The sequence below is a fragment of the Phoenix dactylifera genome, chromosome 17 (assembly GCF_051530095.1).
Source record: "Phoenix dactylifera cultivar Ajwa chromosome 17, Ajwa_hap1_PhDact_Kaust_v1.1, whole genome shotgun sequence".
Taxonomy (NCBI): Eukaryota; Viridiplantae; Streptophyta; class Magnoliopsida; order Arecales; family Arecaceae; genus Phoenix; species Phoenix dactylifera.
In genome coordinates, this window is record NC_143206.1 from 13,274,306 (window position 1) to 13,346,394 (window position 72,089).

General features: G+C 41.3%; 3 protein-coding genes and 1 long non-coding RNA gene across 8 annotated transcripts; 3 read left to right on the plus strand and 1 right to left on the minus strand.

Annotated features, from left to right (window-relative positions):
* The first annotated feature begins 9,039 nt into the window (after positions 1-9,039).
* On the plus strand, positions 9,040-38,604 carry LOC103707931 (protein TPR1). Of its 4 annotated transcripts, none has more exons than XM_089928186.1 (26): positions 9,040-9,475; positions 9,583-9,762; positions 9,875-9,988; positions 11,469-11,627; positions 11,838-12,012; positions 12,103-12,232; positions 14,030-14,151; positions 14,318-14,453; positions 14,552-14,661; positions 18,595-18,664; positions 18,741-18,814; positions 18,887-18,982; positions 19,068-19,160; positions 21,190-21,317; positions 21,438-21,672; positions 21,808-21,975; positions 22,046-22,141; positions 33,519-33,671; positions 33,767-33,877; positions 33,971-34,150; positions 34,242-34,370; positions 34,452-34,547; positions 37,333-37,515; positions 37,589-37,764; positions 38,115-38,318; positions 38,369-38,604. In XM_089928186.1, the coding sequence occupies exons 1-26, from the start codon at positions 9,396-9,398 to the stop codon at positions 38,415-38,417; spliced, it is 3,447 nt and encodes a 1,148-aa protein (XP_089784312.1). In that variant the 5' UTR covers positions 9,040-9,395; the 3' UTR covers positions 38,418-38,604. The 4 variants fall into 4 exon arrangements, with proteins under 4 accessions (XP_089784312.1, XP_008790866.4, XP_089784313.1 ...); XM_089928187.1 differs by having other exon boundaries at positions 9,074-9,475; positions 14,033-14,151; XM_008792644.6 differs by having other exon boundaries at positions 38,115-38,544.
* A 15,490-nt stretch (positions 38,605-54,094) lies between these two features.
* On the minus strand, positions 54,095-56,108 carry LOC103707928 (xyloglucan 6-xylosyltransferase 2-like). Its single transcript, XM_008792642.6, has one exon. It carries the CDS (start codon positions 55,649-55,651, stop codon positions 54,302-54,304), a length of 1,350 nt encoding a protein of 449 aa, XP_008790864.2. The 5' UTR covers positions 55,652-56,108; the 3' UTR covers positions 54,095-54,301.
* A 5,477-nt stretch (positions 56,109-61,585) lies between these two features.
* Positions 61,586-65,381, plus strand: LOC149751052 (uncharacterized). 2 transcript variants are annotated; one of them, XR_016398809.1, is made up of 3 exons: positions 61,586-61,978; positions 62,134-64,750; positions 64,831-65,381. It is a non-coding gene; the product is annotated as an uncharacterized LOC149751052 (long non-coding RNA). The 2 variants fall into 2 exon arrangements; XR_016398808.1 differs by having other exon boundaries at positions 62,134-62,496; positions 64,118-65,381.
* A 2,429-nt stretch (positions 65,382-67,810) lies between these two features.
* On the plus strand, positions 67,811-68,699 carry LOC103707930 (pathogenesis-related protein 1-like). Its single transcript, XM_008792643.5, has 2 exons — positions 67,811-68,095; positions 68,197-68,699. Exons 1-2 carry the CDS (start codon positions 67,912-67,914, stop codon positions 68,490-68,492), a joined length of 480 nt encoding a protein of 159 aa, XP_008790865.1. The 5' UTR covers positions 67,811-67,911; the 3' UTR covers positions 68,493-68,699.
* Positions 68,700-72,089: the final 3,390 nt, after the last annotated feature.

Below are 72,089 nucleotides of genomic sequence, written 5' to 3' on the forward strand. Positions count from 1 at the left end.
AGGTACAAAAGCTCTTTGTACACCTTAAGAAAGAAGGGTGGACACAAAAAGCGCTACGAGATGCAAATGGGCCAAACTAAGGTGCAGCAGATCCAAAACTTTAGAGGAGCCCTTTTGGCCCACCTTGGAAAGCATAAAAACATCTAGGCCTGCCAAGAAAACCGAGCTACTTCAGCTTGGCTCGATCAGCTCAATCGAGCTCGACTGGATAAGACTTGAATAATTTGTTGTATATTATATAGAAACTATGCTATTGAATTGTCGTGCTGGTTTGAATCCAGCTTGAATCTAGTTATAACTGAAGCTTGAACCGAGTTTGAATTGATTTCAGGTCAATCTAGGATTATCATGTTGGTCAATTAGGGTTGGATTCATCTAATTTGGAAATCAAGCTTGAATTAGGTCTAAAAAAATGACGAAAAAAATGAGCTCAATCTTATAGTCCGAGATTGAAATAAGTTTCAAAACAAGTTTGACGAGATCTAAGTTAAAACAAGCTCGGTTAGATTACACCCACGGTCCCATCGATGGTAGGGATGCAAATGGGCTGGACCGACATGGATAATAGTTAAAGTTTCTAAAGTTTTTAGCTTGACTTATGTGAAAGCCAGCCTTTATATAATCATGAAATGGTTGCATAAATCATCATTCCTTCATTGAATGACTGCATGAAAGCATGACGTCCTTGAAGAATTCTCCATTTGCAGTTATTTAAAAACTAAGAAACTTCCACATAAGCTTCAAATATCAAGCAAATCGAGAAATTATACCTTATACTATATATACCACATCATTGGTGCACCACAGAAATAATCCAAAACAAGGTGAGGAGGGCAGCAATCTAAGACGAGCACATAATGAATAGATTCTATAGAAACAAGACGAGATAATTGGCGTGGTGCACATCATATAATGTATAATTTCTTCATACCAGCCTTTGATTTTGTCAACCAAGATTCAAGAAAAAAAGAGGACATGTAAAGATACCGTGCATTGGTATTGCAATGAATTTCCCTGCACGTAACAAATTTGTGGTCATTAATTATTCCAAGGAGGTCGCATGTATTACAAAAGCCATTAGAATCACAATAGAAGAAAGAATGATATCAAACTGGATTTTCTAAGTAAAATTTGACCAAGTTTGAGGAACAAAGTTTTGGCAATTTAGAAATGGAGCAATTATCACATCTAAACAAGTCGTATTGGAACCTATCTATTTGCTAATGATTCATGATTCATCTACATGCGAAATAAGCCGTAGCTAACGTGTACTACACCATTTTACTATATCTAAAGAAAAGTCGCAGCTACCCGGTACTTATTTTAGGATCAAGATGAGGACACTCCAGGATTCAAAAAGACCCATTTATTGCTTGATAACCAATAATTAGATGAGGCCCATGCAAGAGAGGCCATTAATACATACATTAAAAGAAAGTATTGTTAAAAAAACACTTTCACTTTTCACTAAAATATTGAAATATCAAAGTTTAGTTTAACGCTCTTTTGATCATACAGTAGAATGAAGAATAAAAATCGCATTTCCATTTTTCTTTTGACTAAATAAAAATATCTCATTAGTCAAGGGAGGATGATATAAAGATCTCTACTGAAAAAATAAAGAAGGAAATAATATGTTTGAAGGAGAGAAAATAATTCAATAAGGTCAATCCCTCCAAGTCAAGATATATTCAGCACAAAACTTTCATACTGAGCGAGATTCAAATTTTAAATTTGTATCATTTTCAGTAACATTAAAAACAAAAGTTAAAGAAATTGATTTTTTTTTCCCCCGGAAACCAACGGGAAGGTAAGGAGCAATTTGAGCTTTCATTTTCTAATAAGAGTTACATATGTAGAAGTTGGTTTCCTTATTCGGTAAAACGGTTTAGATCAAAGAATTCTTTACGCAGATGGGAGAAGCCTGGGAAAAGGCAATGAAAAATGATGGATTTCTAAGTATATATGGATGAAAAATCAAATTTTAATTCATATTTTTTATTTAATAACAAGTCTATGCATTAACAAGAAGAAAAGTTAGAACTTTGTCAAACATTCTATAGAATGGCTTCTAAAATACTTTTATTAAAATTATTATACTTTCACATTAGACTTATATAAAATTTATCTAGACTCCCTGCTCTAACATGTTCAGCTAGAATATTGTTTGAGTTATATATTTTTATTGGAGAATTGTGAAGGAGTCTATGAATTTAGTTTTCATAAACTATGTGCTTCAATACCAATTAAGTATTTCGAACTCATGATTATATCAGGAACTAAATGTATCACCTCCATCTTCCATATATTTTCAGTAAAAAGATTGAAAAGTAACACAATGGGGTATCTTGAAAATCACTTAAAAGATAAACCCTATACACGATCACCATGAAAAAATAAATGGTATCTATTCATATATTGTAAGGCTCAATGGAGAAAAAAAGATAATCAACATACTTAAATTAGCAATACCATCAGCTATTTTAACATCAGCTTTACCAAAAAGACCTTCTAAATCACTATCCCCTAAGGCTAACTAAGTCTTCAATGTCTTAATAACAACATCTATTAAATCAAATGCCTCTTCGTCAAATAAAGTTGGAAGTCAAATTATTTTCTCTTCTCACTTTCTAAGCACCAATAGGCTTAAATGCTTAACACTCCTCTCACCTTAGGTTAACGGGTATTCCGGATTCGGATTTGGGTCGAGTCGGGAAATAGGTCAAAAGATCAAAAATAGACTAAGATAGCGATTAGGTCTAGTCGGGTTGGGTCAAAACTCAATAAACCCAAACCCAATTTGAAATATGGTGCGTGTTCAAATTTGGAACCTGATCCAACCCTGCAAATCTGTAAATCATGCTTAGGTCAAGTCATATGTCAACCTTTCCTATTTGCAAAGCACCTAAGTGGCTATGGTCAGCCTTCTTTCAACAAATTGGTGCTCTTAAAAAGCAAGAAATTAGTTGAGTCTTGATGGGGAAAAGGAAAAAAGATATGATCTAACAAACAAAAACAATTATCTTCAATAGTATGGTAAATAACATAATTCAAGGAGGTCAATTGTTTGCTCTAGCATGTCGTTGTCCACTATTAAAACGTTGGATTGTCATGGTTGATGATTCTCCAACTATCATTGTTTTTGCATTTATAGCCCAATCCTAACTTACAGGAAAAAGGAGAAGCAAGAAAGCAAGAGGAGAAAAATCAAACCATACAAAAAAGGTTCTCTAGCCTTTACAAAGAATGTGCGGTCCAACGAAGCTTTATCCCTTCTATCTCAATCGACCACCCCATCTATCTACGAATAAAATTCCATGGGTCATGACGTATCATGGTTGCATTATGGTAAAGTTACCAACTTTGCACGTTTATATCCACACATTATTTTTCAGCTGTAGGCGACCCCACCGTGGATGAGACACGAAACAGGAGGGAGACCAAGCTCTATCATGGGCCCGTGTTTGGCGTTATCTTGACGACGTCGGCATGGCGTTTTTGACGATATTTTCGCGAGAGAGACGCGATTAAATGGAGTCGATGGACCGAGCCGTGGAAACCTTGAATTGGACTTATAGTGTTGGAGATTTATGGATTTATGCAAACGTGGGTAGAGGTGTAATGGGATGAAGCCAAGAAAGGGACCCCACTTTAGGCTTGCAAGGAGTATGGAGGCTTCGACATAAAACCGTAGGGGTTCCAATTAATAGTCAACAATTAATCAATTAGATTCACTTAGATTGACATAAATAGTACTTTTATAATTTATATAATCCATCGTTCTATATTATGTTGGATTTTATAAGTTGGTTGGTTAAATAGTTTGTATTTATCAAGAGATATGTCATAAATAATTTAGAAGCACTTCACTAAAAAAAAAAGGAGAATGGATGAATCAAAAATTATTTTGACAAATTTTTAAATAAGATATTTGCTTTGTTTCTTTTCTTGATCTCATTGAACCATTTTTGAACCAAATGCTCAAATTTCAAAACTTATCTGTTAAACCTTGTTTCGAGATTTTATAGCCTACTAAAATTTTCCAAATATAAATAGTAAGAGAAGAGGAAAGGCAGCAATGTGTTGGGTTAGGATGGATCAAACTAGATTATGGTGGAAAAAAAAATCTCAATCCAAACCCAACTATTTATATTCGGGTTGGAAATATAAATTTATAACCAATCTATTTATTTTATATAAACTCGTACTTATCAACCAATCCATTTAAATTTTGACTCGTCAATATATATATATATATATATAAAAGATAAAGTAAAACAGAGTATTTAAAGATCACAAATAGCAAAATCAAATTTAATTTCAAATATATCATAATGATCGTAAGAAATTTATGATATATAATAGTCATAAATTGATTAAGGACAAGCTAACATTCAATCGCTAAAATTCAATCATATAAAATCATATATCTTAAAATTATATGGCCCACCTTGTCCATTACTTTTTATAACCTTTTTTTTACACGAATTGAACCATATGGGTCCAAAAGTCGGATGGTTCTTAATTGGATTGCTTCATGTATTCAATCTAGTGGCTAAATTCAAAACCATTCATTTATAATCAAGTTTGTTCCAAGTCTATTTGGAACCAACTCAATTAAAAAGAATCCTACTCAATTTCTTTTATTCTGATGGATTTATACCTTTACAAGTTTGAAATGGATTCTGCCATCCCTAGAGGAGAGATTTCAAGTGAGAGATGCATAGCCCCTTCTCCTCGCTCTTGGCTATAACCGGTTATAATACAGTTTTGAGATGCTGTGCAATAAATTCCATTAACTCCTAGAAAAAGTCCGTCCGTACTCAAGTTTTGTTAAACTAACTTATTTATAGCCTTTTCTGCTCACCTATTTCATTGGGATTTGATAATAAAATAATCTCGAACTTTACCATACATGTATTTATTCGGTTCACATCCAAGTTCGAGCAAAATCAAATTAATTGGCTTAGTCATCATTTAGGACGGGGTGGATTAATCTCTCAAACTCAACCCATTGGGAAGTGGATTAAGAGATTGGATTATAATGTGGCCTAAAACTGATCACTCAACCATGGACTAATACATGGCACCGAAGAAAACCTATTTTAGTTGGACTTAGATTGAGCTAATTAAATAAGGAAAGGAGAATCCGCTATCTATTTGACTCCTAGCTCAACTTAATTATGATCAAATGTGTATTTGTATTTAGTCCAACCTAGAATTAGGTCATGTCAGCGACAACCATCCTTTTCCACAGTTCTATCATCTCTTTCTTACGATACTAGAGAACAAGATGCAACTTTCAAAGTATTATGAGTTGTCTCGCAAGCTCTCATTAGCTATCCACGATTCATGATGCTAGATTATAAAGAAGACATTGATAACATTAAAATAGAGCGGTGGTGGAGTTGGATGACTTTAAGCTGGTTTGTTACTATTATGTATTGATCTCAATTCTCGTCAATATTTTAAAAATCGAACTGCATGTTAAAATGTTTTATTAACCAATTCCTGATCGAACTAGTTCAACCAGTTCGCAAATGCCGACATCAGCATGATGTCATAATTTAACATTTTAATATTTAAGTATTTACAAAAAAATAAAAAAATATAAAAAATGCTCTAATCTTGGTCCTAATAACAATTAAGTGTAGTGAAGGCTTTTTTTTAATCTTTTTGGGTTCTATTTGTTTATTGGTTTGGTACTTTGGGCCTTTAAGTTTTGGATAGTAATATTAATTCAAATATTTAGATTAAAGTATTTAAGCCCAAAATTCCAGCCTAGATATCAAATTTCTAAGAGTTTTCCTATTTAAGCAGTTTATCCAATTTCGACCGGTTTTTGATTGATCTAGTTTAAGGGGTTATATACTGAACCAATTAGTTGGCTAATTTCCGGTTCAATTGGTTGAACTTGCCGGTGTGGTCTGATTCCGACAACATTGGGTCCTTGCAGTCCTGATCCTTCCTATGGTTCCAAGGAAAGAAAGTTTACAGGCCATTCAGTTGCATGGCTAAACCTCACCTCCATGTTTTTTTGGTTCAAAATGCATATTGAATGATCGCCACACATCTCAACTTCAACGGCACACGTCACAAGATGGTTTGAGCAACATACGTACCTGGTGAAAACTTGTACCGTTGCTAAGCAGCAGAATTCATTTGTTAGCTAATAATATCATTGAAAAAAGATGGAGTTGCTTAAATGCATATCTATCTTTCTTCTAAAAAAATGAAAAAAAAAACCGTTTGCTTAAATGTTGTAAGCAAATTTCTACCAAAAATATCATTGCATAAAGATAGTTAAAAAAACACAAGAATACCAAGATAATTGTGCACATCTGATCGATGCCATGACTATAGTATGCATAACAAGCATCTGACCTAAGTGCCTAGCTTGATGAACAAAATTGTTTTTTTGACCTCTGAGAATCAATGATCCTTCTAAACAACTTCGTTTGGTTGATTTATTGGCAATCAAGTCTCTGTATTTGGGGACTTCCTATGACCTAAAAGAAGGTCAAATATTTTCTTGATAATAGTATTTGCTAGCTAAGAGCAAACATAATGATTATACATTGTGTGCCTAATTACTGACTACAACATGCTCGTCCATTGTCTAAGAAATAAATTGCAGCCATCGATCCATACATTTCTAAGAGCATGCAGTAAAAGCATGCAGCTGGACCTCTCTCAAGGACTTTTCTCAACACAATCTGCCAAATCTCTAGTGGGTCTGCCCTGGAGAAAACCTTAATCCATGGTCTCCTAGCTTACTGCTCCTATCCGATTTCCCTAATAATCTGACATTCCAAGTGAAGGATTTGTATATATGATAAGATGTAGCGGTGATGTACCTATTTTGTTTGGCTAGCAAGAGGATCCTCTTTGAGTCTCAAAAAATTATGCATTAAATGATCAGCATATATCACGTAACAAAAAAGATAACTAGGTGAATCAATCTCATCATATGGTATGATAAACTTTTGTAAAATAGAATAGCTGATCTCTCCCGAGTTAGAATTTCCTATAATTCAGACCTCATATAGTCTCAAGCATTGCATATAGCCTATCATAATCATGATCATTGCTCAATACATGGATGACCCTGATTTAAAAACTGGACATCTCTAGTTGATGCCGTAAAGAATCCAAACTCATCTCTCCCTCCCCCCAAATGCAACATTTCAGCTTCGGCAACCATTAGATAAGACAACCCTTGCCAAATGGGTTGGCCTGACCCATAAATCTGACCTTATATGGACCCTTACGGAAGGGAGAGATTATTAGCTGGATCAGATTACGAAAAAAATAGAATGATGAGGGAAAAAGAGAGCCAAGGAGGGCTCTATTGGTCCAACTAAAAAAAATTCCATTAGGAGTGCAAGCCACCATTCATCATGTCCTCTCGCTCACCGCAGGTGTGCTGAACCGCGGTGGATGTCGGACGTCAAGATTCTCTTTTAAGATTGTTGACCACAACCATGCCCAATAGATGCGCCAAATATCTCGCAGGATCCGCCGGATCTAATAAACAAATCTCTCGATATCTCACGCGAGAAAACGAGACAATAAACGCTCATTTCTCGTCCTTGTCAGAACCGTGCGCACTACCGAAAGACGTGGGTCCCCTTTAATTCCAAGCCTCGCCATTGATTCACCCCCTCGTGGGCCCCACTCTTTTTCCGTGAGGTAACCCACGGCCAGGCACGCTGGTTCCGGTCCCAACCTTTCTTTTATTGTTATCATTATTGATGCTGCTGCCGCCGCCGCGGCTGCTGCTGTTCCGTTTTAAATTATCAAAAGAACTTATTTTGATCCACAATTGGGACATGTACTGCTACCTGATGCTGAGCCATGAAACAAGTTGGTTAGCAGTAGTTACCTAGGCTGGTCTTTAAGCCAAATGCTGTTTGGTGTCAAAGTTCTTGGTATTGTAAAATGAAGCTCAAATAAAGTTTACCGCCCAACTTTAATTCGGATGGTACTATGCCTTGCAACTTTGGGCAACGAGTTGAGATTCCATTCCAAAGATGCCAACCTTTTGTTTCGGGCCCTCTTATTCAATGTTCCGCTTTCATTCATGTCAGACTCTATTAATCTAGGAATCTGAGTTTTGCTCCAACTGGAGAGAGGACATAGATGTAGAATTGAAGATACAATTAGAGTCTCTTCTTCGGTCATTAAAAAAAATGTAAAATGATTCATAAAAAAGTTATGACGGATCATTTCTGAAAAAGTACATATTTTATATATTTTAGGCTCAATCTTAGCATTTTAAAGATGCTCTTTTATCATATGCTCGCAATTTGATTGTGCATCAGTATGATTCTTATTATCTTTTTTGACCATCAAATTCTTTTTTGACTTATGGATGGATTCCTTGTATTAAAAGTTTATTTACTTACATGTAAGTATAGTTGGCAAGAAATAATAAATAGGGTTGAGACTGATCAACTATCATTTTAGCATTACATAGGCCTGATGAATTATTTTGCATGATCAACAAATGCACTTAAAGTTTCTTTTTTTTTTGGAATACCATTATTAATCTTCCACCCATTCACTGTTTAGTTTATAGATACTTGGAGATCACTGTTGTATGCAGGAGATACAATACAAAGGATGGAGATTCACTGTTATTTATAAAAAAAATAGACAATAATCATGAGTCTCATGTGCATGAACTAAATAATAAATTAATAATTTTTAACATTTTTATTTTTAAAAGTAAGAAAAAAAAGGGTGGAAAGTCAAGTTTGGTAGTCCAAAAAGGAACTCGGGATGGTCGTATTCTGGGAAGATACTCGCAGTTTTGAGGGTGCTACGCCGCTTTTTTAAAATCTAAAAAGAAATTAAGCCTGCCGTTCTAACCTGGACAGCAACACGTCATCTCCCGACAGCGCAGCTGTGCCGGACGTTACCAGGAAGAATATCCAATCCACCAGATTTGAGTAGATAGCTTGGAATCCGAGAAAACCGACGCCCGTCCCCATCCAACTTATCATATAATTGAAGTATACTCCGTGTGCCATATCTGATAAGTAGGGCTACTTATCAACGATAAGTCGGTGGAAAGGCTGTGGAGAGGACTGCAAAACGCATCCAAGAAAGCGAGGCGAAGCCTCAACCTTTTCTCAGCGCTCTCTCTCTCGCGTAGCTTCCGTTCTCTGCTCTCTCGCTTCCGGGGATGGGATTCCGAACCCTAGCCCACCCCCAACCTCCCCGAATCCTGTAAATCTCCCCCTAAAATCTCCGAATTCCCCCTCCAAATCCATCGCCCCCCAGCTCCCCTTCGCCTCCCCTGCTCCAATTCGATCCTTTTCTCGATCGTTCCCACGTAGATTTCGATTTCCTGCGGTCCCTGTCGTTTTCTAGGCTAAATTCAAGGCGAAATGTCGTCGCTGAGTCGGGAGCTGGTGTTCCTCATACTCCAGTTCCTGGATGAGGAGAAGTTCAAGGAATCCGTCCACAAGTGAGTTTCTTTTTTGGGTTTTTGGATGGAAAATTTTTGTGGTTTTTGTTTTTTTGTTGGAAGGATTTGATTGGTGTGGTTTTGCATTTTGATGCGTTCTGTGGCAGGCTCGAGCAGGAGTCTGGTTTCTTCTTTAATATGAAATACTTCGAGGAAAAGGCGCTTGCTGGAGAGTGGGACGAGGTGGAGAGGTATCTCTCCGGGTTCACCAAGGTGGATGATAATAGATATTCCATGAAGATTTTCTTTGAGATCAGGAAACAGAAGTATCTGGAGGCTTTAGACAGGTTTTGTCTTTTATTCCTTCTTCCTCTGTCTCATTGTTCCCCTTAAAAAGTATTTCTGTGTCAAAAAGGTGGCCTTTTTTTTCAAAAAGTTATGTACTTGTCTTGTGCTCAGGCATGATAGGGCGAAGGCAGTTGAGATACTGGTGAAAGACCTTAAGGTCTTCTCAACGTTCAATGAAGAGTTGTATAAAGAAATTACTCAGCTTCTCACTCTTGACAACTTTAGGTAAATTTGCTTTTATCCCTGCACCGTTCTTTTACCCGTTGCATTTGAATTGGTTTATTAAGCATGTAAAGCCTCGTATTTGTTATTCAATTTGACATTAATACCATGACAAGGATATGTTTAGATTACAGAATTAGAATATAACAAACTAGCAAATAACATTTGCAGAGCCCTACCACTAGCTTTTGGTAGTAAGGCAGCATTATACAGACTATGCCTTATGCTAAATATCAAATGAAGGAGAAAGAAATGGTTACATATGATTCAGCACCTATTAAGAAACCAACTACAGCATACAGTTAGAAATATTCCTACAAATGTTCATCTATATAGGAAACTATTTGTGGTTTTCTGATGAATTACCATTTTTACCTGGAAATCTCTCTCAAAGGTGAATATTTGTAAGAAAGACTGTTATTCATTCTGAAGCCTGGACAACAATTCCAAATATAAGATTAATTGTTTATGATATAATAAAGCTTAGAAAAAATATAACCAAGCTAATACATGTTAAGATCCTCATTTTAAGTTTCATGTTTTAATCCAAATAATACTACTATCTCTTTCTTTCAAGTAAAAAATAGTTGGCACCTTATGTGATATTAAATGTTATTTATTCAAAAGAATGGGAGTATCGAAATAATATATCAGCATACACATGCACAATGATTCATATAACCAATACACATAAAAAATGCAGGTCTTATTTTCTTGTTTCATTTTAATTTCCATTCTGTATTCTGAAATCTTTTTTAACGCTGGAGAGGCATGTAGAAGCAATATTTTATATTTCGTGCACAGTAAATTGGCTGACCAAATCTAGCCTACATAAGGCCTAAAGTTATGGTCCTTTAGCCAGTTTTGGCCCATTTTGAAAGCCCTGATTGCACTTCCTTGCTTCTTCAGGGGTGCTTTAGTCACTATTCTTTTAGGGGCATATTGGTAATATATGCAATGGATGGATAGATAACAACTGATTGACCAAGCACTCTAGAGCTCGGACTTTAGGTGGACTTCTGTCTTCGTTGGCTTTTTGCTATCGTTGTCAAAGATATCATCATATTTGAATATATTGATAGTGCAATAATGGCCTACAATGTTAGCAGCTGCTTCAGAAGGAATATAACATAAGAGTGACATTTTGAATTATAGGCATAAGCTCTTGCAAGAGTGTTGTGTTATGTTGTTTCTATGCAAGTGAATCTGCTTGCTGTTCTTCTTGCTGAATTTGGTCTGGTTATTTGGAATCTTCCATAGAAATCTGGGAGAAGTCTTTTTTTTTTGATCCTTGATACTATATATTTTTTTTGATCCTTGATACTATATATTTTTTTTTCAGAATTGTTTTCCTTATGAATTCATTCTTTGTACTATGACCTCTTTTATCTCATTTCTAAATTTTTAATTGCCCCTCAAAATATTTTCTATATATGAAATATATTACCAATAAATTCATTTAACAAGTTGATTATGACTGCAGGGAAAACGAACAATTATCTAAATATGGTGACACCAAATCTGCAAGAAGCATCATGCTGATTGAGCTCAAAAAGTTGATTGAAGCAAATCCTCTCTTTCGAGAAAAGCTAGTTTTTCCCACTCTCAAAGCATCTCGTTTGCGAACGCTAATTAACCAAAGGTAGGGGAATGATATTGAACAGGGGAAAAAATGCTTATCTTAACACTGTTCATCTCTTACTTTTCTCAACAGAATTTATGCATTCCGATATACATGTAATATTTTCTTTAAGGATATCTGCTAGTTTCATCTAATTTCTTGTTACTAATCAATGTTAACTGTTAGATACTTCAATTGGTTTCTGACATATGCTAACTGGTTATATGGCAGTTTGAACTGGCAACACCAGCTCTGCAAGAATCCAAGACCAAATCCTGACATCAAGACCTTGTTCACAGACCATACTTGTGCCCCTCCAAATGGAGCTCGTGCTTCACCTGTCTCTGTTCCACTTGCAGCTGTTCCAAAAGCTGCTGCCACATATACACCGCTTGGAGCTCATGCGGTATGTTGTTATTCAACACTGCAATTGGTACGAAGGAGTAAAGTCACAAAATGCTCAGATCAATTGTCTTTTCATGTTATGTTCATGCAGGCATTCCAACCTCCTGCAGCAGCTGCAAATACAAATGCTTTAGCTGGTTGGATGTCTAATGCAGCTGCTTCATCTACTGTTCAGTCTTCTGTTGTTACAGCATCATCTATGCCTGTTCTACCAAATCAAGGTTTGGGTTTTTGTTGTTTGTTTCGTTTTACATTAATTGAGCTATATTAGATATTGATTCTTGATTACAGAAACAGATACAGAAAAGTGATTACTATTTTGCCTTCTATGACACTTCGTTTTGTGGTGATGTCCATAAAATGTAATTCCAACATTCATAAGGTTTTGTGAAATTATTCTAAGATTCAGTAAGCTCAGTGTTTTATGTTTCACATGACAAAAAAATCATGCAGTTTTAACAATTCTTTAAAGCTCCTGCACCAGTAATAATGTTTTCAGATTTTAACTCAATAATTATGTAAAATAAGCAAAATACTTTCTTTCTGCTGGGTGACCAAAGCCTAAAAAGCGAAGTTTAGTTTAAAATTTTTCATTTCTAATGATCTACTGGCATATTTTGCTAGATAGTCAGTTGGTATCCTCTACCAACCTGATTCTTTTGCCACATGCACTATGTAAATTTGCACGAAGCAACCTCTCAATATCTTGGGAATTGCATTCATTGATTTGATTATCCTTTAGTGGTCAATCCACTTGCCCACCTGATTAGGGATCAAGGTGCTGCATCTTGCTGTGGCACATGCAAACTTCATCCCATAGTTCTTCCAAGATAATTGTACTGGAGCAAGTTGACATAGGATCAGGTTGACTCTGCATTCATGTCTGTTTGGTTGAGATAAAATGCGTCATGCAAAGATGTTGACCTAAATATGGTACAAAGCGTCAAAATCCACCATTGCTTGGAAGCAGGTAGATGGTAAAAATCCTTGAACCTCAAAAATAATTTCCTCAAGCCTATCATACTACAATGAGGATAGTCATGATTGATAGGAAAATGATATTTTATAAGATTTAATTGTCAAGCAAGGTTTGAAGAACCAATTGTACTGTAGTATGATGTGCTCGATACTGAGGCAATCGAGGTACATAACATGCTGTAAAAAGGCATACTTATGAATCATGAGTCTAGACATGGGTGTAGCGCAGTATGTACCGTGCTGGTAGGTGATCAATGTGTCATCATGCCTTGGTACTTCACACCTTGGTTTTAAGATCTTCCTACTCTTGACAAATCTACAATTGTAAGTTTTTTAGAACTTGTTTCTGTGGAACTTGATCGCTTACATTCAACTATCTATCGGAACTTGGAAGTATTATGGATGCAAAACATGATATATATTTTTTTACTATAAATTCTTACGATAGGTTCCTGATATTAACCATTATGTGAAAAATACCAATACTTTTGCCTTCTTTCGTATGTTCTTTGGAAGCAAGTTAAATGTATCCGTCTTGAGTTCATCCTCCAATTTCCTTCAGATTGAATGTTTTTTTAATTTTATTTTTGTAAAAATAAAACTGAATGCCCTTTGCATTTATATTTTGGCCACTTGCAATTGTGGCATCTTCCTACTTTTGAAATCTGACTCTGATCTGAAGATAATTTTGTTTGTGAAGATGCTTTTCCTTTATAACTATAGATAATAATTTGAGCTTCAATTTCATCTTTCAATCTGGTTAAGATTGAGGAATAGGCGAGCTTTAGTATTAGATCGTTGCAGCCACATGCCAAGGAATGTATGCCTGCAGCTGTAGGTTGTTACCAATACCATGTATAATAATATTACTCAGAAGTGTGATAATACTCTAGTTAGGATTGAGAAATAGGTGAGCTCTGGTATCAGATCATTGCAGCCACATGCCAAGGAATGTATGCCTGCAGCTGTAGGTTGTTACCAATACCATGTATAATAATATTACTCAGAAGTCTGATAATATTGCAATGCCTTTTCTTCAGCAGTTTCTATGTTAAAACGCCCACGAACTCCTCCAAATGCACTCAGTATGACAGACTATCAGAATGCTGAATCTGAACAGCTAATGAAACGTTTGAGACCTGGTGCGCATCCTGTGGATGAGGTAATATTAATAGCTTAATATTTTTTTAAAGAAGTGTGGTGCTACAATTTGGGCATTTTGTATTACCATTACTTGTCAACGTATGCATTGTGTGTTACCATAATTTGTCATCCTCTAAATCTTTTTTTCTTGCATGTATATTACTCATGTCTCTATTCTGATGCAGGTTTCGTATCTAGCATCTCATCCGCAAGTTGTATGGTCACTGGATGACCTGCCAAGGATGGTTGTGTGTACGTTGACACAAGGATCCATTGTGAATAGCATGGACTTCCATCCTACCCATCATACTCTACTTCTTGGTACAGTGATCTTTCTGATATTTGATTGCTTGAGTAACTATGAACAAATAACTTTTATATTACGTGTAAGTTAGCTCTCTCATAACCTGTATCTACAGTGGGTTCTGGGAATGGTGAGGTTACACTTTGGGAAGTTGGTCTGCGAGAGAGGTTGGTGTCTAAGCCGTTCAAAATACGGGATATGGCAGCTTGTTCACAACAGTTTCAGGTCCTCATCATACTTCTGTAAAGAACCATGGATCGAAAAATTACTATTACTTCTTTTTTTTTTTCAATAAAGAAACCTTTGTGAATTGTATGCTGTCATTGTTGCTCTATGGTTTTCACTTCTTGATTGATAGTTAAAGCTTAGCTTTAGTAATTGATGTTAGTTGTAATGTCCATATCTTGATTGATGGTGTAAACTTAAGAACTTCAGCAATTGATATAAGTTGTAATATTACACATCTCGCAATGTTTTACAATGAGAATCTCTCGTCAAGTACCCCCCCCCCTCTCTAAAAATGTTAGTGCCATGGCATATACGCGTGCACGTGTATGTATATACGTATACATATGTATGCATTAGTACTATTTGATTATCAAGATTTTCTTCTATAATGGGTAGTCAGCATACAAGCCCATTACTATGTATATTGTTAATTGTGTGGTCCATATTTTATTATTTGTTCTTTCTATGAGCTTGTACCTTGTTTAGCTATAAGGTTTGTTTTGCGTGCATTCACTTTTGTGTACTAATGTGCTTATTTGAGCATGGATCTTTAAGTTTATATATTTAAATGCGTTCCTAATGAAAATTTTAATATCTGTAATTTTTGTTCCTTGAGCTTGAAAGTATTAGAGCCCAAATGTCATTTTCTTGAGACTACCATGAAGTTTCAAAGATTGTCTGGGATATTGATCTGTTAACTGGGCCATCCTGTCATTACACTGAGTAGCTGTGCCACCACCTTTAGCATTTTCGAGCATCCGTTGCTGTATCTTTGCCAGCATATCTCCTGATATAGACAACCTGTCGTTTGCTTACCATTGGTAACCTTGTCAAGTAAAATAGCTCCTTTGGTGTTTCAAAGAGCACTTCAGTGATGCTCCAGTAGTGCCTCCGAATAGCCGAAAAATTGTTTGGCAGGCGGAAGTGTCCCAACTCCCACCCCTTATTAAGATTTCTCCTTCGTTCTTCTTGACATTGTCCTCCTATAAGTAGTGGTCTTCAGGGACCTTATGCTTCTATTTAGATCAGCTTTAGGTTAGCTGCCCTTTTTTTGGTGGGGGTGGGTGGCGGGGAGGGGGTCAAATCCTGCCCAACTCAGCCTGTTTAACTCCTACTGGATCATTTATTTGGGGTTATCTGCTAATTTGTTGTTGATTCTTTCATCTACATTCTTCTTGTTTATTTTCAAGCTATTCCTTTTTTTTTGGTGCACATTGAAGTGATATTCAATTGGTGAATCATGTATCTTCAACTGCTTTTAGAAGGATATTGAGAGGTCCATGACGGCACTAGAGTTAACCAGAAGTGCCATCCGTTTAGCAAGACTATAACCTATTTGTGGTGTCAAAATAGACTTACGTGCATGGTTAAAGCATGGATGTGATTTAACACCCATGCTCGGGACTAGAAAGGTGAAGTTGTATTTTGCCAAAGGCTAGAAACTCCCCTAGAAGCACAACTATATGGAAAATTTATATGATCCCTGCAATAATTTCCATCAAGGTGATGCTGGTTTAACATTGCTCTAGACTTTTATGCTGCTTAAGAGTAGAATAAGTTTAATTCATGAATTGATGAATGACGAATGAGCAAAGTATAAATGGCAAGCTTAAGCACTTGAAGAAAGTGAGAAATTTTTTTTTTGTGGGTGGGTGGGGCGCAGGGAGGTGCATATGGAGTATTGTGGTATGAAATAAGAAGAAAAGTACCTTCATAGTAGTGTTTTCTAGTAACCTTGATGATATGTCATGGAAGAGCTGTACTGGGATCAAGATTCAAGTATAGCTACTGATACGCAAAAACTAACATTCTCTCTATAGAAAATGAGGCAATAACTGTAATAGAGGCATGCCTTGAAGCAGAGATCAATGCAGGTATCATGGTTATGCACCAGAACCATCCATTAACATGCTAAGTGATCTAATCAGCGAGAAGCTGTTGATAATTCCAGTATGTTAGGGAAGAGCCAAGAGGAAGTGACAATACTGAAAGACAACAATAGTTTTTAGCAGCATACACTTTTGATGAAGTTTTATTTATTTATTTGCCCAAACTTGACATGGGTTATTTGGGGAGGAGGCTTCCTAGGTCTAAGGCAATGAGATTAGCACATGGTGGCACTGGTAAGGTAGTTAAAAATCCCATGACAAACTTCATGCACTTTAGTCAAGGAAGATAGCAAATTCAGGAAAGGCATAGAGCATTCTTCAGACCATGTAGGCTTCTAAAGAATGCTAAAGTTTTGAATCATATATGTCAAGGAGATGTGTCATAAAAATCATTAAATGCTTGGTGCTCTGGGATGTGCCATAAATTTCATTAAATGCTTGGTACTCTTTCTTTGAATGGCCAGCAACATCGAGCAATCCTAGATATGCTTCCAAAGACATCAGTTGAGCTCCAAAATCTTTTAAGGATGGCAGTAGATTAATATGACGTGTGCCAAGTAAATGTAGATCGAGGATTTCCCCTTTTTCTCTCAGTCACAAGCACACATCTGCGCACACACACGGGGAGAAAAACTAAAGACATGATTTTAGTATTTCACTAAAAGAGTATGAAAACAGCATGTTAAATTTGCCAAAACATATTGCAATGGTGCTGAAATTTAAAAGAGCAAGTTGAAAGAGCAAAAGTACAAAAATTAGCAGCAATACTGTTGATACTGGTTTACGCTAGGAGAAATAGACAGTCCCTATTAATTGTCAATAGCAAAAGATTAGTGCTTGAGAAAGCAAGAAATTGGTTCCAAAACTTCAAGGTTATGGTCTTTTTGTAAAATGAGAAAAATGGTGAGTAAGAAGTAAAATCGATCTCATAGTGGGACTTAAAAAAATTGGTCATTAGTTGTGATGGTCGAAGGAGGAAGTTTTAATGTCAAGTTGGAGCGTAAAATCTAGAATCCCTTGAAGGATGTATAAAGTAAATCTAAACCAAAAAAAAATCGTGTATTTCTCCTTTGAACTTTGGCACCAGAAATGCCATGAAAAGATTCATGAGCTGCCCCATCTTACAATTGGATCCATTAGACCCTTGATCTATGTTATTAAGAACAAAGCCTAGTGTTTTGGTCAAAAGCCAAACAACCTTCTAGCAGTTAGTGCTGTTTAAATTGCAAATTTCTGGAGATCTGCTTGTGAAGGTGTACATGCATAAGAATGATGTAACACTTTAGTCAAATGGTGGAGATCGGCATGAATGATCTATCATGATAATTCTCTTACGCTTCAAAGCATTCGTGGAAATCACGGGAAGGCCTCTGCTGTCATTTTATTTGTAGAGTTGGGGGAGAGCACAAATTGCATTAATCAATGGCAACAGTGCCATTACACACATTTTAATAGTGGTGGTAACTATTATATAGGATATAACAGCATGTAGATATAATCAAAAAGAACAATATTCTTCATGCATTAACATTAGCACCTATGTGACTGCAATAGCTTAATAGAACAATAGTGAAGTTTATAGAGATTTTAAACTCATCCAGGATGAAGTTTGACTGGTTATAACCACCAAACAAATCCTACAGTGCCTTAAAGCATTCTATGCGGATTTCTTAGCGTGCTGACTTTGTACATTAATGAAACGATTAGATGATGTACATTTCATTGTGTGATCTCCAAGGTTGTTATCGAGCTTACCATCCATGTGGTTAACAACATAAAATTAATTTATCATCTCTTTTTCTGCTTTAGTATCTAAAGCATGCCTCTTTCAGCTGTTAGTACAGATTTATAATGGTACTTCCATATGCTGGAGAAATTCAAACTTTATATAAAGTAGCAAGTTGTTTAGCTTCTTTTGTAGTTTGTGCAAGTAAATAAACTGGAATTGTCCAGATGCATTTATGTTTTTCTATTAATATGGTTCAGATGGTTGATGTGGATCTTTTGCTTGATCTGTCTTTTCTCATTTATATTTAAACAGAGTGCCATTGTGAAAGACTCTTCTATATCCATTACTCGAGTTACTTGGAGTCCAGATGGAAGTCTGATAGGCAAGTGTTTCTCTTGGAGAGTGTCAAGTTATTCTAGTACTTGTTATTTTCTTTAATCTTGATTTTGTGGCTTCAGGGGTTGCATTTACAAAACACTTGGTTCACCTACATGCATATCAAGCGCCTAATGATCTACGTCAAGTTTTAGAGGTTAGTTGCAACTTGTTATTGCCTGTCTAAAGATGGAATGAAAGTGGCTTTCACAATCCCTTTTGTTAGCAGATTGATGCTCATGTTGGACGAGTCAATGACATTGCATTCTCTCATCCAAACAAACAACTATGTGTGGTGACTTGTGGAGATGATAAGCTGATAAAGGTTTGAGCTGGCAAAACCTCTCTTTGTTTATGTTGGTTTTAATTCTCGTCACTTATTCTCTGATTGAGATTTGTATGCATTATAGGTCTGGGATTTGAATGGACAGAGGCTTTATGTCTTTGAAGGACACGAGGCACCTGTGTATTCTGTATGCCCCCACCACAAGGAGAACATTCAGGTATTTATTGCCAGCAACACCTAGCTGATTTTTGAAGGAAAATGTTAGAATTTATGCTGTTCAGGTAGATGATGATATCACTGGATCTTCATTCTGCATAACAGCTGTACTTCTCTTCTGAAAAATTCAAATGTAATTAGTAAGAATGATGAGGTATCTGTATTGGCTGAAATACTTAGCTAGAAATACCAATGTTTAACATACCGTCGAAACCTATGGAACACTAGCTTTTAAATTATGAGCTTTGCCCTATTTTGGCAAAACCTTTTCCATTTCCAATGCCTCTTGGCAACTGTTTGTCATGAAAGCCTCACCCTTTCTAAATCTCTCTCTCTCTCTCTCCACCCCCCCCCCCCCCCTCTTCGTGCAAAATATACCATCCATCCTAGGCACTTCAGATCATGTATAGATTATTCTAATAGGGGAAATTGCATTGGTATATTTTACATGGAAAAAAAGGATATTGTAGTGGTGACTCTTGATTTATAATCTCTTTTTTCATCCTTTCAGATTTGAGCTTCTTGAGCTTGCTTCAGTTCATCTCTATGTTATGCTAATAGGAGTATCTTTTTGCCAATCAAGTAAAACCACGCTCCCAAGAAAGGAAGAAATGAAGAACAAAAGAAGAAGACTCATTCAATTAGAATAAATCAATAAATAGTATGCGAGGACCCATGAAGGCATGTGTTTGGTCCCACATTGTTTATTCGCCAAGGAGATCTTGGGTACTTATATAGGACTAAGAAACTCAAAAAATACCTTCTGGCTAATATTTTTGGGTGTGATCCTGGGTTACTGCAGCACGGGTTTATGAAGGCTGACCACAGGCCGATTGTGGTACTTATGATTAGATTCGAATGAATTTGAACCCTTAGCCTGACAAAAACATCAGGGCTTCAACGGAGGGAGTATGTGAAGATCGTGCGGGCATGTATTTAGTCCCACATCGGTTATTCGCCAAGGAGATCTTGAGTACTTTTACATAACTAAGAAACCTAAAAATACCTTCTGGCTAGCCTTTTTGGGTGAGGTCCTGAATCGTGACATAGTAGAAATAAGGTAAGCTAAGCACTGAAATGGTCTTGTGAAAATAACCAGTTCCCACTGTATCTTGAGTGGCAAGACTGATGATTTAACTCATCTGGATCTATTGTAATTGACTAACGAATAAACATCACAAGAATCTTCTAACTAATACAGTTCATAATATATACGAAGTATAAACTTTGAAGTATGATGTTCAGATAATTTTTTTTTGAAATTTTTTGCATGAATACCCTCGTAAAACACTTGTTTTGTCATTCTACCTTTTTTTTATTTTTGTTTTTGCATATGTACCCATGCTATCTAATAACGTTAAAAAATTAACGGTTTCAAATTAAAATGACTAAAATATCCTTAATGGGTAGACATGCAAATAGATCGCGATTCCGATAGCAGGATGAGAAAATAGGGACAATAGCGTAATTTTAAAATTTTATTTTATTTTAATTAATATAAATATGATTTTTCTTAACACCGTTAGAGCAACCGTTATATTATGGGCATTTGTATAATAACAGAGTTTTACGAGGTTATACATGCAAATATCAATTTTGGAAGGGTATTTATGCAAAATCTGATATTTAGAAGGGTATCCATGCAGAAAATCCCTTTTTTTTTTGCAGTTCTTTTTTTCCCTATTTTTGACTTTCTATTTTGCAACTTCGCTGATTTGGTATGTGAACTCTGCAATTTTTTTAATTCATTTTGATTCCATCTGTGAGTAACCAAAATAAGTAATTAAATATGTAAGGGCAGAATGGGCTAGCAGTTAAACCCTTGGCAGGTATCCTTGGCTAAATAAAGAGGGATTCCTGGATGCATGACTGGGTTAAAATTATTTCTGAATTGAAGATTTCTGAGATCTTTCTTTAGATATATTAGCGCATTTGGAAGTTTTGTGCTGGCATGCCATCACATAAAGTAAGTCACTTTTTCAATCTGGATACATGCCTTTCTGACAACTCTTTCTGTTTTGACTTTGTAGTTCATCTTCTCAACTTCTCTAGATGGGAGAATAAAGGCATGGCTATATGACAACATGGGCTCTAGGGTTGATTATGATGCTCCTGGGCGTTGGTGTACTACAATGCTCTATAGCGCTGATGGAAGTAGGTAAGTGAAGTAATATTAGGAGTTCTGCAATTAAATTTGATAATGTATCCTTGTAAATATACAATTGTTGTTTGCATTCAATAATTAACACATTGTCTATCTGTATCTATCACTGTGTAGATTATTCTCATGTGGAACTAGTAAGGATGGGGACTCTCACCTGGTTGAGTGGAACGAAAGTGAAGGAGCAATAAAGAGGACATATTCGGGTTTCCGAAAAAAATCAACAGGTGTTGTTCAGTTTGATACTGCTCAGAATCATTTTTTGGCAGCTGGTGAAGATAACCAGATAAAATTCTGGGATGTGGACAGTGTTAACATGCTTACAAGCACAGATGCTGAGGGTGGACTCCCGGTCAGTCTTTATAATATATGTGTGTGCGTACATGTATATTTATACATATATATGTATATACATGTGTGTATGTGTGTGTGTGTATATAGATTTTTTTAATTAACCCTTGTAATGTTGGTACATCAATTACTGCAGAGTCTTCCATGTTTGAGATTCAACAAGCAAGGAAATCTTCTTGCTGTTAATACAGTTGATAATGGTTTTAAGATACTTGCTAATGTGGATGGCCTCAAATCCCTGCGAGCTTTTGGAAGCCGACCTTTTGAAGCATTTAGAGCTCAATATGAAGCTACTTCTATCAAGGTTAGAACTTAGACTGAGCGTATAATATCAGATTTACAATGGCTTTCCAACCTTCAAATTTCTTGATCAGGTTTCAGGCACCCCCGTGGCTGCAAGCATCTCTCCAAACATCAGTAGAGTTGATCGCTTAGACAGAAACTCACCTGCAAGGCCATCTCCTGTTCTTGTATGTTTAATCAAAGAGTAAAAAAATTAAGGCCTTATGGGATTATTGCTTTTGCTTTCTTGGCTAGGCGTATATTTGACATGAAATCAGTATAAAGGATCTTCTTATTTGCATATGTTGTCATTTCACTTTTCGCAATTATTTACATTTCCTTTATTGTTTTATTTTTTTTAATTCAATCTTTTTTTCTCCTGGTTATTATACATTGTGCACACCATTCTATGGTGTGTTGGGCTGCCTACACTTAGATGCTTGCGAACAGCTCAGACTCGGCTTATTAATCAGCTGTCAAGCCCATTTATTCAAAAAGTGAGCTACTCAAGCTGCACTTTGGGGCACAGCTTAATTATAAACAAGCCGATTCTGAATACACTCCTGTTATGGGGGAATTGAGCCGCCATGCCCCACGTGATCGGCACGCGTATTCAGGAAAGCTACAGCTGCCCTATGATCCAGCACTCCGACCCCGAGTCGGACCTCCCCGGCTCCGCAGCCCGACCCCGGGTCGGCTGCCCTATGATCCAGCACTCCGACCCCGAGTCGGACCTCCTCGGCTTCGCAGCCCGACCCCGGGTCGGCTGCCCTATGATCCAGCATTCCGACCCCGAGTCGGAGATCTTTTGATAACGACAGGCTATTCTCCAGAGGCACGCCGCGGCCTCCTGCTCCACTACTCCCTGCAACGGCTGTACCCGATGCTGCCCACGATCTCCTGTATCAACCGTACAAAGCGGAGCTCCACTACGCCCTGCCATGACCGTACCCAGCGCTGCTCCACGACGCCCCGTAACGGCCATGTCAGTGGCCATTCTATCGTGCCCCACGACGACAAACCCCCCTGAGAGACCTCCCAGCCAGGTATATATGCGGCTGGGGGGAGAAGGGGGGGGGGTAAGCAATACCTCCCAGAGCACTCTCTCCCACTTGTGATTATCATCTCTCCTCCTCCAATCTCCTCTGACTTGACCGTCGGAGGGCCATCACCACCCTGGTGGTGGTGCAAGGCTTGTTTGCAGGTTCCTTGGCGGAAGGTGGAACGCAACCAGCACCAACCAAGACAACTCAGGCGGAACCCCGTTCACACCGTCGTGTCAATCGTTCTCGGTTTGGACCACCAGCAACAGTTGGCGCTAGAGGAAGGGCACGAATCTCAGAACGATCGTAATGGCACGGCGAGGTGGTCGCGGAGCTTCCAATGCTTCCGGTCGCGGAGCCTCTCGCGCCTCTGGCCGGGAGGCTGCTGCGTCCCCAACACACTCTCAGCAGCATTCCACCGCTTCTCCTCCCATTCAGACGGTCGAACCTGCTCAGTTCGACCAGCTAGCCCAGCAGGTTCGCACCCTCGCGGAGGCAGTGCAGAATCTGCAGTGTGTGATCTCTCGGGTGCCGCAGCGGGCTCAGGAGCCGCTGCTCCCCGAGCACTCGCCTCTTCCTCACAACCCGCGCTCCTTCCTCTCCCATGGAGAGGAGCGCCGGCGCGGGGAGGATTCTCGAGTGCGGTCCATTCTGCCAGGACCTTCTCATCGGAGCTGCGCGGGGTACGAGAGGCGGACCCGGGCGCGTTCTCAGACACCCCAGTCCTCGAGGGGCCCGCACTCCAGTCGGTCCCCCTCGCGCCGTTCCTTGTCTCCCACCCACCGGTCGCGCTCCCTGGACCGGCGGGTGGACGATCTCCACAGACAGCTCCAGGTCCTGAAGGGCCACTCCAAAGATCCCTTCGCCGACTTGGAAATCTCCTCCCAGCCGGCGCTTGCCTCAAGGATCCTGCGAACCCTAAACCCGCCGGGATTTAAAATGCCGGCGATCGAACCCTACGACGGGGCGGCGGACCCACGGGACCACGTGGAGAGTTTCAGGACTCTTATGCTCCTCCATGGAGCATCGGATCCTCTCCTCTGCAAGGCCTTCCCGGCGACCCTCCGCGGCCCGGCAAGGGCGTGGTTCGCCGGCCTGGAGGCTAATTCCATCCAGTCCTTCCACCAGTTCACCCGTCTCTTCATCAGCCATTTCGCCGTCAGTAGCCGGCGAAGACTGGTCTCCGACTCCCTCTTCGATGTCCGGCAGAACGAGGGAGAGAGCCTGCGGGATTATCTCACCCGCTTCAACAAGGCAACACTGGAGGTCCGGAATTTGAGCCAGGAGGTGGCTCTCTCAGCCCTGAAGCGAGGCTTCCGGAAGGGCAGACTCACCTTCTCCCTGGACAAACGCCTGCCGCGGAGCTTCCCGGAGCTGTTGTCTCGGGCAAACCAGTATGCAGACGCCGAGGAGGCAGCCTCCCACCGGAACAAGGAGGCCGCCGAGGCCCCTCTAAAGCCCGGGAAGAAAAGGCGAAAAGAGGCACCCCAGAGGAGGAGCCCGACGCCTCAACGCCGGCGCAGAAGCCCGTCACCAGCAAGGAACCACGGCGCCACACGCCCTCGTTCTCCGCACCGACGCTTCGACCGGTACACCCCACTCCTGGCCCCCCGGGCCCAGATCCTCATGGAGGTCAAGGGGCGGGAGGACCTCCCGGTCCCGAGGCAGATGAAGAAGATCCCTGGGAGGAAGCCTTCTCGGGCGTACTGTGAGTACCACCGAGACCACGGCCACGATACCGAAGACTGCTTCCAGCTTCGGGACGAGATCGAGGCTCTCATTCGCCGAGGGCGTCTCGGTCGATATGTAAACGACCGACGTCCCCCCGCAGACCCGCGTCCAGCCGACCCGGCCCCTCAGGAGCCTCGGGAGCAGAATCGACCCGTTGCGGGAGTGATCCACACCATCACTGGGGGCTGCTCTCGGCCCGTGAGGAACGTAGGGGGCTCGGCGGAAGTATCAGGAGTGGCCGTCGCGAAGAGGCAGCGGGTCGGAAATGTAATCACTTTTTGTGATGAAGATGTAAAGGGGGTTCAGACTCCCCACGATGACGCCATGGTGATCTCTCTCACTATGGCGGACTACGATGTAAGGCGTGTTCTTGTGGATAGTGGAAGCTCAGCTGATATTTTGTATTACGAGGCCTTCCAAAAGATGGGCTTTTCCCGACAATTGTTGCACAAAACATCCACCCCCCTCATAGGATTCACTGGAGACGCTATCTCGGCCGAAGGTGTCATCGAGCTGCCTGTGACTGCGGGCATTGCACCCGCAGAAGCCACGGTGCGGCTCGGGTTCTTGGTCGTCCGTGTCCCCTCGGCCTACAACGCTATCCTCGGACGACCCGGACTGAACGCCCTTCGCGCGGTGGTTTCTACCTACCATTTGCTCATGCGGTTCCCCACAGCGGCCGGGATTGGAGAGGTCCGAGGTGACCAGCCGACCGCACGGCAGTGTTTCCTAGCAACTCTCAAAGGGAAGAAGCCCATGGAGGCCCTAAGCGTCGAGTCACTTGACGCCAGAGACGAAGTGGCCTTGCGGCACGGGGAGCCGGCCGAGGGCGTAATCGAAGTTCCCCTCGAAGAAGGCCGCCCGGACCGCACGGTCCGGGTCGGTGCCAACCTCGACTTGGAAGCTCGGCTCCGGTTAGTGGAATTCCTCCGAGCCAATGCAGATGTGTTTGCCTGGTCGGCGGCCGATGTACCTGGGATCGACCCGGAGGTCGTTTCTCACGCCCTCAACGTCGACCCGACCCACCGACCAGTAAAGCAAAAGAAGAGACACTGTGCCCCGGATCGGATCCGGGTGGTCGACCAGGAGGTAGACAAACTCTTGGAGGCAGGTTTCATAAGAGAGGTGAGCTACCCCGAGTGGCTGGCAAACGTCGTACTTGTCCGGAAGGCGAGCGGGAAGTGGAGGATGTGCGTCGACTACACCGACCTGAACAAGGCGTGCCCCAAGGATAGCTTTCCGCTTCCACGGATAGACCAACTGGTCGACGCGACTTCCGGATATCAGCTACTGTCTTTTATGGACGCCTTCTCCGGCTACAACCAAATAATGATGGCTCCACAGGATGAGGAGAAAACTGCCTTCATAACAGACCGGGGGCTGTACTGTTACAAGGTAATGCCCTTCGGTCTGAAGAACGCTGGCGCCACTTACCAGCGCCTCGTCAATAAAATCTTCAAGGAGCAGATCGGCCGGAATATGGAGGTGTACGTGGACGATATGCTGGTAAAAAGCCGCCATGCAGACCAGCACATTGCAGATCTGGAGGAGACTTTCACCACCTTGCGAAAGTTTCGCATGAAGCTAAACCCAGCGAAGTGCGCTTTTGGTGCTTCGGCCGGGAGGTTCCTCGGTTTCATTGTCAACCAGCGCGGGATCGAGGCCAACCCGGACAAGATCAAAGCCATCCAAGATATGTCCCCTCCGACCAAAGTGAAGGAGGTTCAGGAGCTCGCTGGAAGGGTCGCCGCGCTCGGACGATTTGTGGCAAAGTCGGCCGAACGCTGCCAACCATTCTTCAAGGTGTTGAAGCGCCCAAAAGACTTCCTCTGGACGGCCGAATGTCATGCGGCGTTCGACCAGCTCAAGGAGTACATGGCGTCTCCTCCCCTGCTGTCCAAGCCGCAAGAGGGGGAGATGCTCTACCTTTACCTGGCGGTCTCCCCAACCGCAGTCAGCGCAGTACTGGTTCGGGAAGAGGCAAGACTTCAGAAGCCTGTATACTACATCAGCCGAGTCCTCCGGGATGCCGAGACGCGGTACACGAAGGCTGAGAAGATCGCCTTCGCGCTGCTGACTGCGACCAGGAGGCTTCGCCCCTATTTCCAGGCTCATTCTGTCACCCTTTTGACCGATCAACCACTGCGGCAGATTCTCAGCAATCCAGAGAATGCGGGACGGCTGGTGAAGTGGGCAGTAGAACTTGGTGAGTTCGACATCCGCTACCAGCCCCGACCAGCCATCAAGGCCCAGGTGCTCGCGGACTTTCTCGCTGAGTGCACTGTGCAGGAGGCGGAACCTAAGCCGCCGGAGACACCCAGCCTCGATCTCCCGATCTGGACGCTCCACATTGACGGGTCGTCGAACCCTGAAGGTGGAGGGGCTGGGCTGGTCCTCACCAATCCCGATGGAGTGATAGCCGAGTATGCCTTGAGGTTCGGATTTCCAGTGACCAACAATGAGGCGGAGTACGAGGCCCTAGTCGCGGGACTCAAACTCGCCAAGGAGCTCGGCATCCGGCGTCTGAAAGTCTTCACCGACTCCCAGCTGGTGGTCGGGCAGGTTCGAGGGGAGTTCGAGGCGCGGAGCCCGACCATGCAGAGCTACGTCCGGAAGGTGCAAACACTCATTCCCGACCTCGGCAGTGTTGACATTCAGCAGGTCCCGAGGAGCGAAAATGCCAGGGCCGACAGGTTGTCCCGCCTAGTGGACGCAGACGCGCACAACTTGTCGAGGGCAATCTACCTGAAGACCCTGGATGCCCCGAGCATTGACGGGGCTGGAGCGGTGATGGCAATTGATCCGGAGCCGTCTTGGATGGACCCGCTCGTCGCCTACCTCGCCGAAGGAATCCTCCCTGAAGACGAAGATCAGGCCCGGCGGCTTGTAAAGAAGTCCGCCCACTACGTACTTTATGAAGGGAGGCTGTATCGGACCTCGTTTACCGCCCCCCTCTTAAGGTGCCTCCGCCCCGCGGAAGCGGCCTACGCCCTCGGCGAAGTCCACGAAGGCATCTGCGGATCGCACTTGGGGGCTAGGTCCTTGGCGCATAAGATCATGAGGCAAGGCTACTATTGGCCGACCTTGTTGGAGGACTCGAAGGACCACGTGCGGAAATGCGACGCCTGCCAGCGCCACGCCAACGTCCAGAGAGTCCCCTCTGTCCCCTTGGCGCCAATCACCGCGCCCTGGCCCTTCGCACAGTGGGGAATGGATATCCTCGGACCATTCCCCGTCGCTTCGGCCCAGCGGAAATTTTTGATTGTCGCCATCGACTACTTCACCAAGTGGGTGGAGGCAGAGCCACTGGCCACCATCACGGAGGCACAAGTCCGGAAGTTCGTGAAGAAGAACATCATTGTCCGATTTGGAGTACCTCGGGTCCTCATCTCGGATAACGGTCGACAGTTTGATAACAAGCACTTCCGGGACTTCTGCGAGGAATTCGGGATCGAGCATCGGTTCACATCCGTGTCGCATCCCCAAACCAACGGCGAGGCCGAGGTCACAAATCGGACAATCCTCCAAGGTATCAAAGCGCGGATCGGCCGGACGGGGCAAGCTTGGGTCGAGGAACTCGAGAATGTCCTTTGGGCGTATCGGACCACACAACGGACTCCTACTGGAGAGACGCCTTTCAGCCTAACCTATGGCACGGAAGCCGTTGCCCCCGTGGAGCTCGGACTCCCCTCGCCTCGGGTGGCCGCGCACCGACCCGAGGCCAATTCAGAGCAACTCCGAGGGAACTTGGATCTCTTGGAAGAGGCAAGGGAAATGGCTCAGGTACGGATGGCAATGTATCAGCAGAGGGTGGCCCGATATTACAACTCCAAAGTCCGACCGAAGCTTTTCAGAGTTGGAGATCTGGTGCTGAGGCGAGCTAAGGCATCTCAACCTACGGAAGGTGGGAAGCTAGCGCCAAATTGGGAAGGCCCGTATAAAGTTCGTTGGGTAAACCGACCTGGCTCCTACCAGTTGGAAGCCCTAGATGGCCGAGAAATTCCAAGGGGCTGGAATTCCGCTAACCTGCGGATGTATTACCAGTAGAACAACAAGGCCAGAAAGACAATTTAAAAAGGTGCAATACTTTTCATTTCAATAATTTCTGGTTACAGTGGCGTGCTCGTGTGATTACAAGGAATTCCCAGAGGGGAATTAGGGAGTAAAGAAAGTAAAGAAGAGGTGGGGACCCAAACCCTCAACCCAGGGCGGCTGCAGTCCCACCAGAAGTGGGTGCTTCTAACCGGAGGCGCCATCCAGCACCTCACCAAAAAGAGGAGGAGCCGCCGCAGAAGAAGCTCCCGCTGCCCCCAGGGGAACGCCGCCTCCAAAGGATATTCCCATCTTCCCCAGTGGTAGGGAAGAGAAGGGATTCGAGGGGGAAGAGTATATGGAGGCGCGGTCCCGGATTGAGCGTCCGGCGCAGAGCTCAACCAGGAGGCTGAACTTCAAGGAGGGGAGATGTGATCCCGGATGAAACGCCTAGAGCGGAGTTCCGCCGGGGAGACCCTCCTTGTTGATCCCAGATGAAACGGCTAGTTGGCTGAAGTTGTAAGGGGAGCGCCTCCCCTTTCCTTCGACAGGAGTCTCTCAGTCATATGCCAAGGAGGAGGTCCGCGATCCATGGCAACCTGCAGCTCCGGCTTGGCAAATTCCATCGTACCTGCACCTGTATTTATAGCCAAGCTGCGGCCCCCTGGTAGTTCCGATACGGGTGGCTCCAATAAATGCAGGCGCACTGAATCCGGAGCCGTTCCGGCTCCCGAGGCGTATCTCCCCGCGATTTCCTAAGCGTCATTCTCCTTAAATCGCATTCTTTGTGCAGGACGATCCGGGTGACGTATACCCCTAGGTCCACGTGTCTCCGCTCGCGCCCAGGCCGCATCCTCCTCGAAGAACCCGCGTATCGCGGCCGCTCAACTAACACTCCTCACCAGCAGCAACTGGCGATCCGATTTCCCAGGTAACGCATTAATTAGCGTTTAATACCCTTCTCGTGTTCCCCCCAGGCAACGCTTGGAGGAGAGGAGAAACACGGTCGCGGCTGGGCACAGAGAAACCCCGATGGGCGGCGAGCGACAAGTGGCCGACCAACGAGCGGAATTTCCCTGAGGCTTGACAACCCTCAGATGCCTGGCTAACCCGATGATCATCCCGGGAGCAGACTAGCCGGAAGCCCCGACCGGTCGCCTCGGCTTGCGCCAGCCTAGGCCGACCAACGAGTGGAATCTCCCGAGGCTCGGCCCTCGGATGCCTGGCTAACCCGATGATCATCCCGGGAGCAGACTAGCCGGAAGCCCCGACCGGTCGCCTCGGCTTGCGCCAGCCTTGGCCGACCAACGAGCGGAATTTCCCTGAGGCTTGACAACCCTCAGATGCCTGGCTAACCCGATGATCATCCCGGGAGCAGACTAGCCGGAAGCCCCGACCGGTCGCCTCGGCTTGCGCCAGCCTAGGCCGACCAACGAGTGGAATCTCCCGAGGCACGGCCCTCGGATGCCTGGCTAACCCGATGATCATCCCGGGAGCAGACTAGCCGGAAGCCCCGACCGGTCGCCTCGGCTTGCGCCAGCCTAGGCCGACCAACGAGTGGAATCTCCCGAGGCTCGGCCCTCGGATGCCTGGCTAACCCGATGATCATCCCGGGAGCAGACTAGCCGGAAGCCCCGACCGGTCGCCTCGGCTTGCGCCAGCCTTGGCCGACCAACGAGCGGAATTTTCCTGAGGCTTGACAACCCTCAGATGCCTGGCTAACCCGATGATCATCCCGGGAGCAGACTAGCCGGAAGCCCCGACCGGTCGCCTCGGCTTGCGCCAGCCTTGGCCGACCAACGAGCGGAATTTCCCTGAGGCTTGACAACCCTCAGATGCCTGGCTAACCCGATGATCATCCCGGGAGCAGACTAGCCGGAAGCCCCGACCGGTCGCCTCGGCTTGCGCCAGCCTAGGCCGACCAACGAGTGGAATCTCCCGAGGCACGGCCCTCGGATGCCTGGCTAACCCGATGATCATCCCGGGAGCAGACTAGCCGGAAGCCCCGACCGGTCGCCTCGGCTTGCGCCAGCCTAGGCCGACCAACGAGTGGAATCTCCCGAGGCTCGGCCCTCGGATGCCTGGCTAACCCGATGATCATCCCGGGAGCAGACTAGCCGGAAGCCCCGACCGGTCGCCTCGGCTTGCGCCAGCCTTGGCCGACCAACGAGCGGAATTTCCCTGAGGCTTGACAACCCTCAGATGCCTGGCTAACCCGATGATCATCCCGGGAGCAGACTAGCCGGAAGCCCCGACCGGTCGCCTCGGCTTGCGCCAGCCTAGGCCGACCAACGAGTGGAATCTCCCGAGGCTCGGCCCTCGGATGCCTGGCTAACCCGATGATCATCCCGGGAGCAGACTAGCCGGAAGCCCCGACCGGTCGCCTCGGCTTGCGCCAGCCTTGGCCGACCAACGAGCGGAATTTTCCTGAGGCTTAACAACCCTCAGATGCCTGGCTAACCCGATGATCATCCCGGGAGCAGACTAGCCGGAAGCCCCGACCGGTCGCCTCGGCTTGCGCCAGCCTTGGCCGACCAGCGAGCGGAAGAGTTTCCTGAGGCCTAACCCTCGGATGCCTGGCTTAGCGCCGGAAGAATTTCCTGAGGCCTAACCCTCGGATGCCTGGCTTAGCGCCGGAAGAGTTTCCTGAGGCCTAACCCTCGGATGCCTGGCTCAGCGCCGGAAGAGTTTCCTGAGGCCTAACCCTCGGATGCCTGGCTTAGCGCCGGAAGAATTTCCTGAGGCCTAACCCTCGGATGCCTGGCTTAGCGCCGGAAGAGTTTCCTGAGGCCTAACCCTCGGATGCCTGGCCTAGCGCCGGAAGAGTTTCCTGAGGCCTAACCCTCGGATGCCTGGCTCAGCGCCGGAAGAGTTTCCTGAGGCCTAACCCTCGGATGCCTGGCTGAGCGCCGGAAGAATTTCCTGAGGCCTAACCCTCGGATGCCTGGCTGAGCGCCGGAAGAATTTCCTGAGGCCTAACCCTCGGATGCCTGGCTTAGCGCCGGAAGAATTTCCTGAGGCCTAACCCTCGGATGCCTGGCTTAGCGCCGGAAGAGTTTCCTGAGGTTTAACCCTCGGATGCCTGGCCTAGCGCCGGAAGAACTTCGGGAATCAAAAGTCAGCAGCAACCGCCATACGCCATAAAGAAGGCGGGAAGCTTGAAGCGCGCGCGCCTCTCCGAAGGATGGCGGCAATCTCGAAACATCACTCCCTTCACCTGTTCCCCTTCTGGTTCCAGGCTCGGAAGTGGGGGGCTACTGTTATGGGGGAATTGAGCCGCCATGCCCCACGTGATCGGCACGCGTATCCAGGAAAGCTACAGCTGCCCTATGATCCAGCACTCCGACCCCGAGTCGGACCTCCCCGGCTCCGCAGCCCGACCCCGGGTCGGCTGCCCTATGATCCAGCACTCCGACCCCGAGTCGGACCTCCTCGGCTTCGCAGCCCGACCCCGGGTCGGCTGCCCTATGATCCAGCATTCCGACCCCGAGTCGGAGATCTTTTGATAACGACAGGCTATTCTCCAGAGGCACGCCGCGGCCTCCTGCTCCACTACTCCCTGCAACGGCTGTACCCGATGCTGCCCACGATCTCCTGTATCAACCGTACAAAGCGGAGCTCCACTACGCCCTGCCATGACCGTACCCAGCGCTGCTCCACGACGCCCCGTAACGGCCATGTCAGTGGCCATTCTATCGTGCCCCACGACGACAAACCCCCCTGAGAGACCTCCCAGCCAGGTATATATGCGGCTGGGGGGAGAAGGGGGGGGGTAAGCAATACCTCCCAGAGCACTCTCTCCCACTTGTGATTATCATCTCTCCTCCTCCAATCTCCTCTGACTTGACCGTCGGAGGGCCATCACCACCCTGGTGGTGGTGCAAGGCTTGTTTGCAGGTTCCTTGGCGGAAGGTGGAACGCAACCAGCACCAACCAAGACAACTCAGGCGGAACCCCGTTCACACCGTCGTGTCAATCGTTCTCGGTTTGGACCACCAGCAACAACTCCGATTTGCAAAATTTGGTATATGCTCAGGCTCATTATAGCAGAGCTTGAATATCTAGGGTTTAGGTTGGTTTGAATCCTGACTTCAGCTCAAAAGCCTTGTTGACATTGCTGAGCCAGGGCCTAACAGCCCTAAGCTTGGTTTGTTGGTGTTCCAAGTGATGTGTTGTTTGTCACTTTAGACTCAACATGTTGGCCCTTTCCCTCATTGATAAAATCATAAAACCTTGGCAGCTTTATATACATGTATGTATGTATGTATGCTACATCAAGAAATTGGGGGTGGGATTCCCACATGCGAAAGTACTTGAATGGCTTTGATCCAGAGCCGACAGCTGGAATAAAATGCATGTTTTGCCTTTATATATGCATTTATATACATTTCTGCCCTTATAGACACATATGTGCATATATGAAAAATCTCTAAAGTGAAAATACAAATGAAAACAAGGAGCTGCATATTATAAACTACTTTTCCTTTGATTTCTGGCCAAGGCCAAGCCCTCTGAATGGAAAAATATCTTTGCACCCAGGACCCTATGTTCTCCATATTAGGCCTCCTCAATGGGGCCTACACTACTGCAAGTCTGCAACCATTTATAGACACATAGATAAGCACAGTTCTTTTGGCCTAATTGTATCTGTGTATGTTAGACGTGCACGCTGCTTTTTGGCTTTTCTTCCCCTGTTTTGGGAGAGGGGGGAAGTGTAATGACATGGATTTTCTTACGTACAATTTCATGCTTTTTGTAGAATGGAGGTGATCCATCATCTAGGAGTATAGATAAGCCAAGAATTTCAGAAGAATTGCCTGATAAGATTAAGCCCTGGGAATTGGCTGAAATTCTGAATCCACAGCAATGTCGAGTTGTTACCATGCCAGAGAGCACAGATTCTGCCACAAAGGTGCTAATTGTTCTATATATATATATATCTCATGCTGACAGAACTCTAAATCTAGGGTTTCTATTGGTTTAACAATCACACTTTCACATGTACAGGTTGCAAGACTGCTTTACACAAACTCTGGGGTTGGCTTGTTAGCACTAGGGTCCAATGGTGTTCAGAGGCTGTGGAAGTGGAGCCGTAGAGAGCAGAATCCAAGTGGCAAGGCAATTTGCTAGCATTTGACTCTATTTTTTATGTTATATTCTTGAATATTTATATAAACGAATAAGGTGTACTAAGTCTGTTGTGGGTTATAGGCCACAGCCAGTGTTGTGCCACACCATTGCCAACCAAACAGTGGTCTTCTTATGACTAATGATGTGCCGGATACGAACCCAGAAGAAGCAGTCCCCTGTATCGCACTCTCAAAGAATGATTCATATGTAATGTCTGCATGTGGTGGGAAAGTTTCATTATTTAACATGATGACATTTAAGGTAAATTGGCAATGTCTATGTCATGGATTATATGCAAACATCATTAATGCTAAGCATTTTCTAACTAGGCAATTAATTTATACTCTTGCAGGTAATGACAACATTCATGCCACCCCCACCAGCATCTACATTTTTAGCATTCCACCCACAGGACAATAACATCATAGCAATTGGAATGGAAGATTCAACCATCCACATATACAATGTGAGAGTGGATGAGGTGATTTTCTTTAACCTATGACAATCTTGCTGTTGTTCTTGTTGCTGTCGATAATAATTTTCTTTTGCGTACTTCCATCAGGTTAAAACAAAGCTGAAAGGCCATCAGAAACGCATAACCGGTTTAGCATTCTCCAACAATCTTAATATACTCGTATCATCAGGTGCTGATGCACAGGTTAGTAATAACAATGGTTTCTTGCAGTTTGTCTATCTTGAAACATGGTCCGAAATTTCTGAAAATTGTACTTCATATGAATTTTGTTTTCTATCAATGCACCACATACACGTGCACAGGTGGATATATGTATGTACTATGTATATATTTATGTAACAAAAACATAAATGCGATCTCAAGGAATGATAAAACCTCTTATATACAAATTCATGAACTTTTAGGAAAAAGGGCCAAGAAATTAGAAGATTTTAGACTACTCCGTAGATTAGCAGCAAGAGAATTTATGTAAAATTGCTTTTTTGAAAAAAAATAAAGAACTAGCAAAGTACGCCTACTGGACTGAACCGGACAGTACGAGGCGTACTGTACCGTACTGGTTCGGTACCGGTATGCGGTACAAGAGGCGTACCAACACTCCGTACATCGAATAAGCCTCTGTACCATATGTACTGGCACAGTAACAAGGTGGCACCGGTACGGAGCCTGATAGCGAGACGACATACCTTGAGAACTAGAGATTTGGCCTAAAGAATAAACTATTAAATTGCGGTAAACTATGTGCATTGTACAACTGAGATTGTGTCTAGTAAGAATGGGTTGCTACAAGGAATGGTATTTTGTAATGATTTATTAAAATGCGACAAGGGAGCAAGCGAGTGGGGAGAAACTGGAACTTGATTTTTATTTGCTCCATTATTCCAGGATTCTTGCTTCTCCTGCTGTTGTAGTAAAGGGCTTCGAAAGTGCTAATAACATAGGTTATTAGCCCTCCTACATAACACTTGAGTATGAATACATGATTAAGTAGCATTTGCATTATAATATGTTGTATACCAGCGTGCTTTGGTATATCTAATTTTATACTGGCTTCCAAAATCTTTCCCAAGATTTCTGTCTTTTGAGAGAGTTTGAACTGTGACGTTTTCTTGCTCCAATGTCGAGTCCCATGTCTCAGAAGGGTTTATGCTGCCATTAATATTGTTCAGCTTCACCAACTTCTAATCGACTTGCATAATTTTATTGCCAGCCCTATTTACTGTGACAAATAGGACCCTGGGTTTTGTTGGCTGATAAAGCTCACATAAAATATTACCTTGTTTTCCACTAAAACATTTTTGAACTATGATGTTTTCTTGCTCTGACATCAAGTCCTGTGTCCTACTTACTGTGACAAACAGAGATCCTGGGTTTTATTATCTGATGAACATCTATATAAAATTTATCTTGTTTGCCAAAAAGAAAAGAAACATATTTTATTTTCACAGCTTTCTCCAATCTATTAGTCTCATTTTTATGAATACACTTCTTGCATCAAACTCTTGTAACTCCTTGCAAAGTCTGTTTTGAATTTTGATGTTATACCAGTTAGTTTGAGTGAGATCATGGAAGTATTGGCATGTATATTATTGTACACTACAGGTATTTTTCACCTGCCATGTTGATATATGGGTGTTTTCCACAAGATTTGATTACAAGCATATAGAACGGATGTAAGAAAATTTGAGGGATGCACTTCATATTCGTATCTTTGTTGAAGGATATAGGAAGAGTAAAGACCTCAGATAAAAAGATGGAAGCTGTAATAAAGAACATGGAAAGTAAGAGATAGCACTAAATAGGAAAGCTTGGCATTTCAGAATTGATAAATCTGACCTCAGATAGTTGGGACAAGGTTTGATGGTTATGAACTTATGATTATGGTTATAAGCATGCAGATTGGACTGTTGCTACCATTTGTTGGTATGAAGCATCCATCTTGCTCTGACACTTGCTCCTCTGGTTCTAATTGCCTTTGTGCACGCTAAATTATGCTACTATCCAGCATATGAGTTTTAGATATTGAAATAATTTATCACTTGTCTCTCTGACTAAGATTCACCATCTCGCTATCAGACCCCGTACGGTGCCACACTAGCACTATGTCAATATGGTACAGAATTTTTTCAGCATACCGAATGTCGGTACACCACCTATACCAAGTACTAGTATCGAACTGATACGGTACAGTACACCTCGTACCGTCCGGTTCGGACCCGTATGGTGAACCATGCCCTCGACTTTGTAGTACATATGACTTATCGGTCTTAACTCATTACTCTTCATGGTTGGTTAGCCTTATTTTTTCTAGTGATTTTTGTATTTCAGTTATATCCTTTGATTTGGCTTTTATAAGATGATTAATCAACTGTGGTTGCACTTGTTTATTTCTATCTTATTTTTTGCTAGACCACCTTAAAGTTGAGACAAGTAGCTTTGGGTGTTAAGTAATCTTGATAGTAGAGTTTCTGCCTTTTGCTTTCTTTCTCCTTTGTGCCACAGTTAATGTTTATTGCTGCTTTGTGCTATCATTTTGTCTGCATCTCTGGTGCTAGACTCAGGACTTTGTGCTTATTCAAGGGTTTCAAGCATTTATTATGTGCATCTCATGTATGCTTTAATGATGGCTTTAACCCATCAACAATGTGCCCATTTAGCTGCTACCACTGCCCTTTCATCTTTCCTGGCAGACTACACTAAGACTGAGAAAGGTAGCAGCAAGATGCTTGGTCTGGCATTTTGACACTTTCCATCTGTTTTGCTTTGTGGGGATCAATTTTAGTTTTGAGTACAATTTTCAATCCCTCTATTTTATTAGTGTTTGAGCAGTTGAATCTTTTCTTCCTTTTCCTTTGCACTTTTTTGGTTTTTGTTTGAGTTAAAAGTAGTTGATAATGATAATCAATGGATCTAATTTCACATTTGCATATTTTGGTTTTGCCATCACAAATACAATTTACCTATGCAGCTTTGGGTGTGGAACACGGAGATATGGGAGAAAAGGAAATCTATAGCCATCCAACTTCCTGCTGGGAAGGCGCCTGCTGGTGATACGCGTGTCCAGTTCAATTCTGACCAAACTCGCCTACTGGTAGTCCATGAAACACAGTTAGCAATTTATGATGCCTCCAAAATGGAGCGTATCCATCAGGTAACATATTTTCTTTGAGACCTGTCTCCATGATGAGTTCTGAATCTTCTTATGAGATGTATCTCCATTTCAGTGGGTTGCCCAGGAAAGTCTTTCTGCTCCAATATCATATGCTTCCTATTCATGCAACAGCCAACTGGTCTATGCTTCGTTTTGTGATGGTAATATTGGTGTTTTTGATGCTGACAATTTGAGATTAAGATGTCGGATTGGCCCATCAGCATACATGTCACCGGCAAGTGCGAACAGGTAGTCACGTTTTATGTCAGGCATTACTCAGCCTTTCTAAAGGAACATCTGCATTGTGTGAAACTGTATTTAGTGTAATGTTAGTTTGTATTTCTTAAAGTTCAATATTAACATTCTTATTGTTTCTACATTGTGTATCAAAAAAAGAAATAACAACAACAACAAAAAGAACTATTATACTTACCCTTTATCTCCTGCAGCAGTAATTAGTCTACGTCGTATATTTTCGATGGCACTCCATATTTCCCTTTTAGTTCCCTTTAGAGTGTTCATGTTACTTTTTTTCTAGAACAGTTTGTTGTTTAATAGGATTTAACTTCCATTAACCAAGCATCTTTCTATTATCACAGCAACCCACCGGTGTATCCCCTTGTTGTTGCTGCACACCCACAAGAGCCAAATCAATTGGCAGTTGGGTTGACAGATGGAGCAGTTAAAGTGATAGAGCCCTTGGAGTCCGAGGGAAAGTGGGGAGCTCCAGTACCTGTTGAAAATGGCGTAGCTAACGGTAGGACACCAGCATCATCAGCTACATGCAATCCAGCTGTAGACCAGCTCCAAAGGTGATCGTGATGGCTCCATGTATGTAAATGTTCTAATCTAGCTCCAAAGGTGATGGTGATGGCTCCATGTATGTAAATGTTCTAATCTAGCTCCAAAGGTGATGGTGATGGCTCCATGTATGTAAATGTTCTAATCTTATATTGATCTACTTGTATTTAGATTGTATTAACTTGTAGGCTTAATTTATTTATCTCAAGATAACTTTCTACACCTTTATATGTGCCTCTTGAAAGGTGAGCATAAAAAGAAACAATAAGAACAATGTAAGTTTGTGCATGTTGTAAGTGGTGAATGCTGATTTGTTATTTACATCCTTGTCTAAATGTACCTTTCGAAAAAAAATCATGTCTGGTTGAAATTTTTGGAGTCTAGTTTTCTTTTCTTTCATTATTTCATGAATAGCATCCTTGTGACCACTTGAGGTATTGCTGATCAAGTAAAATGACTATGCTAGTGATGGATTACATGCCATTGAAAAGTTCCTGGTGTCATTTGCATCAACTTTCTGGAGAAACCTTTTCCAGAAATTATTCTAATGATAAACTCGACTGTTTGGTCAGATTGTGTGCAAAACTATATTATTCTCCCTGTCGTGATATGAATGCGGGACTGAAGAGCTTTGAAAAAAAATTGATTGTTAAGCTATAAGTTGGGTAAGTGTGCTACTTTTTTATTTCATACTTTGGCAAGGGCTGGATGTCACTGGCCTGAAACATAGCTTCAAGCGAGACGGATTGGTCTTTTTTACCAGCTAAAATAATCTTTCTGCACATTCTGGCAAGATTACATTTCACTCGGCAATATCTTAAACCTTTGCTTTTCAAGTTGCGATCGTGCTTTCTTACTAGAGGTTCTTTGTGCACCATCTAATTAGAACTTTGTGATAAAATCCTTGACACGATTGGAAGCCGAACAAGAGGGATTTTACTCCAGTTATTTCATCTTTTTTTACGGCCGAAGTCTTTGGATTAAACTGCTTTTTCCAAAGGAAAAAAAATTGATACGCAATTTTTAACCTTGGGAATTTATTTATTCTACTTAATCAAGAAATAAATTACTTAACCCCAGGTTGTAGTCAGGAGCAGTCAACCTATTTACTCTATGTTAACTTAAAACTTCGATCAGGCTTGCTACTCGTATAGGAAGCTGAACAAAGGAATACTAATCCTTAATGGGCAGGTCAGGTTAAGGTTTAGAGGCTTGACATGCTCGATTGTATTAAATTGTTTAATAAATAGGTTGGATTAATATGAAAGTGATTTATATTATAAAAAATCGGCTAGGGCCATATTAATATAGTCATAAACTCAGACTAGCAGATTGGCTCCACTGGACCCTTCTATTTTATATAAAATGGGCTAACACGTTTGTTTATCTATTTAATAAAAAGGTAGAGTTTTTGATCGAAACGAGATGAAGAATAATAATGAAAAATAAAAATCCAGTTCTTGTTACATAACCATCATAAAAATGAATTGGCAATCACATTGTAACCCCATTAGTATACATATATATAATGTCTCATAGCTCTTCCAAACTATTTGCAATGGCCTGGTGTGACGTTTCAACAGCCGTTGTTTTTTACCTTCTCCATCATCCATCGTCCATGGAGAAACCTTGGACCATGGAGGAGGTTTTTTCTATTAGATAAGTATCCGATAAATCAAGAGTCATTCTGCAAGATTACATCAGGATATTCACAAAAATCTCCCCTGCAAAATCCCCTCCTCAAGTCTCCTTCGCATATGAGAGAGTAGCAGCATCAGCCCAAAGGGCCCTAATGACCTTATAAACACCTCACCTGCCCCCGCCAACCTTGTCCTAGTCTTAATGGGAGTCATTGGAACCATAAGCTCGGCTTCTCTTTAAAAGCCTTGCATGTTTCTGATACGGGGATCTAGGACATAGAAGGTACATAGAGAAAATATCATCCGATAAAAAGTTCTAAAGAAGGTATATTGGATGGCATTGGCATTTACCAGATGCATAAACCCGGAGGGAAAGTCAGAGAACCAAGGATCGCAGCAGTTAGAAAGCAAATCTGCAACTTGATTGCTCTTGCAAAGGCTGCGGGGAACTCAGAAGTGTTGAAGAAACCCTAAGGATCTACTAGTGGACAAAGATAGGAAAAATGTATAGATTAGGAACCTTTGATCCAAGTGATCATAGTCATCTCCGTTACTCTAAGTTCCTAATCTCGGGGGTATGAGATTGTAGCATGGGAATTTCATTTTTTCAAAATATATCTTAAATTTTGGCCTAATTCTTTTCAAGATGATTGATTCAACCTCAAAGCCTTTAAATTTCTTATTTCATTATGTTCAACTCTATATATTTTTCTGTCTTAGACTACATTGTACATAATGATGATAGCAGAGTTTCTATTATTCATATTAGCAGCTATTCTAGGAGGATACCCTTCCATGCAACTATCTGTTCAGCAACAAGAATGGATCTTGCCGTCAATGAAATTGCTGCATCCATGAACATGTTGATTTTAGAATGCCAGAGGGAATTTTCAGGAGCTTGATGATCTTTATTCTTGGAGTAATAGATAATCAAAAATGACCGTCTTAGTTTGGGCTGCCAAATTCGACCATCTATTCCATCTACAATCAGAGAAAAAGTTTTCTGAATGCTGAAAATTGACTATGTCCCCTGGAAACAAGAAATAAATTTGGTCTGTGTCTTTCATGGATGCGTCGAAGGTGGTTCGACTAGATGAACAAATTTTATCCCAGAGCTTCATGGCTTCAAAAAAGTATCCAAGAGTTCATGCATCAATTAGCATGCTCAACTATGGTCAGAGCCAAGGTTGGTAAGGCAATGAGAGTAGATCCTATTAGTTAAAAATCTACAATTCATAGATCATATATACTATGATTAACATCCAACTGGACTTGAAATATGTATCACAAATACATAAATTTATTTACCACAGTCCAAACTAAAATCAGAACCAAAACAATGTGAAAACCATTACTCTATTAGCATCAACACGACAATTCTAAAACTAAATACACTGTGATTAAGATCTAATTGGACTTGAAATATATATATATATATATATATATATATCAAAAAGATAGAAATTTATTTACCGTAGTCCAAACTAAAATCAGAACCAAACCAGTCAACGTAACAAGTTGTTACTTATTTGAAGAACAGAGTGAGCTCTAGAACCAACAAAGGAAAATGAGATAAGAGAAACGCAGCCAACAAACATCCTTGCATCAAACATTACTAGTGCAATGACCTTGCTTCTTTTGGGTTCCAATTGAATACTGGAGCTTCGGCCGCCATTTCCATCAATTCACGGAGAGATGATCCCTCAGCCATCATTCCGTCCCCTCGGGAATTCATGCAAGCATCCGCCGCATCATCCTTGGCCGCCGCCGCCGCCGCCGCCAATTTTTCCCCATTTCCGCAAGAATAATCTTCCAGCTCCAGCACACGGCAGCGCCTTCCCATCGGGATGTTCTTCTTCCACAGCTCTACTTCTCCTCCTCCTCCACTTATCCTGTTCTTGACAACTTGCTTCGTCTTGAGATTTATCTGCGATGCGGCTAAAAGTACGATTCTTTTCTTCAAATTCATCCAGAATATCGCCGAATATGAGCCTCGTAAAAAGTCGATGGCACGTATCATCCTGCCCATGAAAAGACCAAGGGGACTGAACACTGAAAACCTCTCAAATAACTTGACGACCAAGAAAGGATTATCCCCTTTACATGCTAACGTTTTCTTGCTCTCGGCCAAGTTTGGTGCAACCTCGGATGCCTTTCCTGGGTTGGCGTCGTGACCTTCAGACGAACAGAAGTCATCCCATTGGTGGATCTCCTCGTCACTAATTTCACTGCTATTATTTTCTATCATATTGCCGGCTTCAAGCTTGAGGATGTCACTACCGCTGGATCTCCTCAAGCTCGTCAATGGATCACCGTAAATAGAACAAGACTCGGATTTGGAGAGCTCCAGTTCGATATACTCATCACCGTCGTCGTTGATATCTTTCACAAAGCTTGCTCCAACATTGCAAGGAGCAGACCTCGACAACTGGTGATCATACTTCGCAAAAGATTTAGAGGTATCCCATCCCAAAGCTGGATCCAGTTCAATATACTCATCACCGCCGTCGACAAAGCTGGCCCCTCCTTGCTCGACAACATTGCAAGGAGTAGACCTCGACAACTGGTGCTGGTGATCATACTTGGCAAAAGATTTAGAGGTATCCCATCCCACATCTTTCTCGCCTTCCACCGCATATGACAACTTTGGTGCATCCTTGCAACTTACAGAAGATTCAAAGCCATTTTCATTACGGTCGCCCTCTTTTTCGATGAACAACTTCTGGCCAAGCACCGATGACGGCGACACGGATGAGACCGTCGATGACTTCTCGAGAGGGCTCTTATGGCTTGCAAGTGATTCGATGCCATCTCCTTTATTGTTGACGCTGATGCGGCTGCTGCTCAAAGTATCTTTGCTGGACGAGGGAGAGCCGGTCTCCAATCCTTGGGACTCGACGACGCTGAAGAATGGCCAATGCAGTGAGACCGTAACCTTCTTTGGGTTGCCATCTTTGGTTCCAAGGCTTTTTTTGTTTTTGGTGGAATTTCGCAATCTAAAGAACCTAAATGTGGGCTTGGTGAAGGTGAACAGAGTTGCATTGGAGGTTTGGGAGGTGTCCTCTCCTAGATTGGACGTCGAGACGCCGATGTAGTAAGAGGTTGAGAGCTTAAGAGGGAGCTGAACATCTCCCATTCTTTTTTTTTTCCTCTCACCTATCTGAATCAGAGCGGGGAGATTTAACAACTTTTGAAATGGGAGAGATAAAACAAACAAAGAGAGTCCTAAGGTGGTGGGACTCTCTCTCTCTCTCTCTCTCTTTTCTGTTGGCTACCGTTTGGGACGGTTCGAAGCTGATAGAATTATCAGTTAAGGAGATTTTACGAGACAGAGAGAGAGAGAGAGAGAGAGATCTTCTAGGTGTTTGTTGTTGCGAAGACAAAAACAGAAATCGGGAGGGAGTTTTGAGTTTTTAAAACACGCCAAGTTCAAAAAATGAATTCCAGTTCCACTTCTCTAGGATCTTGTTAAATTTTATAACGATCCTTTATTTTGAAGTCAAGTATTTTAAGATTATTTTCTCTCTCTCAGAATATTTGTTTGCTTCTTGTAACTAACCACATCTAAATTCTAAAAAATCTAACCTAGAATTTGAATGTCAGGTAGCCAATCTATTCTTTGGGAGGCTCAACACCAAATGTACAGAATCATAGATCATGCGCCGGTGATCATTTCTAGCTGCTGTTCGTTGAGGTCTGGGGTGTGGAGATATGGCCCTTTCTCCTTTGCGAAGGTTTAAGGATATCGACAATAATCCTAGCGACAGGATCTGAAGTAGGTGCAAAATGGATTTTTACATTGATGCTAGCTTGTATTTACGTAGAGATTGATCTCCATGTCAATGCTAATATATACACTTCAATCTGCTGGTGCCAATGCTTGTTGTAACTCTTGATAAATAGGTTTCACATTCTATGGTGATCCTGTTGATGAGTGTTGGAGGGTTAAAGCAAGAAGAAAGCTCTTGAAATGCAGAGAAGAAGAATTTTCTGCAGTTATTTAACACCGTGCCAAGACCAAACATCTCGAAATGAAGGTATGACTCTACTTGTTTACTCTTGTAAGTATTGCAACAAGAAAACCTGTTCCCATATATTGCTTTGGGCTCGAGCTAGCAATTTCATTTCATGGGCAACAGCGAATCAAAGACCAGTGTCTTGGGCAACAATACAAGAAAGCCAAATAAGTTCAGAAACTTTACCAACAGAAGCATTGCTCTTATGCTGCTGGTGGCTTGCTGCCTCCACATGCATGGAGACCGATCAAACTCAAAGAGATTAGTGAACTTTGGTAGCAAACAAGGGAACCCACTTAGGAAAATCAACTCAAAATTATCCAGTCAAACTGAAATAATATCTTCCTATGGAACGGACGAAACCAATGTAACTTCTTGTACGACAACCCACACAAATCTAAAAGGAGTACATGTCTTGCAAAGCATGATACCAAGGTTGGGATGAAATCCATAACCCTGAAGAAGTACAGCCTACAACAAAGTACTGAAAATATAATAAAACTAAATGCATTAAACCCTTATAAATTATTGTATGATGACCAAAACAAATCCAGAAAAATATCTAATTTGGACTGAAATGCCTACTTGTATGTAAAAATACCTGGAGAATAAGAATTGAATACGATGAATAATGTCAATAACCTTTATAATATTTGAAACAAAGAAAAAGAAGATGCAAAGCACTAACGTACATAGTCAACAAAATACAGTATCAGGATAAAGAGATATCTGAATAAAATTGTGATCATTTGCATCTTCAAGAGGATGAATCACTGGATTGTCACCATCCTTGATGCAGCTACCACTCAGCAAGCAGTCCTATGCTTGGCCAAAGAACCAATATTTGCCAAATAGCCATAAAGACATCGAAGGTCTAACGCTGTTAAATCAGAAAGTTGGCTGTCCTCAGCAGCTCCCCTCCCTTGCAAAGAAATCTAAAAATCATTAACTCCTTAAGCAGCAAGAGCCCAATTCTCAGCAGGCTCAGGTCCAGGTTTCAACCCGTCAAGTCAGGCTAAGCCTAGCTGAGCTTGGGTTTAAAGATTTGACAGGTTCAGCTAGAACCTGGACCAACTCCAATGGATGCATAGATCTATGCTGACCAAATTACACAAATTACACCACAACCAAGAGCCAATAACACCACCCATCCCAAGTCAAATGGCTAGGTGTCAAAGACATAACTGCATCCCTTGTCCAAGGAATGGTATACAATGATTGCTCATGTAAGCTGTGTAACAACCGGAGATGCAACTCAGCAATAAATATGCAAGACAATAGCTTTAAAAATTCTAGATTTCAGAAACTGAACAATAAATATGCAAGACATCTAAGCTGGCATCAAGGCATTAAGCATGTCGCCTTATTTTTTTAATTCCAGAACATCTATACCCCAATGAAACACCTTGATTGCAATAAGCTTCAAGGGAAAACCTTCACTGAAATTGAGAAATGACCATGCATCCCCTGCATAGCATCTATAAAACTTGAGTCTTAGGAGGCAAGAAAGTTTAAAATTCTTAATTTCCCTGCCTTCAAAATTCCCTCTGTATGGACATATTTCACTGAAAATTGCTCCATAGTTTAGAAAAAAAAGCATGGAAGCTAGCATCCCTGAATAGCCTCCCCTGAGAAATACTTTAAATTCATGAATATCAAGTGCTTTAGGGGAGAGATGTAACTGTATATGCCTTCAAATTCAATTTAATGGTTCACTATTTTACAAGTAACATGCAATTTTATTAAGCCTATAAGCATGTTAATATATATCCTGCAACAAGCAACTAAGAAGACTGCAACTTCAGTTAGCATTTCCTGAAGTTAACATAAATCACCCTGCTATGATCCTCCAAATGTTTTCTGACCTCATGTAGATCATATGTTGTTAACCTCCTTTGCGCTCCCAATAACTTCGCTTCATCTTTGACAAAGAAACTATTGTAGCCAATCATTAATGAATACTCACCCCCCTTGGATGTAAAATTTACCTCAAGAACTAATCTGAACTTTAAATCCTCTAATTATCTTCTTCTAGTAATTTTGAGTTCATACTTACTCAAGACTCAAGTAACTACTCTTTATCAATAAAACATGTCTCATGCACCATTCAGTGAGCCCTAATCTACAAGGCCCACTTCTTGTACTTTGCACCACATAAACCTTCTCCTTTTGAACCCTGAATGATTAGCTACTTTTTCCTCTTTTAAATTACTCATAATCCAATAACCATGGGTCTCCTTCATAGGATCAAGCATCAAGTATCCATAACCACCCAAGACATGGCCTCCTGCAAAAGGTATGCACTGCATAATCCTCATAGGCTCGAGCATTAAGTATCCATAACCACCCAAGTCATGGTCTCTTGAAATGGTGGGCACTGCATAATCCTCAATTTTTCCACAACAATACAGTATATTAGTTGCTTCAAACCACAAAGGCCTCTATGCTTCCATTAATGTGGGGGCATCTCAAGCTTGTGTCTACCAACAAATCTAACCAGCATTGTTGCGTACTCAAACAATGGAACAAATCCAACACTGGGTCCAATCCTCTCCATGCCTTAAAATACAAGGAAGCAAATAATAGAGAATCACATAAGAAATAAGGAGAGAAAAAGAACATGCAAAAATCTGCATTATCTAGGCTACATCCATGGAAAGAGAATCCTGTAATTTTCTCAATAAAAGATCGAAGACGTAAGGCATGGTCAGAATACTTTCACCTTCAATATGTTCCCAAATAATCGCTCGCATGAACTGAATTCCCAAGACAATATTATCTGAAATCTATCTCAGTAAAGATACAACACCTAAACCACAATTTCTTAATAGGTTATAATCAACTTGCATCACTTATGTATTCAATCTTAAAAACCACCATGCTAACTCAAAATACAAAGGTTTTCGTTGTTATGCGAATGGATGGCAAATGATTCACAATGTCCAAAAAATAAATAAATAAAAATAGAAAAAGATTGAAGAACACAGAACAAGAAGTTATAGTAGTTCCCTTATCACTTGAAGACCACAGGAAGAAATGGATATCAAGGCTAATTTTATTAATAAATACCACTTTCATTCCAGCATAAACATGAAAAGTGATGGCAGAGCATTTAGTGTTGATATTGATTTCCCCTATCTATTAGAGCAATAATTACTATTGAATGATAGTACATAGTAGACTTGGGCATCGGGCCGTGCCGGGCCGGCCCGGCCCAGGCCCACCGGGCCCGAGGTCTAAACGGGCCGTGCCTGGCACGGCCCGTCTCGGGCGCAAACGGGCCGTGCCTGGCACGGCCCGTCTGGAGAGGGGGGGAGAAAAATAGCCGTTTCCAACGGCTATTTTGGGAAATTTCCAAAATTGCCCCTCCCAACAGTCCAAAAACGGCTAAATTGAGGGGTATTTTGGGGAAAAAAATTTTGGGCTTCTATAAATAGCCCTTTCCTCCCTCATTCTCACCACACCAAACCAACTATTCTCTCCTTCTCTACTACTATTATTTCTCTCTTCTAAAGTGCTCTTCTAGCAATTTAATTTTTAGTTTGCATTTAGCAAGTGTTCAAGTGCTACACAAGAGGAGGTTCCTGTTGAGAAGAGAAGGTCACTCCTGTTGAGAGCACAAGAGGAAGCTCAGAATCTCGGCTCTGCCTCTGCCCTCCGACCCTCTACTCAATTCCTCCTTGTGGTTAGTTTTTATTTTTTGAATTCATCAATTTAGATATGTCATCTTTTGAGGAAAGTCATTTTGGCATTCCTCCTGTTTCTGAGGGAGAAGAAACTAATCCCCAACCCCATGTTCCTAGTTCCTCTAGAACTAGTGAACCGAGTGAAGATCAAACCTCTTCTCGTAAGAGGACTAGTGCTGTATGGAATGAATTTGATAGAGTTATGGTTGATGGAGTCTGGAAAGCTAAATGTAAAAAATGTGCCAAACTTTATAGTTGTATTAGTAGTGGGGGAACAGGGCATTTAAAAAGACATCAAGAGAGTCATAGGATGCATGATTCTCATGCTCAAACTCAAAGTACCCTTAATATACAAGGGGGATTACTTGTAGGTAATTTTGCATATAATCATGAAAATCAAAGAAAAGCACTTGTAAAATGGATAGTTAAGGATGAATTACCTTTTAGTTTATGTGAATCTTTTAATTTTGAAGAATATGTTCAATTAAACCTACAACCTGCTTACAAAAGAACTAGTAGGCGTACATTTAGAAGAGTAGCTATGACTAACTTTTTAGCAATGAGACAAAGTTTAATTGAAACACTTTCTACTTTAAATGTAAAAATTTCATTAACTTCTGATATTTGGTCAGCATCTGTAGGTAGTAATTGTTTTATTGCCATTACTGCTCATTATATTGATAATGATTGGTAATTAAATAAACGTATTCTTGCTTTTCGTGCTTTTGATTTTCCACATTCTGGGCAACAAATTTCAAATGTCATTTATCAAACTGCATGTTCATATAATATTAATGATAAAATTATGTCTATTACTTTTGATAATGCATCTAATAATAATTCTGCTGTTGCATTATTAAAAGACTCATTGCATCCCATGTTAGATGGAAATTTATTGCACATTAGATGTGCATGTCATATCTTAAATCTTTCTGTTTAAGCTGGCATGGGCATGATTCAAGATGTGATTTCAAAAATTAGAAATGCAGTTTCTTTTATTCATGCTTCAAGATCAAGACTTCAAGAATTTAAAAAACTATGTATAAATCATGGTAAACGTTTTAAAAAATTTAAACTTGATGTAATTACTCGTTGGAACTCAACATATAGCATGATACATGATGCATACCCATATAAAAACTTATTAAGTGCATATATTAATGATCGTGGATTAGGCTTTACATTGACTGAAACTGATTGAAATAAAGAAAAAATTTTGGAAGATTTTTTGCTTAGTTTTTATAATGCTACCAATGTTCTTTCTGGTATTTATTATCCAACTTCATATTCATTTTTACAACAAGCATATATAATTAGTCAAAAATTTGCAGAACATAGATATGATGATGTTTTAATGCCTATTATTGACCTAATGGAATCTAAATGGAATGAGTATTGGGACAAGATATGTCCTATGCATAACTTAGCTGCTGTATTTGATCCTAGAGTTAAATTGAATGGCGTGCTAATTTTACTTGATGCATACTGTGAAAATATGATTAAAGATCCTGAACCTGCTAAAAATGAGGTAAAACAACTTCTTTATGATATTTATGCTATATATGATGAAAAAATTCGTGGATCTAGATTTTTCGTACAAACCTCTATTTCTTCTTCTAGTAGTTCTCGTTCGTCATCTATTTTTTCATTCATTGCACAGAGAAAACACACACATGCTTCAAGTTTATCTTTATCTTCTTCATCTTTAAGTAGTGAACTAGAATTTTATTTACGAAATGATCTTCAGTCTGCATATGATGAAAATCAAATAGAGAATCTAGATGTATTATCTTGGTAGAAGAGTGTTAAAAATCAATATCCTGTTATGTCTGCAATTGCACACGATATTTTAGCTGTGCCGATATCCACGGTAGCATCGGAATCCGCTTTTAGTGCAGGTCGGCGTGTTCTTGACGAAAAGAGAAGTAGGATGACGGGCGAAACGGTGGAGATGCTTCTCTGCTTCAAAGATTGGTTGGATGCTGAGGCAAGACTTCAAGATAAAGGTGGACATAATACAACATCCTCTGATGATGATGATACAAACACTACTGAAGAGTGAATACTGATTCACTGAATCACTGATGATTAGTAAGATTTCTTAATTTTTTATAATTGTACATTTTTATTGTATTCTGGAGGTCAAACCAAGGTCCAAACCTCGGCCCTTTCTTATTGTATTCTGGAGGTCAGACCAAGGTCCAAACCTCCCTTCATGTACCATTTTGATTTAAATTAATAAACGGGTAGGGGTCTATGCCAAACCCCCCACCATTAAGGTGGCTTTATATTAATAAATCCTTAGTTTTCAATATTTATTAATTTATTAAAAAAATTTATGAAGCATTAATTTTTGTGGAGACGGGCCGTGCCTGGCCCGGCTAAGGGCCTGGGCCGGGCTGGCCCGCGGGCCGTGCCGTGCTTGGCCCGCGGGCCAAGAGCGGGCCGTGCTGGCCCAGGCCCGAAGCGGGCCGTGCCGGGCTCGGCCCGCGGGCCAGAAACCCGTGACCCAGCACGGCCCCCTTAAATGGGCCGTGCCAGGCACGACCCGGTACTGTAGCTAGCGGGCCGTGCCAGGCACGGCCCGCTTCGTGCCGGGCCGTGGGCGGCCCGGCCCAGTGCCCAACTCTAAGGTTTAGGCACCATACTAGCTTACACGGTCTATAATAGTGCTAACTTCCTTCTGGCTTGATCATGAATACAGCACATATTTATACAACATTGGTACAATGGTAGATGTGCTCTTCATCAGAGAGGGTGATAGTATCATATGTTTTTATTTGAAATATTCCGATAAGAATTCTTTAGATCATGATTTTTTGTGCTTATGAGGAGACCCAACAAGGTAAGACTTGGATTCGCACTGATAATAAGGTTCAAGGAGAGGAGGATCTTAAACTAATTACATGGATGTCAGCAATGTATTGCTTGGATTAAAAAACCATTGGAATTGGATGGTATGACAGATTCTGCATTGTTCTGATGTGAAACCATCATTGGTGCTGAGATGCCGAAACCCTATGGACCAGTACGTAATGGCTGTAGAGGTCTGTACTGGTGCATACCAATAGTTTTTCATTTTTTTAACCTGTCAATTTTGGTACATATCATCGGTGCTGGTACTGTATGGTACCATACTATTCCAATTGGAAAGCAGTACAGGCCTCGGTACAAGCCGTTTAAAACCTTGGTGTTGAGGGCTTTTGAAGGTATAAAGTTATATGCATAAGATGAAGTATCCCTTATGAAGTAGATCCTACATAATAGAACAAGACCATCTGGTTATTATTGTTATGTCTAGAATAGGAGTGTCTTAATATGTAATCTTAGACATTGTGAAGGTGGCAGTCATCTCAAACACTCTATGTAACATATTGTTGCACGTTGTGTGTTTAGTTTTCTTGAATGGTTTACAGTTTATAGTTCACGCAGCAATGATGGCAATGAATCTGCATGCAAAGGCCAGAAAATTGTTACCACTGCTAACTAGTAGTTTGCCCTCAAGAGTATGATTATACTGTTTACAATTTGGTAAGCCATTTTCTGCTAACAGAGCATATCTGTTAGTTGGAAGTTACATTTTTATGGTTTTGCGTAACCAATGTACATATACATATACATATTCATATACATATACATATACATGTACATATATATTCATATACCTATCTACATACGTACGTACGTACATACATGCATATACATACATACATGTGTGCGCGCGCGCCTCCCCCTTATTGTTGTTCATATACTATCTAGCTTTTCTTTGTTCTATCTTCACATATAAAATAGATCCACTGAGAAGTTTATTTCGTGCTGTTTTCCGTGCTTTACAAATTCCTTTACATGGCACATTTCTACTTTTTAGCTATAATTTTTTATATTATGCTATTATTGTAGGCTTGAATTTAAACTTAACTAAAATGAAGAATGTGTGTTTAAATCGGGCACCAAATTTGAGCTCGAGTCTATCTATTATGGACAAAACATCAGAAAATCATGAAGATGCTCCTGATATCAGCACTGACTTATCTCCTGAAGTTGTCGACTCCATAGATGAATTGCCTGAAGGCACAGTTCTAACAAAACAAACTTCTGTAAATCTTGTCCCTTTCATTGGCCAAAGATTTGTTTCCCAAGATGCTGCTTATGAATTTTATTGCAGCTTTGCAAAGCAATGTGGCTTCTCGATTAGGCGTCATCGCACTAGAGGAAAAGATGGGGTTGGTCGAGGAATCACCAGAAGGGATTTCACCTGTCATCGTGGTGGATTGCCTCAGGAAAAGCAATTGGATGACAGCAAGCTGCAGAGAAATCGAAAATCATCACGTTGTGGGTGCCAGGCATACATGAGAATAGTTAAAAGGGCAGATTTTGATGTCCCTGAATGGTGTGTCACTGGCTTTAGTAATGTCCACAACCATGAATTCTTGAAATCAAACCAAGTGCATCACTTTCCTGCCTATTGTACTATATCAGCAGATGATAAGAGCCGCATTTGCATGTTTTCCAAACCCCCCACCATTAAGGTGGCTTTATATTAATAAATCCTTAGTTTTCAATATTTATTAATTTATTAAAAAAATTTATGAAGCATTAATTTTTATGGAGATGGGCCGTGCCTAGCCCCAGGCCCGGACCGGGCCAGGGCCGCGGGCCAAGAGCGGGCCGTGCCGGCCCAGGCCCGAAGCGGGCCGTGCCGGGCTCGGCCCGCGGGCCAGAAACACGTGACCCAGCACGGCCCCCTTAAATGGGCCGTGCCAGGCACGGCCCGGTACTGTAGCTAGCGGGCCGTGCCAGGCACGGCCCGCTTCGTGCCGGGCCGTGGGCGGCCCGGCCCAGTGCCCAACTCTAGTACATAGTTGAGCTTGTTATTATGGAAGAAGACAAATAAGAGGAAGGAGATAACGAGTGGTGGTGTGAAAGGTTTATAACACCTGGTTGGTACTTCTGAAAAGGGAAACCTTGAACCCCGAAGTACAAAGAAAAGCATGGCTGGCAACTTTTCAGCAAACCAACAGGTGGCACAAAAAAACACTGGCTGCTGTCACCAGAAACAACACAATTCTGCTTAAAGAAATAAAAACTTCTATGATGAAGGTATTGAGTCAAGAATTTATGGAGAAGGTATTGGGTCATGAATTTTGCTTCAAATGCTTTGAGAATTAAAAATCCTTTAAAAATTACCATAAAAAAATAAAACATAGAAAAGCTAAATTCATATCAAAAGGTAGAAACAAGTATAAAAGATAGGCAAGCTGAAATCAAATACATAATAAATTTTAATGCAGCTTTACATTTTACTAGTTAAATTCGAAAGAATTTCTCACACAATTTAAAGAAAGCAAGAAATGAAATTAGAGATGATTTTAAACTAGGTTACCATCCAGAGACGAGCAGAGATTTGAAGCCCACTAAGTAGAGGATGCTTAATTATTCTTTGAGTAGATTAAAAAGAAAAGAAAAGGTCAGATAGATGTGTCTTGAGAGGAGAACTGTGTAGCTCTTTCAGTTTTAAGTGTCCACACAAGGGCACAAGAAGTGTCATATATTGTTTGTGGATCCAAAAAAACTCACCACTATAAAAGATCATAGTGCATTTCAATTAATGTGATAGGGCAGCTCCACACAAATGTAGTCAAGTACATGACTTGATCCAAGTCACCATTAATCGACAAAACTAACCTTTTCATCCATGAAATGAGAAAGAAAAATCAAATGACACATCTTGAGAACCCGCAAAATTGGTGAATGATGTTTTCTCGTCCACCAGTCAAGTGGCTTCTTCTCACAGAAAGGTAGAAAAAGCTTTGTCTACAGGAGACACAAAACTTAGCATGAATCCAACAAAATACAATGAAACAAAGGCAGTAGAACAATCTACTAGGAAAGTGCAAAGCACAATAGCTTGCATCTAAGGTTGTTAGAGAATGACAAAATTGTAGTTTTATCAAGCTTGTCGTTATGTGCGATTGTAATAGAAAATGCCTAATCAAAAGAAGCCACTGAAGCAAACCAGCGGAGAACTTTTGAGCAATAAGAGCTAAGAAACAAGGAATCTACGGCCTTTGAGTAAGACTTGTTAGATTCTTAAACAAAATGCCAAAAGAACAATAAGAAAGCCATAAAAAGGAGACAATTTTGGATTGCTCTCTAGATCCTTAGATGCATACATGAGAGAATTGTCCGAAAATAAGCACCCAGAATATTGTGCTTCAGTTCGATTTGTAAGGGGAACCCATAATTTTTTAAATACTGGTAGGAGCATCCTAGCATCCCTAAGTGTCGGGATGGGACGAGCCTGGAAATGAATCAAACAGGGCATCCATCATCCCCATTACATGTTTAAACCGGGACGGCTCCATCCCACAGTATTTAAAACTTTGACACCATATAGTTCTGACAAAAATCGATGCTTTCAGCAAGACAATAGGAATCCATGAAAGAGGTAGTAGATTTGAATTAGTAGCCCAATTCCTACATGCATAGGTCAGACAACTGTCCGCAAATAAGCACAAAGAACCAGAACATCACATTATAATTATATATCTATAACCCAAGCCTCCTCCGATCATAGATATCTAAATAAAAGTTACCTCTAAAGCAAAAAAGAAAGAGAGAAAAGAACCAAACAATTTTACTCTCAAGATGCAGCAGCATTTGGGACCTTGACAGCAGCTTTGAACGACGGGTGCAGCAGCCCGAGCTCGTCCTTCGTCAAATCGAGCGGATTGCTCGTCTCATTCCTGATCCTCTTCACCCTACGGCTGACAAGCGATTTGTGGGTGAAGCCATACATCTGGAGGATCTGGTTGTCACCGAAGTTGAACGCCCGGTCCATCTGCTTAAGGCAGCGCTCGACGGGGTAGTCCCCGAACTTGCCGCAGGGCTTGCAGCCGACAAAGTGAGTCACAAGGGGCCACCGGTGATCGCCGAGGCCTGGGTGGTAGTTCTCGATCATCTCCTCGTACCGGTCGACGAGGATACCCCAGTAGCCGTGGAGGTAGTAGGCGCTCTCGAGGTAGACCTTGTCGGCCCAGCGATCGCGCTGCGTGACGAGGAGGTACACCATGGCCGACTGGTCGTCGGCCTCGAACACCGGCCGGTCCTTGAGGAAGGAGGTCAGGACCTTGCCGGCCTCGGTGCGGACCTTGCCCTTGGGACCCATTGGGGCCCATGTGTCGAGGAGGTCGAGCGACCACTGGCAGTTGCGGAGGAGGAAGCTGCCGGTGTTGAGGCCGATCCAGTTCTTGTCGTCGTACACCATCTCGTTCCAGCCGTGCATGACGAGGTTGAAGGGGGCGTAGCGCTCCCAGGGGAGATCGAAGGCCATGTCGGTGAACATGGCGTCGGAGTCCATCCACCAGAGGAACTCGACCTCTGGGTGGGCGAGGAGGAGGGAGCGGATCAGAGGGAGCTTGGCCCAGAAACCGGCCATCTCGGCGTCGAGCAGGGCGAGGTTGTAGAAGATTTCGATGCCGTGGACGCGGCAGTAGTCGATCTTGTTCTTGATGGACTTGAGGAGGTAGTGGTCGCCGACGGGGTTCTCGCAGGGCTTGGGGGAGGAGCCGGTGACGAGGAGGACGCGGGGCTTGTTGGGGCCCCAGAAGTTAGGGGATTCCGGGTGGCGGCGGAGCCAGGCGGCGCGCTGCTCGTCCCAGTCGGAGATCTTGGGGCCCAGCGAATAGGGAATGTTGGGATCCCGCGGCGGATCGTCGTCGCCCTCGTCGGCGACGAAGGCTTTCCCGGCGGTGGCAGCGGAGGAATGGTCGGCTTGCTGTTCGACGAGGGCACGGTGGGGGAGGGAGCCGTGGGGGCGGAGGCGCTGGCGGATCTCGTTGAAGTCCTGCTCGGGGGTGCCAAATTTGCCGGCACCGATGGTGCCGCGGAGGACGATGACTGTGACGAAGAGGCAGAGGAAGGTGAGCTTCCCCCGCCGGAGGGCGCGCCGGATCTGGCGGACCCGCCGCTCACCCAAGCACCGGCACAACATTTCCGATCCTACTATACCTCCACCTCCCCTCTCTCCCCCCCCCCACACCCTGTTCTTTTATTATTCTTCTAACCCTTTTATACTCTTCTTCTTCCACCTGTTCTTCCTCGTAATATCTTTTGTTGCTGTTCCTCTGCCACGATTGGACCCTTGTTCTCTAGAAAGGTAGGAATACTGGTCTAGAGTTTACATTAGATTAAATAATGGAGGGAGGGACGAGGAGTGGGAGTGGTATAAGTCGCACGTTCTTCGGCTGTGGTTTTATTCTCGTTGTCTATGGAGGGATAAAGGTAAAGAATACGGGGATGGGATAGAGAGGAGAGGGAGGAAGATGCTGAGTTATGAGCGCGAGCAGGCAATAATGGCGTGGGTTGTAATGGGAAGAGAGGGAGGAGAGAGGAGTCGCGATGTTTGGCTTGGCGAGGATTGGAGGGGTATAATGTCGGAAAGGGCGCGTTTGATTGAGGGCTGGAGCGGACACGGTGCACGCGTTAGGGCCAAGCTGGATGTGACATGTGCCGTAGGATTTGAACGGAGCAGATAGACGGACATGATATGGCACAAAAATATTCTCTGTTTATGATCCGTTTCAATATTTCTCCAGAAACCCATCAAGCTCGTACCTTTTTTTAAAAAAACAAATCTGCCGAAGTTTCCAGCTAAATTCCAGTCTTGAATCTATTGATCTGAATTGATTTGCAGAAAAGATAAAAAAAAATATTTGAAGAGTTTTTTTCTTCCCAAAAAATTTAAATTAAAATTGTGGTGGTCGATATAGATCATGCTCAAATAAATTTTATGGTTTACAAATTCAATCAAAATTTAAATTCAAATTTCTTTCGATGACCTAAACATGTGCTTAGAATAACAAATTATCCAACGCTGATTTACCCCAATGTTGTCCATGCAAATTCTAGGTTGACATTCTTTGAGTAGCACACCCTAATGACCAATGCCTAACAAGTCTATTGTAGCCTTACTTATTTCTAGTCCACAAAAAGATACCATCTTGGCTAGAGATATCTGGATTTCCCCCTCTAATGTTACAGCACTTAGGTATGTCCTCGTTTCGTGGGAGCCCTCATTCTCCTGCCACCTTAAGATGAATTTTGATGGTAGTCTGCTAGTTGGTAGAGGCTGCACTAGTGTTGCCTTTATGATTAGGAATCACGAGTTCAGGTTGATTGCGGCGAGAAGGCGGCACACCTTCGAGTCATCAGTTTCGAGGGCAAAACTCAGGACCATCTGGAACGGAGTCTCCTATGCAAGGCGAGTTTTAGAGGCTAGGAACATCATCCTAGAAGGAGACTCGATGGAGGTGATTAAGCGGATTCTACAGAAGGGGCTGGAGGTGTTCGACCACTTGTTACTAAAGGACATCTAGAGGCTATTGAGGGAGTGTGAGTCTTTCAGGTTGTGCATGTATTTCAAAAGATGAATAGAGCTGCCAACTAAGTCGCTTCCTTAGCTACTCACCATTCTGGAGAGTTCTCTGGATCCGCTTTGTATATGTTTCTCCACCTTTGTGAAGTATTTTGTCTCTTGATTCAGATGGCAATACTCACGCGAGACTTGTGTGAGTTGCCGATGCATCAATTTTTTTTTTTTTGCTAATGTTGAGTTCAATAAGCAAATTTTACTTAAAAGTAGAGAAGTCCAATAATGTGGTAAAATTAATACAAATTTCATGGCAACTTTCTAACCTTATGTACTTTTTTTTTTTAGTTGTTGCATTACAAAGGAACATGGTACCATAATAATCAACCACAACAGGATAGAATATCCACTTGCTCTGTTGTGCAAGGTAATTAAAAACTGAATGTTATGCCAGAAGACATTATTCTTGTTTGTCCAGAATGGAGTGATATTAAGGGTATGTTGTTCGAGGTAATTAAAGACTGAATGGTATGCCAGAAGTCATTGTTCTTGTTTGTCCATAATAGTGTGACATTAAGCATCCTCGCAGACAAGGAGTACACCAATACCATTCGTCCTGAATAAAATGTAATTACCCTCGTGAACTATGAGTTCACCAATTTTATGAAGTCTTGGACTTGAATCTTAGCCAGCAATTCTTAACATTGAATTTGAAATTTGACAATATTGCAATGCAGATTACACAAAACATGTAAGGTTATTATGATGTGCCAAATATCAAATTGGTACGTGAGACCTAAAAGAACAGTTAGAGCTTGTCTCTCTTGCTAAAAACAAAGAACTTCGATGCAAAATCTTACATAATTAAAAAGTCATTCACAGCCACTTGTAAGATAAACCGACAGAGAGGCATCATATGGTATTACTTTTTTATTAATATATTAAGGATTGCTTCACAAGGATTAAGTGCTTAATAAATAATTTTAGAATTTTGTTTATATTTTATATGCTGAGACTTGGTACTTTCTCATCCGTATCTACTAATTTTTAACATAACAACGGTTATTTTTAAAAAAAAACAATTCCAACCAGAGCTGAAGCAAGCAGATAAAAATGATTACTTTCCTGCGGTTTGACAAAAAACAGTTATCGTTGCACGAGATTGGAACAAAAACCGTTCTTTCACGGCCGGTCATGACTCGTGTTATGGTAACCGGTAAGCGTAACTGGTGTGTCCCCGTGGAAAGTCAATGAAACTGACGTCCGAGGGAAGCCTGCGCAGCTGCCAGCTGGAGCCAGGAAGCTACAATGACATCATCACCGTCAGAGTAGCTGGCGAGGTCGAAATCATGGAGCTCTCTGAACGGATCTATCCAAATGAGCTTCCGTCACCGGCCGCCGGGTTTTGGATTCCCACCCGGAGCGTGCATTTTTATTATGATCCGGACAGACCCAGGTTAGTTTCTGACGACAAGCGACGATAACTCATTAACCATAACTATTTGACTACTTAATCATTAATTAAAAAGGATAGGATATATATATATATATATATATATATATATATATATATATATATAATTTTTTATTTTTTTTTGAAGTAGAAGATGAAAGCCACATTGGTGAGCCATGCCGTTAGATATAATCAGATGTTACATATTAAAATCAAGTGATCGGAAGTGCTAGCTTGTGTATTTAGTTATTAAAAATTTGATAGTTTAAATAATAAAAAAAATGAATATTTTATGCATAAGGTAGGCACTTTCAAATTATATGACTTTTGATGTGTAAGAGGTTCAAAAATAGTAAATCACATCCAACAATTTAGATCACTACAGTAAAATCTTATCCAATTCAAAATAAACATATAACTTTATAAATATTACATCATATGTGTGCATGTGTGTCTACACACGCACACAGTTCATCAGTTGTTTTCTACGGGCTTCATCAGTTCATCAATATATATATATATATACATGTAAATGGATATAACACAGTTCATCAGTTGTTTTCTACGGGCTTCATTTTATTTTTTTGATCGTATTCCAATGAGGTTACGGTTTTTGCTCTCTTTTTTTGATACGAGAAGTCATATCTTATGTTCTCCGAGACTCGTGCTAAGGAGCTACCAGAGCATGAAAACTTCCTCACCTTTCACTAATATGAGAGACGTTATGAGCTAGATCAGGTGTACCATCTCAACAGTAAATCAGTCCAATTAGAAAACATCGCATGGCACATTAAAATATATATATATATATATATATTTGAAAAGTAAAGCAACTTTAGGTCAAGACCTCTTAACTTGTCAATATTGTTTAGCCATCTTCATTATTATTTAGCCAACCTGACCTGCTGGTAGGTTGACACACACTTGCTTCAATATTGTTAGGGCTGACACTTTAATCCGTCTTCAGTATTGTTTAGCCAACCTGACCTGTAGGTCGACACAAGTTTATAATACAATTAATTATAGAATATTATTTTAATATATATATATATATGTGTGTGTGTGTGTGTGTGTGTATCATAAATCAAGCAGTAAATATAAGACATTTTAGGGGGACTAGGGAGAAAAAAAACTTTTTAAGCTTAGCTTGGTATGTAGTGTTTATTTAGAGATATGTGACTTATATTATCATGTTGCTTGTTTTGTTATATTATTCATTATATTCAGTTTTTAATTGCTAAATAAATTTAATTATCTCCCATAACAAAAAAGGTTTCAGGATAAGTTGTAGCATAGATAGTCAAAAATGGATTATTTTCCAACATATTCTACCCAACAAATTAAAAGCCTAGATGCTAAATGGGCCCTGGGCTAATTATATGGGCCAGTGTGTTGGTTGCGGTTCAATAAGCTGGCTTTAGAGGCATCTCTGACCCGTTGGTGGGTCGAGTCGGGTTTGGATCGAGTCTAACACACCTTAACATATGAGTTCAACCTAACACGTTGTTGATTGCCATCCCAAGAGCATGTAATGTTTGTTTTAAGGTTTAGTAACATCAATATTCCATTACAGTGGACCTTTATCAATATTATTACCAAGCATTATAGTGGATGTTGTTTATTCAAAAATATCAAGATTAAGATTTTTGGAATTTAAAATAATAATTGTCATTGGAATAATAACATGATTATTTGCTAAAAATGCTATTGACCAAAAAAAATAATCTTGACCATTGATTGATTAATAATTATACTTTCAGCTGTTTTGAAATTTGGAGTTTAAAAATATTATTTTATCATTTGAATAGGCAACTGATGGACAATATTGCTTCCAATATCCGTTATCAGTGCATAACATGTCTGCTCGATCCAAAACATTAACGCAGTTGTTATCTTGAGCAATGTATTTCTAGGACCTATTTGGATAATTGTGCGGTCCAACGGGATTCACAGAACCCTCTATATTTACGGCATTTGTAGGATGCTAGCTCGCATTCCAAATTGAACAAAAATGGAGATTGGTTCAGTTAATATGAGCTAGGACGGGGCTCATATGATGTGATGCTAAAATTCTCAACCTTGAAGGTCCAGCGGGCTTATCTAAACACTCTGAAGGTCTATTTTGGAATTTTTTATGACATTGAGCTGAAAATTCTATAAAAATCGAGCGTGTTGGTTCATCTAGCTTGTATTTTCTAAAAGTTTGTCTAAATCTAATCTAGATCCTAACTTTTGGATTGTAGGAAGAAAGTGTTCGGTTGATACATGACCCACAATCTGCATGTTTATAAGAATTTTAGCTTGATCTCATAGAAATATCCAAATAAACCCCAAGAGCATATATCTAAACCCAATCTAGATCCTAACCCTAAGGGCTCGTTTGGTTGGGAGAAAAAGAAAGGGAGAAAGTGTGATCAATGGAAACGTAATGAGATGCCTCTTATTTGGTTGGAGTTTTCAAAGGAGAGAGACAGAAAAGTTGTATTCCCATGGAAATATAATTCCTACGTTTCATGGAAAAGTCTTTTCCATAAGAAATATGGAAAAGTTACTTTTCTGTGAGCCAGAAATCACTTTATTTTTTTTTTCAAAAAAGCCCTTTAGCATTAAAGACCTAATTTTTATTAAGGGCATAATAAAAATTACATATAACTTTTTCAGAAAAGTAGATGGTCAACCAAACATAAATACTTTGAAAATCTATCACTTTTTCATTGTCAACCAAACATGCTAAAAGTACTTTCTTAGACATCCATTTTACAGAAATATGCTTCCCAGGAATCATATTCCTAGAAGGAAAAATGTTTTCTATGAGCCAAACGAGCCCTAAGAGCGTGTTAGCCTATCTAGCTTGCATTTTCTAAGAGCTTGTCCAATTTCTGTAGGCCATAGAAAGAAAAAAAAAATATATAGATATATTTTTTTTTGAAGGATTTAGATTTGGTGGTACTTATAATATAAGATCATGCCCAACTTATAAATTTTTTAAAAAAATTAGTTCAACCCAGCTGGAGTGTAGCACCTTGAAGCGTTGACACAATGACACCGCATCAAACGCCGAGGAGTAAGGCGGACGGCCGATATGTGGCCGCATAGAATTTTTGCTCTGTTCCGTCGTCGAGCTGCAATCCCAGTTGCAAATATTTTTCCACGCGGCCGCGACCCGTTAACTAGGGCATTCTCGGGAAAGGAAGGCGAAAGTTTTGGGTTTTAGAGACTTTGGAGGGAACAGCGCAGCGCGACAGAGACGAATTTTGAAAGATCGCCGGCCCCTCCTACCTTTACGTCTCCGATTCCTCCTGGCGAGATTGTTTGCTCTCGATTCGTGTGTCTCCTCACGCTCTCCTTCGCAAAGATCTCTTCTTTCTTCCTTAGAATTCTAACTTTTCTCATTGGGTTTCAGGAGGATGAGCTCTCCAAATCTCAGAGATCTCCTCACTTCGTTTAGCCCCTCCTCTGATTACTTTGCTATCACTTCTGGTGATGGCCGAGCCAAGGTTTGTTTCTTTCTCATTCCTTTGGTTTTTCAAGATTCTCGGTCTTCCACTTTTGGCTCAGTTTTCATATTCTTGAGACGCGGGAAATTGAAAAGGAATTAAAAGAGAAATCCAGTTGTTTTTAACATTTGGTTCTCTGGGGTATTGTTCTTCAGACATGGGACACCGTAAAGGGTGAATTACAAACTGAGTTCGCTGACATAGTGTCATCCGATGCCTCAAACATGCTCTCGGAGATGAAAAGCGGCCACCTTTCGCTTGATTACACTTGCATGAAGTGGGTGCAGCTGGAAAGAAAGGTTTTTTGCTTCACAAACACAAAGAGAGGTTTTTTTGTGGACGCAGTTATTGTATGCGTATTATTTGTTTGTTTCGGGGATTGATTTGGTTTCTGCTGTGCAAAAGAAAAGAAAGCCTGGAACTTCTCTGGTGGTGTTGGGGACGGGGAGTGGTGATGTTTTGGCACTCGATGTCTCTGCAGGTCAGTTGAAGTGGAAAGTCAGCGATTGTCATCCTGGGTGAGTTTCTTGCTCTGTGTTTTTTAGCTAATGGACTTTGAAGTGCCAATGTCATTAATATTGTTGTTGATATGTTTGGATAAAAGCATTTACCGATTAAATAATAATGAGGCAAGTTTAGTGGCATAATGCATACATGGAAGTGGGAATTTTATGAAAATGAACATCATAGCTGAAATCAATGTCAGAAACCTCTTGCTTTAGTATCTAATACCAGTTGACGTAGCTGAGGTAGTTGGGCTCAAAACCAATTAATAAGGAACCATAGTTTTGGGATGCTAATAGAGATGTGCAACCTAATTAAACAATTAATGGACTTAAACTCAATAAATATCTTTATGTTATTCTGTATCCTCTAGTATGCTTATGGAGCGCCAGAGTCCCAGAGATGTAATTTGCCAAACAACTCTTGGCACGGACATCTTCCCTTGAAACATACTTCACTTGAACTCATGTTCTTGTGATCTTCTTCAAGGTTCATGTGCTATGCAGAGAGGAAGATGAGCTGAAGATTAGTGTGCAGATCTGCCATCAAGGCCTTGAATCTCATGAGTAAAAGCAAAAGCTCAGATCTAGCTCTGCTTGAATGCTTTATCCAAGGTAGTTAATAGCTCTAAGATACAGATGATGGAGATAAAAAGATCTCTCTTTGTACGATGATGTACCTGCTATATCCCCTTGTTTGTTTGCCAATCCACTTTAGAACCTTTAAGCTCCTGCCAAACACCCCTGAACTCTTCAATGAGCTTATATACTTAGGTAGTAGCAGAAGCATCAATAATTAGAGGTAAGTTGGAACATGATTTTGTTGAAGTTGTTTTCTCCCATTATGTTAGGAGCGAAAACTTATCTAAGGGGATGTTTTTATCCTCTGTCATTTATTTAAATACTTTAAATTCTTTGTTGATTGGTCAAACCGATGGATATCATGGAAGAATTAAGAAACCTGATAGAACTTGTGGAGAATGTAGCTACAGATATGAAAGACAAAAAAGGGTTCATGCATTTATCTTGATTTCATGCAATAAAGCCCACTGGCTCACTGTTTTATCAAACAAAAAGGTTTTTCCCATCAGCTAAGGGTTAACTTCATGACTCTGACATAGCAATTTCCTATAAACAGTTCTAGGTTACAGGTCCCCTCATTTTATGCTCTTTTATGTAAACCCAAACTTTAGTTCTTAGTTTGTCTTTTTGCAAAGGCTATTTAATAACTAGAAGTTTCTTTTACATGGTAGGATTTCCAGGATAGGGTTATTTGTACTTAGATATACTGGCATTGAGTTACTTTTGAGATGACTAATTTTGACTATTACTCTGAACAACTCAATCAGAACTTGTAAACAGATTATTTTCCATAAAAAACTGCTCTACACAAATAGGTGCCAGGGTTACTTATGAAATGATAACTCTAGTATAGGGTTCTCTTAAATTATGACTTTTAACTATTTATTTTTAACTGAAATAAGAAAACAGTTTTATTTACATTCTTCTTTGAAATGCTTTCATATGAACGTTCTAGTGGTGTTGGTTTTATAATAACTAACCATGGTATCTTTAGTACTTGGCAGGGGTGTTAGTGCAGTTTCTTTTTTAATATAACATCAGTGTATATATACAGCAGGGCATTGATGGTATGGATTGCCAGATTGATACTAAAACAGGAAGCGCTATAGGCAAATTTAAATCTTCTTCAAAAACATTATCATCGTTGTCTATCTCTGCAGGTATTATATTGTTAATTGTTTACTTTAACAAACTGGTGTTATTTTGTTTGTCAAACAGAAGACCCATATAGCTTAAGACTGAACCACGAAGCTTAAAATGGTTCGAAAAGATAACCTATAAACCACATAAGTTGCTTCTTCTGAGTACAATCAATTTCTCTGCATTTTATCTTTTTGAGTTTCCCATTAAGGACATTTCAACTGTGAGTTCTCAACATATGCAGTATATCGGACATTTGAATACAAGAATATTTATTGCACCTTGATGTGTCAATATTTCTGCAAACTTCAATGAACCAGTCAGTAAGTAAATTTAGGGTGTCTCGTCTGAAATTTTTCAGTTCACTCTTGTAGCATTTTGTTGCTTCTCAGAATTGTAAGCTTTTTACTTTTGTAATTGCCCCGTATTGAATGAAAATAGAAGATAAATTTCTAATCCTTCTCTACTGCAGATGACAAGATTAAAGTGTGCAGCAATAGAACCTTTATTGAAGCTATCTGGTCGTTTTCGGCTGATCATGACACTGGTTGTAATGTATTCTTTTCTAACTCAGGTGAATTTTTTATGATTTTGTAGCATGGCTGATATATAATCTCCATTTTTCAGATTGATAAGGCTAAAAAGAATATAGCTCAGGCGCCATTGGCTGAGCACCACCATGGTGACGGAGGCAAAGGGGAAGAAGAAGATGATGGTGAAGAGAAAGATATTGATGAATTGATATATGGTGAAGAAGAGGATGAATCCCAAAGTGGCGGCGATGATGATAACTAGGGATGGCCATGAAAGAAATAACTTTTAATGGCTCACTTTTTTCATTGTTTGTGATCTAGATTTTCTGTGTTACAAGATTCTCTTTGGGAAATTCATGTCCAAATATAGTAAAGCCATGGCATTGGTTTTTTCCGTAGCTGTAACAGGCCCATGGCTTTCCTTGCTCTGGCAGATAGCTCTATTTTTTATTTATTTTTCTGATAGTAGTGAAGAAGATTATAGTTATCATCAGATAAATATGCTAAGTAGATGATTGCGTTAATGCTGCTCATAATTTTTTTTTCTTGTGCCAAGTAGGTAAGAACCTATGACGCCTTTAGCAACTTAAGAATACTGGTGTCGACACTCTTGTGGAGGGATGGAGATGAGTCAGTGTCATGTTGGGTTGATCTCCATGATGCAAGCCGACGTGACCTGACTGATTCATGCCCTATTTATCTAGCATGATTCAAACCCAAACCAAACTCAGACCTTTCCTGACCAAGCCATGTAACTGTGGATGCCTCAAGTCCACAGTATTAACTAGACAACTAGTATCGAAAAAAGAGGCCAAGCAATCTCCAAATCCGATACTCTTATCACTCATTCTTCTGTTATGATGAAGGTAATGGCTGTTCAAAAGCAAAAAAAGGTAATGGCTGTTAATTTGTCTGGATTAGCCATTGACACGATTTACTTAATTGGAACAGAATAATGGCTGCTGTGATTAGCAGTTGTAATAAAAAATTACAGATAATAATGCAAATGGCGTTATTTGAAGTAAGTTTACGCTGAAAAACTAAAAAATATATATATATTTGCCTTGTTGGGGTGGACGGCTGCTTATTTGGATGGACAACTGTTGCAGTGGGAGGGATAAAATCCAAGTTACAGTCGATAAGTAAGCTTGTCCCTCCGAGGCAACTGCAGTGCCTTGTAATAGCCGTTTTGCTGCAAATCCATGGCGGCAATTAGTTTGATTGGAGTCCAAGAGTTGGGAAAGAAGTTGTACCCGAGAAAAAGTGTGAAGAAATAGGAGTTGGTGTCTAGATTTCAAGTTGTTTCGGACATGTTTGGTTGCTCAGAAAAAGCTATGGAAACAGAAAATTTTGAAAAATTAGTATTTTCAGATATTTGGACAGTGAAAAAATTAAAATGACATAGAAATAAAAATTACATCAACTTTTTTCATTTTCTCTGATTTCTTTTTCTATTTCTTTTCCATAATTTTCTGAACAACCATGCATATACCTGGTTTGGTAGGATGAGGAAACAAAGTGAGTAGTCATGTTATTTATCCAACATTATCCACATAATTGATCCACACATATCAATAGGGAACAATCATATGTTTAGTCAGATCTATTCAACTCGTAACGGGGATTTATGTGGCATAATTATTTCAAGAAACAAAGAAATATGACTGCTCCTAACTAAAGCCTAGGATGCTTAATGAAGGGTTTTTTGTTCTCTCAAAGCGGATTAATAACAGTCGAGAACCATGTTAGGTTGTGGATTTTATATATTTTTGAGGAAAGTGGTAGTTATATATATATTGAAATGGAAATTAAAGCTGTTCCATACCTTCTCCTTTCTTTGTCATATTTTCTAGGTTGGCAAGCTGCCGAGCATCAAGTTTAGAGTTAAAAAAACCACCGCCCTGGTAGGCATGCACGTTTCCTAGTTCAGACTTCCGGGAGGTAGGTGTTCCCAAATCAATGGGTCTAAGAATACAAGAATACAAGGGCTCAAGAATAGAAGAGGTTATATTAATCTGCGAGGAATAAATAATTTAGTGGGGAGGAAAAGGTCGTTGCGTGGCCTGATTTGGTTCGCGTCTTTGGTTGAAGATCTGCCTTCTTCCTTTCATATTACACCTACTGCAGTTATCTAAGAAAGAAAAGAAATGCATTTACTGCACCTAGAGAATCATGATATGCCATGCTTAACACTAATTGAAATCATGAACTTTGTTTCTCATGACAAAACAAAATCTCCTAGCATTTTTCGTCACTCTCCATCATTATAATATGCAGTGCGACCACAAGGATCTACTGTCTGAATCCTCTCCAATTCGAAGTTGCATTCCCGAGATTATGTTCTCAGCTAATCACAAACTTTTCAAGAACAACTCATGTGGAGCTCATCATCTTTGTATTGGAGAACAGATGAACCATACTCAATCATGGGTCTCTCTTTATGTGCAAATGCCCGTGATTTAGAGCAGGATCTCTTCATTCGAACTCGAACCCCAGAGACTCTGGCTCTTAACCGACCGAGCAAGAAACTATCGACATAGTAGGATGGCTGGCCGGTTCTCACATCTTGGGAGTGTTTCTGCATTTGATAGAACCAAAATAACCCACCAAATTAATTAGTTCTCTCTCAAATGCTATCAACTGATGGTGCAACCACCACTGTTCAAATCCATCCTCTTTGATCAGTCACGTAGCAAATTATACGTGCAACAAAAGATGCTTCGAAGAGGATCCCAATCTGTGAGGGCTTGCCTTTCTAGAGGTTCAAGTCCATGCCACATATCTCATCCCCATCTTTTCTATTCCTTTGAAACTTCTTTTATTTCCAACATGAAAATAATATAATTAATATCACTGTGTCTTATGAGAAAATCTTGGGATAGGCCAGCCTAAATCCAGGTTAGTCGGTATAAATCCGGATCAATCTCCCAAGAACAAGCACGATATCACTCACCTAACCTCGTCCACTTGCCGAAGCCAGTCAAATTAATTAAAGTTGGACAAAGAACGCTGCCCAAGTTTGAATACACGCACCTGCAAGAACCTAGCTACCTTCTCCGAAGCTCTTTATAAATTAAAACACCCACCTTCTCCTCACCACCCTCACCCTCAAGCCATTCGCCGCTTCTTCACAATACAACTAGGAAGCATCCGAGCCACATCGATCCAAGGAAACATGAGTTCCTCCAGTTGGAGCCACGAGATCAAGTCCCCGGTCCCTGCCGCTAGGCTGTTCAAGGCCGCCGTCCTCGACTGGCACAACCTCGCCCCTAAGCTCGTCCCCGACATCATCGTGAGTGCCGCCGGCATCGAAGGTGATGGTGGTGTTGGCAGCGTGAGGCAGTTCCAATTCTCCTCAGGTATTACACTCAAACACACTCTATTTTCTTACCCTTCTACGTGCATGCATATATATATAGCACTAAATGTTGGTGCTGACTCTGTGGGCCTATTTGTGTAGCAATGCCTTTTAGCTACGTGAAGGAGCGCCTGGACTTTGTGGATTTTGACAGGTTTGAGTGCAAGCAGAGCCTTGTCGAAGGTGGCGATATTGGGACCAAGATTGAGTCGGCATCTTCCCATTTCAAGTTCGAGCAGAGCAGCAATGGAGGGTGTGTGTGCAAGGTGGTTGCAACCTACAAGCTTTTACCTGGAGTCGAGGTCAAGGACGAGATAACAAAGGCAAAGGAGACACTGACCGGGATCTTCAAGGCAGCTGAAGCCTACCTCCTGGCCAACCCTGCTGCCTATGCCTGATGTGCTTGTGCTTGTCTTCGCAGTAGTGCCTTCTGATGTGTTGAGAACAAGAATAAGTAACTGTGTGTTGAAGAGAGTGTGACATTGTTTGGTTGTTTTTATATAGCTTTTTAAACTTTTTTCTACCAAGAATTGAGCGTGACATGAGAGTTTGACTTGGAAAACTCATTCCACAATAAAGAAGTCTAAATGAAAGGCTTTAATTTACTCTTTTTCTGTGGTAAATAAGGCTTTAATTTACTTGATAATCCCTCCAGATAATTTGTCTAAAGAGGTCATACACTTGGTTAAAAGAACTGAGGTATTGTTGCACCCAAAAGAAAACAAAAAAATAAAAAAATTGAAGTATAACCAATGTACAAAAATCAACGTACAAAAACCAACGTACGGACATATCCAACCCAGCCTAGCTTGAACCGACAATAATCTAATCTGACCCATTGAGCTTGCAGGTTGGGTTCTGATTATGCCTCCTCGGCCAGCTAACAAGTCAGGTTGGTTGAGGCCAAATGTTACCATCTTAGATATATCAGCAATAATATACATTAAGCCTACAATTGGGTTGTGTCCTCTTGGGCCTTCTTTTTTTTTTTCTTTTTTTTTATGCGTGTGTCAGTGTGCATGTGTGCCGATGACAATACTTTAGGGCAAAACACGTCTATAGAAAGACTAATGGAGCTACAGATTGAGTGACTTTCTTTATGGCAAATCACTTTGAAGGTTCTTTGGATTGATGAAGGGGATATCTCGGACGCTTCATGACTTGTTATATTTTGACTTTTTTTAAATGCATTCATACTCGAATTATATGAGTGGTTTAGCAAAAAAAGTGGTCAGCTCCAAATCAAAAGATTGTGCCTTGTTCATGTCAAAAGCCAACTGACCATCATATTGGACATTGACACAATTAAACCTGACCTGAAAATAACACCCCAAATTTAAAATTTTCAGTGCACACTTATTTAAGAACTTGTGCCATTAATTCAAGGGTAGAAAATATTTTTCTTGGTTGAGCCAACTAGGCTGATATAGTCCTCCAAACATCATTCTTCTCTAGTGTAAACTCCTTGATGAAGATCCCTCATTACTGAAACCATAGGGAAAAACTCTCGACATATCCTGATGAGTTTGATTATAATCCCTATATTGCAAGCCAAAGCAGCTATATTAGCTTCTCTAGCAGGGGTGAATTAGCTAAAGGTAGTTGTGGGTTTGACCAACACCATTAAAGAGTAGGCCAAACTTGAAGCACCATCTCTCTAATCCGGCATGACACAGACTGCGCTCAATCCACAGTGCCATAACTCCGACCTGACACAGACCAAGTAAGCTCTGATTCCAACTTAGGACATAGTAAAAGCAAACCGTAAGTTGCTATTTATTTTTTCACTCAATTTTGTTAAACAAGCTAAAAAATCACATGAAATTACTTAATTACAGCCATGGAATTTAAATTTTTCAACATGCATTTGTTGGGACAGAATCTGTAGATTCTTAGACGCTACAAGCAAGCCAACCTTTCTCAAGAAACATGCATCCCATCATCTTATATTGCCCATGTTAGGTTGTACTAAGTTGGCTTTAGGACTTCACATTCAAGTGGGCCTTGTGTCACACACTCACCGACCTAAAGCTTATACTATTGGAAAGTGGATTGGTCTAGATTGATAAACTTATATGGTACCTCTTTTATCAGTCAATATAGAATTATGACAATCTCCTCCATCTAATTTCGTGATGTCTTCATCATAGTTGGCTCCTACTTTAGAAATGGAGGTCCATCCATAGCCCAAGTCCTCCTCAACCGTGGTCTCTTTCAATAAAGAGCCCAGATGACTAATGAAATTTGTGATGTATAATAAATATGGCTATGATATTATTTGTCGCATACTTATAGTCTACAAAATTAAGTTGTTGAAAGAAGAATTTTTTCTTTAGTCAAGATAGAACTACGACGATTAGTTGCCATGTCCCAATATGAGTCCTACCACTACTATTTAAATAGAAAGAAACATGCGATTCTTTTCCTTGCCGCCCATAGGAGCTTGTGAATCATCTTTTTGACCAGAAAGATAGGGCGTTTCTTAGTGAGAACTAAGAGGGAGATCAGATTTCTAGAAGGCTAGGTCTCCATTCTGTGACGCTGCCACCGTAAAATCTGTGCTTTTTGGCCTTGCGGGACACGTCATTCCTACAAAATCTCCACCTTCAGCTTTGAACCTTTTTGCACTACTTTGGAAAATTTTTCCGTCCGACTCTTTGGTTGTATTGGTTTTAAGAACGAGTGATTGTCCTTCTCCGAGAATGACTTGTTTTTGGACGGAGAATAAGAAGGAAAGAAAGCAAGCCTCTTCGTTCTGGGCTGGGCTAAACGCTTCATTTTTTCATGTTGGATACAAACTTGCTGTGACGTGTAGTGCCTGCAGAGCTGATCGAGTCCCCTTCTTGCAAATTTCATTACCATCAAAATAATACTTGAAGGTCGTTGGCGGATGCGTATGTGAGGAAGAAGATCCAATTTGTGCCTGTCGTCTTGCACAAGAAAAAAAGAAAAAAAGCTCGAAGGTTGCCAAAGCTGATCCGACCGAGGCCCTTTGATGTTTAAGTTAAATAGAGCCTTGAGGAATAGTAGGAGAAACAGAAAGAGACTTAAAAAAAATATACCTTGGGCCTTTTTTTTATAGATAAAAAGTCCTCTTTTAAGTAGAGTAGGGGCCACAATTGAATCGGATCAGATTGAATATGGATCAGATTGGATACGGGTTGAGTCAATAGTTCATCAATCCGAACTCGATCTATATATTAAATAGATAATCCGACCTAATCCATATAACTCATTTATTAAATAAGTCAAAATAAATTAAGCAAATTTTTAATAAATTAATTAAATTTAAATAGGTTAAGTAATCGAGTTAAATAGAATAGAAACAAATTAAGTAGATCGGATTAAATAGATTAAGTAGATCTTAAATAGATTACATAGACCACGTTATGATATGATCTAACTATTAATTGGATCAAAATAAGTTAAACAAGTCATAGTCTAAACTTGAACTTAAGTCACTTAATACATGGGTCTGAGAAATGTTATTATAAACATGGGTTGCCACATGCTCATTATGACCCTGGCTTGCATATTAGTTATTATAAAAAAAAGGGAGAATGGTTATTGATGGGAGGCAAAATAGATCATCCTATTTTCAGCACGAAGTCATCCAATTCTGGCTAAGCCAAGCTCAGAAGGCCGACATCGTCGTCCACATGCTGCGGCCATGCCTTGCAGCAGTATCACCGCACCATGCTTTGCTTACTGGCCACGCCACGACATATCAACCAGGGACCATGCCCTGCTTTTCCAGCCATGCCCTGCCATATCTGCCAATACCTTACCATTCATAAGAACGGCCAACGTCGTGTGCCTCAAGCAAGCTCTAGCTGCGCGCCATCTGGCTAAAAACTATCTCCTCCTATGATGAGGATGGGCCATACCTCCGTCATCTGGGCACCTCTACGGAAACTATAAATAGCCTCATCAAGTAATGCCTAAGAGACTTTTAGACCAACTAAGATCCACTCTAACTTGAGCATCGGAGGGCT

Coding starts and splice junctions, on each gene's coding strand:
- LOC103707931 (XM_089928186.1), top strand. CDS start 9,396: ATGTCGTCGCTGAGTCGGGAGCTGGTGTTCCTCATACTCCAGTTCCTG. Junction 18,815..18,886: donor ATCTACGTCAAGTTTTAGAG/GTTAGTTGCAAC, acceptor TTTTGTTAGCAG/ATTGATGCTCATGTTGGACG. Junction 21,318..21,437: donor TATAGCGCTGATGGAAGTAG/GTAAGTGAAGTA, acceptor ATCACTGTGTAG/ATTATTCTCATGTGGAACTA.
- LOC103707928 (XM_008792642.6), bottom strand. CDS start 55,651: ATGTTGTGCCGGTGCTTGGGTGAGCGGCGGGTCCGCCAGATCCGGCGC.
- LOC103707930 (XM_008792643.5), top strand. CDS start 67,912: ATGAGTTCCTCCAGTTGGAGCCACGAGATCAAGTCCCCGGTCCCTGCC. Junction 68,096..68,196: donor GCAGTTCCAATTCTCCTCAG/GTATTACACTCA, acceptor CTATTTGTGTAG/CAATGCCTTTTAGCTACGTG.